This window comes from Bufo bufo, chromosome 1 (assembly GCF_905171765.1).
Source record: "Bufo bufo chromosome 1, aBufBuf1.1, whole genome shotgun sequence".
NCBI classification, from domain to species: domain Eukaryota; kingdom Metazoa; phylum Chordata; class Amphibia; order Anura; family Bufonidae; genus Bufo; species Bufo bufo.
The window spans coordinates 839,918,981-839,991,069 of NC_053389.1; the positions used below are offsets into that span (position 1 = coordinate 839,918,981).

At 45.9% G+C, this 72,089-nt stretch overlaps 1 protein-coding gene and 1 long non-coding RNA gene across 3 annotated transcripts; one reads left to right on the forward strand and one right to left on the reverse strand.

Annotated features, from left to right (window-relative positions):
• Positions 1-30,265: 30,265 nt before the first annotated feature.
• LOC120986700 (phospholipid scramblase 1-like) lies at positions 30,266-52,926 on the forward strand. Its single transcript, XM_040415388.1, has 8 exons — positions 30,266-30,428; positions 35,211-35,257; positions 36,486-36,736; positions 43,240-43,282; positions 48,561-48,781; positions 50,350-50,511; positions 51,276-51,437; positions 52,784-52,926. The coding sequence occupies exons 2-8, from the start codon at positions 35,245-35,247 to the stop codon at positions 52,841-52,843; spliced, it is 912 nt and encodes a 303-aa protein (XP_040271322.1). The 5' UTR covers positions 30,266-30,428; positions 35,211-35,244; the 3' UTR covers positions 52,844-52,926.
• On the reverse strand, positions 48,816-50,267 carry LOC120986702. Of its 2 annotated transcripts, none has more exons than XR_005775759.1 (3): positions 49,730-50,267; positions 49,017-49,394; positions 48,816-48,960 (listed from the first exon to the last, which is right to left on the reverse strand). It is a non-coding gene; the product is annotated as an uncharacterized LOC120986702 (long non-coding RNA). The 2 variants fall into 2 exon arrangements; XR_005775758.1 differs by lacking the exon at positions 48,816-48,960 and having other exon boundaries at positions 48,972-49,394; positions 49,730-50,000; positions 50,151-50,267.
• Positions 52,927-72,089: the final 19,163 nt, after the last annotated feature.

Sequence of the window (72,089 nt, forward strand, 5' to 3'; positions counted from 1 at the left end):
AGTCACCCAAGACCTGTTAAACATGGCATCTTTTATGGACCCAGAACGCAGTACCTGTCAGCCCATGAGACCCAGAGCATCAAAGGTCGAGTCATCGCTGAGTTGCTGGTGAGGGAAACCAGTCCGCTTAACTGGTTAGAAATTCATGTAACATATTTCTAAAACAAGCATTTTTATTGTATTTGTTTCAGGAACTTCAGCAGCCTGAGCCCCAAAGCACTGAGCGATGGAGGGGGACAGTCATGTGGGAAACCCACCTGATGCAGAAAAAACAAGAAGAAAAGTCTTGTAAGTTTTTTCCAGGAATCTACACGTGCAGCACTGTCAGGCAGCACCACATTGGATCCCATAGAGAAGCAGCGGCTGCAGAACTCGAAATTTACATTTATGTGCCACTTATAGATCATGGAGAAGATCCTTTGAAATGGTGGAAGTTTCCCAAAATCACTTCCCTAGGCTATGCAAATGAGCCCAAAAATATCTGTGTATCCAAGCAACGAGAGGTAATGTTGTATCTAATCATCGTTCCCGTCTGAAACCAGACAAGGTGGATAAGCTGGTGTTTTTGTCAAAGAACCTCTTAGTAGTGGCTGCAACTGCAAGTTTTTAGAAATAGGATTTGGGAAGTACTTCTAAAAAAGTTTGTGTGGATTTAGTAAGTCTGCAGGACCAAAAAACTGCTTCATTAAAGGGCTTCTCTTTACATGATGTCCCCAGGATGGGATGGTTTTTAGGGTGTGCGCTGTCTGCGGGGGGCTACTCTGGTCACATGTCCCCCATATCCACCGCACACCTATGCCTATGTATCAGTGCACTTCTTGTAAGGATTAGTTTTCTTTTTATAAATGGCACTTTTATATGTTTTTGTGACAGTCTAGTCTCTCTACCGTATTTTAGGTCCCTTTTTTGCTTTAGACGAGCGCTGCGTGGGACGAGGGACGCTGCTGGTACTCCCGCCGGCGCCGCTCGTCTCACCCATCGCCCGTCTGGGTATAGGACTAGGTATATCGTACAGATATAATTTATTTATTTTTCACTTTAAAAAAAAATACAAAGTTGCATCAAGTAGAGGATTAGAAAAGCACTAATGGTGGATTCTCCCCAATCCCTGATATTACTGTCCCACCAAAAAGCATATGTATAATACAAATACAAAATACAACATATGCTTTTTGGTGGGACAGTAATATCAGGGATTGGGGAGAATCCATCATTAATGCTCATGTGATCCTCTACTTGATGCAACTTTGTATTTAAAAAAATAAGTGAATAAAGAGATAAAAAAAGATGATGTCCCGACTCCCAGTCCCCAAATCTTAGGCACACCTGCCTTCCCCCGGCTCCGATATTCGGGGGTCCCATCTGGTGCCAGTCCATCAGCACTTGCTTGGCTTCTCTGGGTTGCAGCTGACCTAGCTCACAATGCCACTCTGCCAATCACCGCCGTGGCCAGAGATTGGCAGACTGGTCAGCTGCTGACGCTACCATCTGCAACCAAGAGAAGTCAAAGTGCTAGCAGCCGCAGGGAGCGATGGAGGTGGGCACTACATAGGCTTCTATTACCAGCCTGGTAACATTAAGATAACGTTGTACTGCTGCCGCTGCTGCTGCTGCTGCTGACCATGGTGTTCTTTAAAAAGCTCCTGTTTGTTCAGTGTTTGGAAAATCTTATTGTAATGAACACATGTCCTTCGATCTGTTCTGTGTATATGTCCTGTGCAGTGCTATTAAGAAAATGGCAAGTTTTGTATTTTGTACTAATTTGCACTAAATTTGCAGTAAGACAAAAACACAGAAATATAGTGGCAATACTGGAGGAGCGGCTCAACCCCTAACACTGTAGCGTGTTTTACATTGGGGGAGCAGCCCCACCGCATGTGGAGCGCAGCAAACGACTATCCCCAGCAAAAAATGCATACGGTGGAGGATGTCGGCGCGGTCCACATGCACCACAAGAGCATCCTACACAAAACGGAGCATTGTGCGGATGTAAATACAATCATATAAATCACAGAAAAAATGCACCAAACGGATATGCCACTGACTATACTGGCTAGTCATGAATGCAGATATTAAAAGCTGAGACTTTCGCCAATATATTCCTGTCAGGAAAATATCGGAGCCCATCATTGCACCACGTCACGGTCACTCAGCATGGCAAAGGGTCCTACCATAGGTAGCGTAGTGGTAAGACCCCGTGCCATCCTGAGTGACCGTGACGTGGTGCATGAAGGGCTCCGATATTTTCCTGACAGGAATATATTGGCGAAAGTCTCAGCTTTTAATATCTGTATTCATGACTAGCCAGTATAGTCAGTGGCATATCCGTTTGGTGCATTTTTTCTGTGATTTATATGATTGTATTTACATCCGCACAATGCTCCATTTTGTGTAGGATGCTCTTGTGGTGCATGTGGACCGCGCCGACATCCTCCACCGTATGCATTTTTTGCTGGGGATAGTCGTTTGCTGCGCTCCACATGCGGTGGGGCTGCTCCCCCAATGTAAAACACGCTACAGTGTTAGGGGTTGAGCCGCTCCTCCAGTATTGCCACTATATTTCTGTGTTTTTGTCTTGTTCTATATGTAGTGTATGTGCCGTTACCTGGCATTCAAACACTCTTTTGCACCTGGTGACCTCCATCACAGGCTCTGATATGGGCGTGGCTTGCAGTCTTGGCTTTGTTCACATTGCACTAGTTGTCCTGCTAGGCGTTTGTGTGGAAGCCTGGCTGCGAGCTGGATTATATCGCCTTCAGACCGTGTTCACACCATAGTTAGCGTAGTGGTAGGACCCTTTGCCATGCTGAGTGACCGTGACGTGGTGCAATGATGGGCTCCGATATTTTCCTGACAGGAATATATTGGCGAAAGTCTCAGCTTTTAATATCTGCATTCATGACTAGCCAGTATAGTCAGTGGCATATCCGTTTGGTGCATTTTTTCTGTGATTTAAATTTGCAGTAATGCAAATGTTATTTAATTTAGTAAAAGAAGTTTTTTTTTGAAAAACACTGCATTTCAGTTCTTGGGTTGAGCATAACTACATTTCAGCATCATCAGTCATTTGTGTGTGATTTTGCCATGAAATTCCAAGCAAATAGACCTCTAGCACAATTCCCTTAAAATATCGCATCGCATATCGTTATCGCAATTTTTAGGGCCCTAATTTAAATAGCACAAGATTCCCATATGGTGCAGCCCTACTCAGAATACTTTAAATGTTGTGAACTCCTCTCAGGATGTTGTCAATAACCTGAGAAAGGGTAGAGGTAGCGCAACTGGTGCAACTTGGACTTTATTGACAAAGGGAGTCCTTGCAGGTGGTGGTGCAGGAGCCAACAAGAAACAGACAAAACAGGGGCCAATCCCAGTTTATTTTACCCTCCTTGGCTGTTAGGGCTCCTAGCTTCTACTTCTGGTTAGGAGAGATGCAGGTCATGGAGAAGGACTCATCCTCCTTCCTCTGCCAGACCAATAAGAGGATCTTCTGGAGGTAAAACTGTAGCTGAAGATGTAGCAGCAAGTCTGTAGCTCGCGGGCTGGAGTGTTGGTGACCTCCAGCGTCCACAGGCGGAATTGCAGATGGCTGATGCAGACAGGATGAGGGCTCCCTAGATGTTATGGGCAGAGCAGAGGAGTGGAGAAGCTCTGGTTCCAGTGGCAGATAGGCTTCATGGGGTGGCCTGCTGCTGTGCACCTTCCAGTAGAAAGCCTGCTGATCTGGCGATAGCTTCCAGGAAAGCACATAGGTAGCCCCAATATTCATGTTGACCAGGCCAGCAACCGTTAAGGGCTCTGACAACCCCGCAATCTAAAACTCTAAGCTGTTGTGGCTGTAAGGCGTGTACCGGGGTGCGCTCCGCAGGATACAGCAAAGTCACGGACGAGGAAAGCAACTCTGACACCAGCTTTTGCAAAAACTGAATTTTACTAACACGTGATAATAAACACAACCACAAAAGCTGAGAACATAAAATAAGTTTACATACACAGTAAAATATCAAACTGTGTAAAGTACTTGACACGGAAAAGGACAGTATACTGTATATATACTACAGAGGACAGTATACTGTATATATATATATATACTACAGAGGACAGTATACTGTATATATATATATATACTACAAAGGACAGTATACTGTATATATACTACAGAGGACAGTATACTGTATATATACTACAGAGGACAGTATACTGTATATATACTACAGAGGACAGTATACTGTATATATACTACAGAGGACATTATACTGTATATATACACTACAGAGGACAGTATACTGTATATATACTACAGAGGACAGTATACTGTATATATTCTACAGAGGACAGTATACTGTATATATATACTACAGAGGACAGTATACTGTGTATATATATATACTACAAAGGACAGTATACTGTATATATACTACAGAGGACAGTATACTGTATATATGCTACAGAGGACATTATACTGTATATATACTACAGAGGACAGTATACTGTATATATACTACAGAGGACAGTATACTGTATATATACTACAGAGGACATTATACTGTATATATGTACTACAGAGGACAGTATACTGTATATATACTACAGAGGACAGTATACTGTATATATATACTACAGAGGAGAGTATACTGTATATATACTACAGAGGACAGTATACTGTATATATATACTACAGAGGACAGTATACTGTATATATATACTACAGAGGACAGTATACTGTATATATACTACAGAGGACAGTATACTGTATATATTCTACAGAGGACAGTATACTGTATATATACTACAGAGGACAGTGTACTGTATATATACTACAGAGGACAGTATACTGTATATATACTACAGAGGACAGTATACTGTATATATACTACAGAGGACAGTATACTGTATATATTCTACAGAGGACAGTATACTGTATATACACTACAGAGAACAGTATACTGTATATATTCTACAGAGGACAGTATACTGTATATATACTACAGAGAACAGTATACTGTATATATACTACAGAGGACAGTATACTGTATATATTCTACAGAGGACAGTATACTGTATATATACTACAGAGAACAGTATACTGTATATATACTACAGAGGACAGTATACTGTATATATACTACAGAGGACAGTATACTGTATATATTCTACAGAGGACAGTATACTGTATATATATACTACAGAGGACAGTATACTGTATATATATATACTACAGAGGACAGTATACTGTATATATACTACAGAGGACAGTATACTGTATATATACTACAGAGGACAGTATACTATATATACACTACAGAGGACAGTATACTGTATATATACTACAGAGGACAGTATACTACTACAGATGGCAGTATACTGTATATATACTACAGAGGACAGTATACTGTATATACACTACAGAGGACAGTATACTGTATATATATATATACTACAGAGGACAGTATACTGTATATATACTACAGAGGACAGTATACTGTATATATATATACTACAGAGGACAGTATACTGTATATATACTACAGAGGACAGTATACTGTATATATACTACAGAGGACAGTATACTATATATACACTACAGAGGACAGTATACTGTATATATACTACAGAGGACAGTATACTACTACAGATGGCAGTATACTGTATATATACTACAGAGGACAGTATACTGTATATACACTACAGAGGACAGTATACTGTATATATACTACAGAGGACAGTATACTGTATATATATATATATACTACAGAGGACAGTATACTGTGTATATATATATACTACAAAGGACAGTATACTGTATATATACTACAGAGGACAGTATACTGTATATATGCTACAGAGGACATTATACTGTATATATACTACAGAGGACAGTATACTGTATATATACTACAGAGGACAGTATACTGTATATATACTACAGAGGACATTATACTGTATATATGTACTACAGAGGACAGTATACTGTATATATACTACAGAGGACAGTATACTGTATATATATACTACAGAGGAGAGTATACTGTATATATACTACAGAGGACAGTATACTGTATATATATACTACAGAGGACAGTATACTGTATATATATACTACAGAGGACAGTATACTGTATATATACTACAGAGGACAGTATACTGTATATATTCTACAGAGGACAGTATACTGTATATATACTACAGAGGACAGTGTACTGTATATATACTACAGAGGACAGTATACTGTATATATACTACAGAGGACAGTATACTGTATATATTCTACAGAGGACAGTATACTGTATATACACTACAGAGAACAGTATACTGTATATATTCTACAGAGGACAGTATACTGTATATATACTACAGAGAACAGTATACTGTATATATACTACAGAGGACAGTATACTGTATATATTCTACAGAGGACAGTATACTGTATATATACTACAGAGAACAGTATACTGTATATATACTACAGAGGACAGTATACTGTATATATACTACAGAGGACAGTATACTGTATATATTCTACAGAGGACAGTATACTGTATATATATACTACAGAGGACAGTATACTGTATATATATATACTACAGAGGACAGTATACTGTATATATACTACAGAGGACAGTATACTGTATATATACTACAGAGGACAGTATACTATATATACACTACAGAGGACAGTATACTGTATATATACTACAGAGGACAGTATACTACTACAGATGGCAGTATACTGTATATATACTACAGAGGACAGTATACTGTATATACACTACAGAGGACAGTATACTGTATATATACTACAGAGGACAGTATACTGTATATATATATATACTACAGAGGACAGTATACTGTATATATACTACAGAGGACAGTATACTGTATATATACTACAGAGGACAGTATACTGTATATATACTACAGAGGACAGTATACTGTATATATACTACAGAGGACATTATAATATATATATATACTACAGAGGACAGTATACTGTATATATACTACAGAGGACAGTATACTGTATATATACTACAGAGGACAGTATACTGTGTATATATACTACAGAGGACAGTATACTGTATATATACTACAGAGGACAGTATACTGTATATATACTACAGAGGACAGTATACTGTATATATATACTACAGAGGAAAGTATACTGTATATACACTACAGAGGACAGTATACTGTATATATACTACAGAGGACAGTATACTGTATATATATACTACAGAGGAAAGTATACTGTATATATACTACAGAGGACAGTATACTGTATATATATACTACAGAGGACAGTATACGGTATATATACTACAGAGGACAGTGTACTGTATATACACTACAGAGGACAGTATACTGTATATACACTGCAGAGGACAGTATACTGTATATACACTACAGAGGACAGTATACTGTATATATATATACTACAGAGGACAGTATACTGTATATACACTGCAGAGGACAGTATACTGTATATATATACTACAGAGGAAAGTATACTGTATATATACTACAGAGGACAGTATACTGTATATATATACTACAGAGGACAGTATACGGTATATATACTACAGAGGACAGTGTACTGTATATACACTACAGAGGACAGTATACTGTATATACACTACAGAGGACAGTATACTGTATATACACTACAGAGGACAGTATACTGTATATACACTACAGAGGACAGTATACTGTATATACACTACAGAGGACAGTATACTGTATATATACTACAGAGGACAGTATACTGTATATATATATACTACAGAGGACAGTATACTGTATATATACTACAGAGGACAGTATACTGTATATATACTACAGAGGACAGTATACTATATATACACTACAGAGGACAGTATACTGTATATATACTACAGAGGACAGTATACTACTACAGATGGCAGTATACTGTATATATACTACAGAGGACAGTATACTGTATATATACTACAGAGGACAGTATACTGTATATATACTACAGAGGACAGTATACTATATATACACTACAGAGGACAGTATACTGTATATATACTACAGAGGACAGTATACTGTATATACACTACAGAGGACAGTATACTGTATATATATACTACAGAGGACAGTATACTGTATATATACTACAGAGGATAGTATACTGTGTATATACTACAGAGGACAGTATACTGTATATACACTACAGAGGACAGTATACTGTATATACACTACAGAGGACAGTATACTGTATATATACTACAGATGGCAGTATACTGTATATATACTACAGAGGACAGTATACTGTATATACACTACAGAGGACAGTATACTGTATATACACTACAGAGGACAGTATACTGTATATATACTACAGAGGACAGTATACTGTATATATATATACTACAGAGGACAGTATACTGTATATATACTACAGAGGACAGTATACTGTATATATACTACAGAGGACAGTATACTGTATATATACTACAGAGGACAGTATACTGTATATATACTACAGAGGACAGTATACTACTACAGATGGCAGTATACTGTATATATACTACAGAGGACAGTATACTGTATATATACTACAGAGGACAGTATACTGTATATATACTACAGAGGACAGTATACTGTATATATATACTACAGATGGCAGTATACTGTATATATACTACAGAGGACAGTATACTGTATATACACTATAGAGGACAGTATACTGTATATATACTACAGAGGACAGTATACTGTATATATACTACAGAGGACAGTATACTGTATATATACTACAGAGGACAGTATACTATATATACACTACAGAGGACTGTATACTGTATATATACTACAGAGGACAATATACTACTACAGATGGCAGTATACTGTATATATACTACAGAGGACAGTATACTGTATATATACTACAGAGGACAGTATACTGTATATACACTACAGAGGACAGTATACTGTATATATACTACAGAGGACAGTATACTACTACAGATGGCAGTATACTGTATATATACTACAGAGGACAGTATACTGTATATATACTACAGAGGACAGTATACTGTACATATATACTACAGAGGACAGTATACTGTATATATACTACAGAGGATAGTATACTGTATATATATATACTACAGAGGACGGTATACTGTATATATACACTACACAGGACAGTGTACTGTGAATATATATACTACAGAGGACGGTACACTGTATATATACTACAGAGGACAGTATACTGTATATATACTACAGAGGACGGTATACTGTATATATATACTACAGAGGACAGTATACTGTATATATACTACAGAGGACAGTATACTGTATATATACTACAGAGGACAGTATACTGTATATATACTACAGAGGACAGTATACTGTATATATACTACAGAGGACAGTATACTGTATATATACTACAGAGGACGGTATACTATATACAGGGCTTTTTTTCTCAGAGAAAAGGTGGTGGAACTCACCCCCCCCCCCTCCCCTGGCCACGCCCCTACCCACCCCTAGGACCGCCCCCTAAAACCGCCCCTTTAGAGAACAGGGATGCAAGTAAAAGGGGGGGGGGGGGGGGCGGCCAGGCCTGGCTGGCTCTGGGGCTGACTGGCTCTGGGGCTGGCTATAATTAAAAATATAAATACCTAAATAACAATAAAATATAAACATCATGGGTATCACCCCGACCGAAAATGCCCATACTATAAAAATAGAACAAAAAAATTGGAACTTGGTCTAGAGTCTTCACTCACAGAGGTCAGCAGGGAGATCATGACCAGTCTGTGGGCTATATAGCCCCATCTACAGCAAGTCATGATGCCTTGTGTGTTCTTAGGCGGCCGTGGCCTAAGAAGAACACATCAGAAGGCATCATGACTTGCTGTATGGGGCTGTATAGCCCACAGACCGGTCATGGTCTTTTGCGGCCCCATTGAAATGAATGGGTCTGTACCCGTTCCGCAAAATTGCAGAACGGGTACGGATCCGTTCATACGGTCGTCTGAATGGGCCCTTAAATGCAGGCAGTGGCCTAGGGCAGCCATGAAAATGTACCAAGGGTAGGCACAGCAGCATCCAACTAAGAGGCCTAGCGCTCATCTTCTCTGTTCTCTGAGAAGATGAGCGCTAGGCCACTTAATTGGATGCTGCTGTGCCTGCCCTTGGTACATTTTAATCATGGCTGCAGCCTGCTAGCTAGGCCCCCCTGCCTGCATTTAATGGATGCTGGATGCTGCTGTGCTGTGCCTGCCCATGCCCTTGGCCTTGGACCCCTTGGTACATTTTCATGGCTGACGTCACCACCTACCCAGTAACAGCTGTCTGGCTGAGTTGACTCTCCGTCTCCTGTCCAGGCGCTGTCTCCTGCTGCTGCTCCTACTTCAGCGTCTTCAATCTCGGGCTCTGGGCCCTGGCTGAGGGCGGCTGACACACAGTCAGTCAGCTCACCTCTGCACTAGGACCTGCACTCCTGTCTCCTGCTTGAATGCTTCCCGCCGCCGCGGCACCGCTCGTCACGCCCCCGGGGCCGTGGCCTGCCCTGAGCTCATGTTGCTGTGCTGACAATGCTTGCTGAGGCAGAGGGCAGCTAGGGCTGCACAGCCTACCTATCACAAGCAGCAGGCTGGGGATGGGCGGGACTACTTGGGCTGCAGGCGCGCCGCGCAACGGCGCAAGTGAGGTAAAGAAAAAAAAAAAAAAGGTCATTCATTTTTTAACTGTTTGCGGCGGCGGGCGGACGCCCATGAGGGGGCGGGGCGAGTCAGAGAAAATAGGTGGCGGAACGCCGTTCCGGGGCGTTCCGCCAGAAAAAAAGGCCTGACTATATATATATACTACAGAGGACAGTATACTGTATATATACTACAGAGGACAGTATACTGTATATATACTACAGAGCACAGTATACTGTATATATATACTACAGAGGACAGTATACTGTATATACACTACAGAGGACAGTATACTGTATATATACTACAGAGGACAGTATACTGTATATATACTACAGAGGACAGTATACTGTATATATACTACAGAGGACAGTATACTGTATATACACTACAGAGGACAGTACTATATATATATACTACAGAGGACAGTATACTGTATATATATATATATATACACTACAGAGGACAGTACTATATATATATACTACAGAGGATAGTATACTGTATATATATATATACACTACAGAGGACGGTATACTGTATATATACACTACACAGGACAGTGTACTGTGAATATATATACTACAGAGGACGGTACACTGTATATATACTACAGAGGACAGTATACTGTATATATACTACAGAGGACGGTATACTATATATATATACTACAGAGGACAGTATACTGTATATATACTACAGAGGACAGTACTATATATATATACTACAGAGGACAGTATACTATGTATATATATACTACAGAGGACAGTATACTGTATATATATACTACAGAGGACAGTATACTGTATATACACTACAGAGGACAGTATACTGTATATACACTACAGAGGACAGTAGAATGTATATATACTACAGAGGACAGTAGAATGTATATATACTACAGAGGACAGTATACTGTATATATACTACAGAGGACAGTATACTGTATATATACTACAGAGGACAGTATACAATATATATACACTACAGAGGACAGTATACTGTATATATATACTACAGAGGACAGTATACTGTATATATACTACAGAGGACAGTATTCTGTATATACACTACAGAGGACAGTATACTGTATATATATACTACAGAGGACAGTATACTGTATATATATACTACAGAGGACAGTATACTGTATATATACACTACAGAGGACAGTATACTGTATATACACTACAGAGGACAGTATACTGTATATACACTACAGAGGACAGTGTACTGTATATATATACTACAGAGGACAGTATACTGTATATATATTACAGAGGACAGTATACTGTATATATATACTACAGAGGACAGTATACTGTATATATATACTACAGAGGACAGTATACTGTATATATACTACAGAGGACAGTATACTGTATATATACACAGTACAGAGGACAATATACTGTATATATATACTACAGAGGACAGTATACTGTATATATATTACAGAGGACCGTATACTGTATATATACTACAGAGGACAGTATACTGTATATACACTACAGAGGACAGTATACTGTATATATACTACAGAGGACAGTATACTGTATATATACTACAGAGGACAGTATACTGTATATATACTACAGAGGACAGTATACTGTATATATATACTACAGAGGACAGTATACTGTATATATACACTACAGAGGACAGTATACTGTATATACACTACAGAGGACAGTATACTATATACACAGTACAGAGGACAATATACTGTATATATATTACAGAGGACAGTATACTGTATATATACTACATAGGACAGTATACTGTATATATACTACAGAGGACAGTATACTGCATATATACTACAGAGGACAGTGTACTGTATATATACACAGTACAGAGGACAATATACTGTATATATATACTACAGAGGACAGTATACTGTATATATATTACAGAGGACAGTATACTGTATATATACTACAGAGGACAGTATACTGTATATATACTACAGAGGACAGTATACTGCATATATACTACAGAGGACAGTGTACTGTATATATACACAGTACAGAGGACAATATACTGTATATATATACTACAGAGGACAGTATACTGTATATATATTACAGAGGACCGTATACTGTATATACACTACAGAGGACCGTATACTGTATATACACTACAGAGGACAGTATACTGTATATATACTACAGAGGACAGTATACTGTATATATACTACAGAGGACAGTATACTGTATATATACTACAGAGGACAGTATACTGTATATACACTACAGAGGACAGTATACTGTATATACACTACAGAGGACAGTATACTGTATATATACTACAGAGGACAGTATACTGTATATATACTACAGAGGACAGTATACTGTATATATTCTACAGAGGACAGTATACTGTATATATTCTACAGAGAACAGTATACTGTATATATTCTACAGAGGACAGTATACTGTATATATACTACAGAGGACAGTATACTGTATATACACTACAGAGGACAGTATACTGTATATACACTACAGAGGACAGTATACTGTATATACACTACAGAGGACAGTATACTGTATATATATTACAGAGGACCGTATACTGTATATATACTACAGAGAACAGTATACTGTATATATATACTACAGAGGACAGTATACTGTATATATACACTACAGAGGACAGTATACTGTATATACACTACAGAGGACAGTATACTATATACACAGTACAGAGGACAATATACTGTATATATATTACAGAGGACAGTATACTGTATATATACTACAGAGGACAGTATACTGTATATATACTACAGAGGACAGTATACTGCATATATACTACAGAGGACAGTGTACTGTATATATACACAGTACAGAGGACAATATACTGTATATATATACTACAGAGGACAGTATACTGTATATATATTACAGAGGACCGTATACTGTATATATATATACTACAGAGGACAGTATACTGTATATATACACTACAGAGGACAGTATACTGTATATATACTACAGAGGACAGTGTACTGTATATATACTACAGAGGACAGTATACTGTATATATACTACAGAGGACAGTATACTGTATATATACTACAGAGGACAGTATACTGTATATATATTACAGAGGACCGTATACTATATATATACTACAGAGAACAGTATACTGTATATATATACTACAGAGGACAGTATACTGTATATATACACTACAGAGGACAGTATACTGTATATACACTACAGAGGACAGTATACTATATACACAGTACAGAGGACAATATACTGTATATATATTACAGAGGACAGTATACTGTATATATACTACAGAGGACAGTATACTGTATATATACTACAGAGGACAGTATACTGCATATATACTACAGAGGACAGTGTACTGTATATATACACAGTACAGAGGACAGTATACTGTATATATATACTACAGAGGACAGTATACTGTATATATACTACAGAGGACAGTATAATGTATATATACTACAGAGGACAGTATACTGTATATATATACACTACAGAGGACAGTATACTGTATATATATACTACAGAGGACAGTATACTGTATATATACTACAGAGGACAGTATACTGTATATATACTACAGAGGACAGTATACTGTATATATAATACAGAGGACAGTATAATGTATATATACTACAGAGGACAGTATACTGTATATATATTACAGAGGACCGTATACTGTATATACACTACAGAGGACAGTATACTGTATATATACTACAGAGGACAGTATACTGTATATACACTACAGAGGACAGTGTACTGTATATATATACTACAGAGGACAGTATACTGTATATATATTACAGAGGACAGTATACTGTATATATATACTACAGAGGACAGTATACTGTATATATATACTACAGAGGACAGTATACTGTATATATACTACAGAGGACAGTATACTGTATATATACACAGTACAGAGGACAATATACTGTATATATATACTACAGAGGACAGTATACTGTATATATATTACAGAGGACCGTATACTGTATATATACTACAGAGGACAGTATACTGTATATACACTACAGAGGACAGTATACTGTATATATACTACAGAGGACAGTATACTGTATATATACTACAGAGGACAGTATACTGTATATATACTACAGAGGACAGTATACTGTATATATATACTACAGAGGACAGTATACTGTATATATACACTACAGAGGACAGTATACTGTATATACACTACAGAGGACAGTATACTATATACACAGTATAGAGGACAATATACTGTATATATATTACAGAGGACAGTATACTGTATATATACTACAGAGGACAGTATACTGTATATATACTACAGAGGACAGTATACTGCATATATACTACAGAGGACAGTGTACTGTATATATACACAGTACAGAGGACAATATACTGTATATATATACTACAGAGGACAGTATACTGTATATATATTACAGAGGACAGTATACTGTATATATACTACAGAGGACAGTATACTGTATATATACTACAGAGGACAGTATACTGTATATATATACTACAGAGGACCGTATACTGTATATACACTACAGAGGACAGTATACTGTATATATACTACAGAGGACAGTATACTGTATATATACTACAGAGGACAGTATACTGTATATATACTACAGAGGACAGTATACTGTATATATACTACAGAGGACAGTATACTGTATATATATTACAGAGGACCGTATACTGTATATATACTACAGAGAACAGTATACTGTCCTCTGTAGTATATATATACAGTATACTGTTCTCTGTAGTGTATATATATACACTCACCTAAAGAATTATTAGGAACACCTGTTCTATTTCTCATTAATGCAATTATCTAGTCAACCAATCACATGGCAGTTGCTTCGATGCATTTAGGGGGGTGCTCCTGGTCAAGACAATCTCCTGAACTCCAAACTGAATGTCAGAATGGGAAAGAAAGGGGATTTAAGCCATTTTGAGCGTGGCATGGTTGTTGGTGCCAGACGGGCCGGTCTGAGTATTTCACAATCTGCTCAGTTACTGGGATTTTCACGCACAACCATTTCTAGGGTTTACAAAGAATGGTGTGAAAAGGGAAAAACATCCAGTATGCGGCCGTCCTGTGGGCAAAAATGCCGTGTGGATGCTAGAGGTCAGAGGAGAATGGGCCGACTGATTCAAGCCGATAGAAGAGCAACGTTGGCTGAAATAACCACTCGTTACAACCGAGGTCTGCAGCAAAGCATTTGTGAAGCCACAACACGCACAACCTTGAGGCGGATGGGCTACAACAGCAGAAGACCCCACCGGGTACCACTCATCTCCACTACAAATAGGAAAAAGAGGCTACAATTTGCACGAGCTCACCAAAACTGGACTGTTGAAGACTGGAAAAATGTTGCCTGGTCTGATGAGTCTCGATTTCTGTTGAGACATTCAAATGGTAGAGTCCGAATTTGGTGTAAACAGAATGAGAACATGTATCCATCCTCTGATGGCTACTTCCAGCAGGATAATGCACCATGTCACAAAGCTCCAATCATCTCACATTGGTTTCTTGACCATGACAATGAGTTCACTGGACTAAAATGGCCCCACAGTCACCAGATCTCAACCCAATAGAGCATCTTTGGGATGTGGTGGAATGGGAGCTCCGTGCCCTGGATGTGCATCCCTCAAATCTCCATCAACTGCAAGATGCTATCCTATCAATATGGGCCAACATTTCTAAAGAATGCTATCAGCACCTTGTGGAATCAATGCCACGTAGAATTAAGGCAGTTCTGAAGGCAAAAGGGGGTCCAACACCGTATTAGTATGGGGGCACTAATAATTCTTTAGGTGAGTGTATATATATATACAGTTGCAAGAAAAAGTATGTGAACCCTTTGGAATGATCTGGGTTTCTGCACAAACTGGTCATAAAATGTGATCTGATCTTCATCTAAGTCACAACAATAGACAACAATCACAGTCGGCTTAAACTAATAACACACAAAGAGTTAAATGTTACCATGTTTTTATTGAACACACCATGTAGACATTCACAGTGCAGGTGGAGAAAGTATGTGAACCCTTGGATTTAATAACTGGTTGAACCTCCTTTGTCAGCAATAACTTCACCCAAACGTTCCCTGTAGTTGCAGATCAGACACAACGGTCAGGAGTAATTCTTCACCATTCCTCTTTACAGAACTGTTTCAGTTCAGCAATATTCTTGGGATGTCTGGTGTGAATCGCTTTCTTGAGGTCATTCCTACTACTGAGAACATATTCCTACTACTTTACAAATCACTGGTCAGACCACACATGGAGTACTGTGTACAGTTCTGGGCTCCTGTAAACAAGGCAGACATAGCAGAGCTGGAGAGGGTCCAGAGGAGGGCAACTAAAGTAATAACTGGAATGGGGCAACTACAGTACCCTGAAAGATTATCAAAATTAGGGTTATTCACGTTAGAAAAAAGACGACTGAGGGGAGATCTAATTACTATGTATAAATATATCAGGGGGCAGTACAGAGATCACTCCCATCATCTATTTATCCCCAGGACTGTGACTGTGACGAGGGGACATCCTCTGCGTTTGGAGGAAAGAAGGTTTGTACACAAACATAGAAAAGGGTTCTTTACGGTAAGAGCAGTGAGACTATGGACTCTTTACTGTAAGAGCAGTGAGACTATGGACTCTTTACTGTAAGAGCAGTGAGACTATGGACTCTTTACTGTAAGAGCAGTGAGACTATGGACTCTTTACGGTAAGAGCAGTGAGACTATGGACTCTTTACTGTAAGAGCAGTGAGACTATGGACTGTTTACTGTAAGAGCAGTGAGACTATGGACTCTTTACTGTAAGAGCAGTGAGACTATGGACTCTTTACTGTAAGAGCAGTGAGACTATGGACTCTACTGTAAGAGCAGTGAGACTATGGACTCTTTACTGTAAGAGCAGTGAGACTATGGACTCTACTGTAAGAGCAGTGAGACTATGGACTCTTTACTGTAAGAGCAGTGAGACTATGGACTCTTTACTGTAAGGGCAGTGAGACTATGGACTCTATACTGTAAGAGCGGTGAGACTATGGACTCTTTACTGTAAGAGCAGTGAGACTATGGACTCTATACTGTAAGAGCAGTGAGACTATGGACTCTTTACTGTAAGAGCAGAGAGACTATGGACTCTTTACGGTAAGAGCAGTGAGACTATGGACTCTAGACTGTAAGAGCAGTGAGACTATGGACTCTTTACTGTAAGAGCAGTGAGACTATGGACTCTATACTGTAAGAGCAGTGAGACTATGGACTCTATACTGTAAGAGCAGTGAGACTATGGACTCTATACTGTAAGAGCAGTGAGACTATGGACTCTTTACTGTAAGAGCAGTGAGACTATGGACTCTTTACTGTAAGAGCAGTGAGACTATGGACTCTTTACTGTAAGAGCAGTGAGACTATGGACTCTATACTGTAGGAGCAGTGAGACTATGGACTCTTTACTGTAAGAGCAGTGAGACTATGGACTATATACTGTAAGAGCAGTGAGACTATGGACTCTTTACTGTAAGAGCAGTGAGACTATGGACTCTATACTGTAAGAGCAGTGAGACTATGGACTCTATACTGTAAGAGCAGTGAGACTATGGACTCTTTTCTGTAAGAGCAGTGAGACTATGGACTCTATACTGTAAGAGCAGTGAGACTATGGACTCTTTACTGTAAGAGCGGTGAGACTATGGACTCTTTACTGTAAGAGCAGTGAGACTGTGGACTCTTTACTGTAAGAGCAGTGAGACTATGGACTATATACTGTAAGAGCAGTGAGACTATGGACTCTTTACTGTAAGAGCAGTGAGACTGTGGACTCTTTACTGTAAGAGCAGTGAGACTATGGACTATATACTGTAAGAGCAGTGAGACTATGGACTCTATACTGTAAGAGCAATGAGACTATGGACTCTTTACTGTAAGAGCAGTGAGACTATGGACTCTTTACTGTGAGAGCAGTGAGACTATGGACTCTTTACTGTAAGAGCAGTGAGACTATGGACTCTATACTGTAAGAGCAGTGAGACTATGGACTCTTTACTGTAAGAGCAGTGAGACTATGGACTCTATACTGTAAGAGCAGTGAGACTATGGACTCTATACTGTAAGAGCAGGGAGACTATGGACTCTTTACTGTAAGAGCGGTGAGACTATAGACTCTATACTGTAAGAGCAATGAGACTATGGACTCTTTACTGTAAGAGCAGTGAGACTATGGACTATACTGTAAGAGCAGTGAGACTATGGACTCTTTACTGTAAGAGCAGTGAGACTATGGACTCTATACTGTAAGAGCGGTGATACTATGGACTCTTTACTGTAAGAGCAGTGAGACTATGGACTCTGTACTGTAAGAGCAGTGAGACTATAGACTCTATACTGTAAGAGCAATGAGACTATGGACTCTTTACTGTAAGAGCAGTGAGACTATGGACTCTTTACTGTAAGAGCAGTGAGACTATGGACTCTAGACTGTAAGAGCGGTGATACTATGGACTCTTTACTGTAAGAGCAGTGAGACTATGGACTCTGTACTGTAAGAGCAGTGAGACTATAGACTCTATACTGTAAGAGCAATGAGACTATGGACTCTTTACTGTAAGAGCAGTGAGACTATGGACTCTTTACTGTAAGAGCAGTGAGACTATGGACTCTTTACTGTAAGAGCAGTGAGACTATGGACTCTATACTGTAAGAGCAGTGAGACTATGGACTCTTTACTGTAAGAGCAGTGAGACTATGGACTCTTTACTGTAAGAGCAGTGAGACTATGGACTCTACTGTAAGAGCAGTGAGACTATGGACTCTTTACTGTAAGAGCAGTGAGACTATGGACTCTAGACTGTAAGAGCGGTGATACTATGGACTCTTTACTGTAAGAGCAGTGAGACTATGGACTCTGTACTGTAAGAGCAGTGAGACTATAGACTCTATACTGTAAGAGCAATGAGACTATGGACTCTTTACTGTAAGAGCAGTGAGATTATGGACTCTTTACTGTAAGAGCAGTGAGACTATGGACTCTTTACTGTAAGAGCAGTGAGACTATGGACTCTTTACTGTAAGAGCAGTGAGACTATGGACTCTTTACTGTAAGAGCAGTGAGACTATGGACTCTATACTGTAAGAGCAGTGAGACTATGGACTCTTTACTGTAAGAGCAGTGAGACTATGGAACTCTCTGCCTGAGGAGGTGGTGATGGTGAGTACAATAAAGGAATTCAAGAGGGGCCTGGATGTATTTCTGGAGTGTAATAATATTACAGGCTATAGCTACTAGAGAGGGGTCGTTGATCCAGGGAGTTATTCTGATTGCCTGATTGGAGTCGGGAAGGAATTTTTTATTCCCCTAAAGTGAGGAAAATTGGCTTCTACCTCACAGGGTTTTTTTTTGCCTTCCTCTGGATCAACTTGTAGGATGACAGGCCGAACTGGATGGACAAATGTCTTTTTTCGGCCTTATGTACTATGTTACTATGTTACTATTCCACAGCATCTCCATCGGGTTGAGGTCAGGACTCTGACTGGGCCACTCCAGAAGGCGGATTTTCTTCTGTTTAAGCCATTCTGTTGTTGATTTACTTCTATGCTTTGGGTCGTTGTCCTGTTGCAGCACCCATCTTCTGTTGAGCTTCAGCTCGTGGACAGATGGCCTTAAGTTCTCCAGCAAAATGTCTTGATAAACTTGGGAATTCATTTTTCCTTCGATGATCGCAATCCGTCCAGGCCCTGACACAGCAAAGCAGCCCCAAACCATGATGCCCCCACCACCATACTTCACAGTTGGGATGAGGTTTTGATGTTGGTGTGCTGTGCCTCTTTTTCTCCACACATAGTGTTGTGTGTTTCCTCCAAACAACTCCACTTTGGTTTCATCTGTCCACAGAATATTTTGCCAGTACTGCTGTGGAACATCCAGGTGCTCTTGTGCAAACTGTAAACGTGCAGCAATGTTTTTTTGGGACAGCAGTGGCTTCTCTGTGGTATCATCCCATGAAATCCATTCTTGTCTAGTGTTTTACGTATCGTAGATTCGCTAACAGGGATGTTAGCATATGCCAGAGACTTTTGTAAGTCTTTAGCTGACACTCTAGGATTCTTCTTCACCTCATTGAGCAGTCTGCGCTGTGCTCTTGCAGTCATCTTTACAGGACGGCCACTCCTAGGGAGAGTAGCAGCAGTGCTGAACTTTCTCCATTTATAGACAATTTGTCTTACCGTGGACTGATGAACAGCAAGGCTTTTGGAGATACTTTTATAACCCTTTCCAGCTTTATGCAAGTCAACAATTCTTAATCGTAAGTCTTCGGGGAGCTCTTTTGTGCGAGGCATCATTCACATCAGGCAATGCTTCTTGTGAAAAGCAAACCCAGAACTGGTGTGTGTTTTTTATAGGGCAGGGCAGCTGTAACCAACACCTCCAATCTCATCTCATTGATTGGACTCCAGTTGGCTGACACCTCACTCCAATTAGCTCTTGGAGATGTCATTAGTCTAGGGGTTCACATACTTTTTCCACCTGCACTGTGGATGTTTACATGGTGGGTTCAATAAAAACATGGTAACATTTAACTCTTTGTGTGTTATTAGTTTAAGCCGACTGTGATTGTCTATTGTTGTGACTTAGATGAAGATCAGATCACATTTTATGACCAATTTGTGCAGAAATCCAGATCATTCCAAAGGGTTCACATACTTTTTCTTGCAACTGTATATATATAAAATAGAAAAAACCACCGGCAGCACCATCCAAAGGAAAAAAAGGAAAACAGGCGGGTGCAATGTCCAAGTATGACAACAGGTGCTTACCCTCTTGTATAGAATAAAAATCGGACTGCACTCCAGAAAGATCTTCAATAAGACAATGTGTTTTATTCACCCATGAAGTGGCAAAGAGCGACGTTTCGGCTCATACATGAGCCTTTCTCAAGCATTGGTGCAAAATGAACAGCATACATATAAAAGTGTATTAATCAAGGTAATCAGTACAAAAACATAATTGATAATTACAAAAATTCAAGTGCAAAATACATAAGAGAAGTCAATAATCATCCGCAAAGGATAAAGTGACAAGTGCATACAGTGAATCAAATTCATGATGTAATAAAAAACATACAATATCCTCAAATAAACATGATTGGATCCACCTGTATCGCATTCATCTATAATCAGTGCATATACTTTAATTAATGTGATCATAGGAGGGAGGAGGAGACTAGATAGTACCTGGAAGATCAATGTGGCCCACATATACCATTGCGCCATTCTGCGCGTCTGTAGGTTACCTCTGCGCATGTTTCGGCTGCATTATGTCATCAGTATCGGGCCGAGCGGAGACGCACGCTCGCCGCAGGGTCGCATGTTAATGACCCAAGCGGCTAACGCATGAATCACAAGCTCTGCCCATAAACTGACGGCTGAAAAAGGCGACGCATGCGCAACAACATCACCTGTGCAACTGCCGCCATGTTCAAAGAGGGAACCCCGCCAGATCTCTTTTTATAATTAATCATGAATAAGTGGAGTCCAGACTTGGTGAAGTTTAACAGTTTTACTTAAATAAACTTGTCTCATCCAAACAATACTGGATCTTTCTCTTGGTTCCAGCAGGCAAAGAGTAAACTGGTAGGTGAACTCGAATACTCTGCTTTATCTCTGCTGCTGTGCTAATCTCTGGCTTCTGTCTGGTTCCTATCAGCTTCAGTTATTGTTTCTTATGAGAGTGAGGTATCCTGTGACCCATTTTGCTGAGTACGGTTCTTTGGCTCAGTTTTCCCTCTCAGAGGTACTAAGTCCTTTTATATATCGGAGAGGGATGCTCTCTGAGCTACTTTTCCAAAACTCCTGCAGCAGTGAGGGGAAACGCTCCCTCCCCACACCGTGCTGCTTTACTTTATTGCTCTAACTCTTAACTCCCCCACAGCTTCCTGCAACCCCTCCCTTGGTAGGAAGCAGGACTAGTCCACTTTTGCCCAAAAAGGGGGAGAATGCAGTGGTAAGTTCCATTCTATCTAAAGGTACTATCTGCCAGATGCACTACCACCTGCTGGTAAACCAGGCACAGTGCGTGAAGTACAATACATAACAGTTACATAGCACCTAATGAACAGACCTCGGAACAGAAGGCATGGTTGTAGGATTGGTGGTGCCCGCTCTGGGGTACTACATACCCCTGACTAAAACCCAAGCCACCCTCAGCTTCTGCTTAGGGTATGCTCCAGGGTTCCCTTTTTTAAGTTAGAGTGCTGCTTTATCCTACTTTCTGTTGCTTTCCCACATTCTGGTGCTTCAGCAGTGGCGTACCTCCAATAGAGGCAGACCACGCAGCTGCTATGGGGCCCCTGGGGGAAGGGGGCCCACAGTGGAGGATAGGCCCCGCCCACTAATTACACTTGTATGGCTACCTGAGAAAGTAAGAGGTGGAGAAGGACCTTTGGTGATGTCATCAACCATGTGACCAGTGCAGGAAGCCAATGAATAGCAGAGCAGCAGAAGTCTAAAGGACCTTTGGTGATGTCATCATCATGTGACCAGTGCAGAGGACTGGTGAAAGGCCTGTGGCATATCCCTGTGAGGGGGCGGAGCTTCTGTGTGGTGCCTGGAGGAGAGGTTAGTGGTGTTCTGGGATAACATAACTGTCACGGCCATGCCCATGACCGTGACTCCTTTACCGCATGCGGTTGCCTGCGGTTTTGTATGGGCGTTCAACCACGGGTGAGGGCTGCTTGTCTGTGGCCTCACTTGTGGTTGCCGCGGGCAACCAGTGTTGTTGTTAGCAGCAGAGCAGCCTGAGCGTCGCTAGGCAGCTTGCTGCCCTGGCATGCGGTCTCACCTGACGTTCCTTTTGTTAGGTGTGTTTGTTGTGTGCACTGTGTTGTTAGTTATTGTGTGCACTTTCCCTTTATGTATGTTTGTTTTCCCTTCTGTGTTACTGGAAGGGTTGACTTCCTTCCCAGTGTGTGTGTGATGTCACTGGGTGTGTCCAACCCTTGGGTGTGGCCACTGGGGCCTATAAAGACCCTCTCTCTTGCAGAGCTCAGTAGGTTGCTTCAGCATGCTTGCTGATAGCAGCCTCCTGTGTTTGGCATCCGCCAGTGAGAGCCACCACTGTGGTCATAGTTTAAGTTTAAGTTTGAGTTTAAGGTTTTATGTTTGCCTATGTCTTTATGTGTGTGTGGAGCAAGTTTGTCTGTTGGGATTTCCATATGTGTTTGTGCAGCATAACGGTTCTGGATCCCTGTCTGTTTAGGGATCCAGTCAGCAGGGCTGTGGCAGGTTGCTGAATGTCTGTTCACCTGCCATTTCCGTTTTGCTGTTTCTGTTCCCCTTTTCCCAACAGCTTGGCCATTGAGGCTCCTGCTCCTCCGTGTCAAGGAGGAGTAGGTTGCCTTACCCAGCTCCTAGCTCAGGGATCTGTGGAGGGTAAGACAGGGCCCCGAGGTTCCGGCGCATGGGCCCTCCTACCTTAAAGGTCGGCCCATGCAGGTTAGGAGTTAGGGTCAGGGTAGGGACGCTGTAGGAGGTGACCTGCTCCCTGTCCTGTGGCTTCATGGCCGAGTAGCTACTTCAACACCTGGCACCTCATGGCTGAGGGTTTCCCCCATCCTCAGCCGTGACAATAACATCCTAGAAAAGCTGGGAGTTGTAGTTCTGTCCTATTATATGTTTCTCAATGTAATTTAAACGTATGCCCTAGTACAGTCTGGTAATGCTGGGAGTTGTGGTTCTCTCCTCTTATACCCCCTCTTTGGAATGTATACAGTCTGGCCATACTGGGGGTTATAGTTATTTCTTTTTAAAGCTCTCACCTGGTACAACTAGATGATGTCCTATAATCTGGACATGCTGAGAGTTGTAGTTCTCTTTTCTTAGGCTGGATTCTCATCACCGTTTAGTTTTCCGTTTTGCATGCAGGACTTTTTTCTGTCTAAAATAACGGATCTCCGACAGAAATGGCATAAACGGATGCGGAATGTGCAGAACTGACGCTTGAAATACAGGATCCGTTTTTTTTCCTTTATTTTTCTGTTCATCTGACGAATCAGAAGAATGGAAAACTAAACGGTGATATGAACCCGGCCTTATACTCTGTGTAATATCTACTTGTATCTGATCATAACAGCCTGGACATGCTGGGAGTTGTAGTTCTCTCCACTTTCACCTCTCCCTGTGTTGCTCCCTAATTTCCAATAATAATAATCTGGTGATGATGAGACTTGTAGTTCCCTTGTCACTATTATAATGTTCTGCAGCAGCTGAGGTGTGTATTACTTGTTCACTTCTGTGCTGGTGACGGTCGCTGTTCTGCCGTCATAGGAGCACAACAACGAAAATCACCGCAGTTCATGGACGACAACACCTGACGGATCCCGCTGACTATGATGAGATCTGTCAGGTTTCCATCTTCCAGGCTATAAAATTGTGTCCAGCATTTATGACCTGATCCACGAATGAGGCCCCAACACAGATGTGAACGAAGCTTTATATGTTCTGCAGCAGCTGAGGTATGCATCAGGAGGTTCTGACAGTTCATAAGGCAAGGGGGGCTATGGTGGCACTGGTATACTATTATGCCAGCACCACCATAGCCCCCCCTGTGTGCTGCTTATAGTGGACAGTGCCCTCAGACAATGAATGGGGACAATCAAAAGCAGGTTTTTTCCCGGTATTGAGACCCTATGACGGATCTCAATACCGGAAAATAGAAACGCAAGTGTGAAAGTAGCTCCTAATGTCTACACGGCTGCAACTGCTGGGGGTATGGCAGGGGAGAAGCCAGGGCAGGTGGTGGGATGGGCCAGTGGACCGAGTTAGTGGGGCCCCATTAAGATTCTTGCTATGGGGCCCAAGGATTTCTATGTACGCCCCTGTGCTTCAGACCTATTCACAACACATCCTAGTGGACATAGTGATGGCCACCTACACATATTAAGTATTGCTTTGTTCTTTTTGAGTAGGGTGTCTTCATCCCGTTTCCCTCTGAGTGAACCCAGAGAACAACAACTTCACAAGGCGATCATTCTTAATTTTGTGTATACTGAGCCCTAGCACCACTGAAGGCGTGGGGGTGTCAGTACTGTAATCCCGCCACTATACAAAGAAGACCTGCAAATAGGAGGGTGGCCTCATCCTAATCCCTTCCAGGCATCAAGGTCCAAGTATGCTTTACGTTTTGTCACCTTGACGTCTAAACCTGGTAACTTTTTTCCTTGGGGTAGTGCACAGTGCTTTAAGGCACCTAGAACCAGGAGGAGAAACTGGCCCACCATCCTTAGCAGCAGGGTTACCCTTTAAAGTGTTAAGGCACTGGTGCTGCTTGTAGCAATGGTACTGCTTACAGCTTACTGCTTGTTACTCTACATCATGGTCCTCCTGTATAGTAACAGCACATGATCCCACAGACACAGGACATTCTAGCTCCTTCCCCTCCCAAGTGTGTGGAGAAGAAACGGTTAACAGCGTATGCAGACATAGTACAATACATGGGCTTCCTACACTGACACAGGGCAATATGACCATTTATACTTCTGAGTCCACAGAGGCGGTCCACAAGAACCACGAGCGAGGGGTGAGTCCTCTGATGCTGTCCAGAAGAGCTAATGGAGCGAGGGCTGAGTCCTCAGAGGCGGTCCACAAGAGCCATGAAGTGAGGGGTGAGACCTTAGAAGCGGTCCACAAGAGCCATGAAGCGAGGGGTGAGTCCTCTGAGGCGGTCCACAAGAGCCATGAAGCGAGGGGTGAGTCCTCTGAGGCGGTCCACAAGAGCCATGAAGCGAGGGGTGAGTCCTCTGAGGCGGTCCACAAGAACCACGAGCGAGGGGTGAGTCCTATGAGGTGGTCCAGAAGAGCCATGGAGCGAGGGGTGAGTCCTCTGAGGCGGTCCAGAAGAGCTACGAAGCGAGGGGTGAGTCCTCTGAGGTTGTCCAGAAGAGCCACGAAGCGAGGGGTGAGTCCTCTGAGGCGGTCCAGAAGAGCCATGAAGCGAGGGGTGAGTCCTCTGAGGCGGTCCACAAGAGCCATGGAGCGAGGGGTGAGTCCTCTGAGGCGGTCCACAAGAGCCATGGAGCGAGGGGTGAGACCTCAGAGGTGGTCCAGAAGAGCCATGGAGCGAGGGGTGAGACCTCTGAGGCGGTCCACAAGAGCCATGGAGCGAGGGGTGAGTCCTCTGAGGCGGTCCACAAGAGCCATGGAGCGAGGGGTGAGACCTCAGAGGTGGTCCAGAAGAGCCATGAAGCGAGGGGTGAGTCCTCTGAGGCGGTCCACAAGAGCCATGGAGCGAGGGGTGAGTCCTCTGAGGCGGTCCACAAGAGCCATGGAGCGAGGGGTGAGACCTCTGAGGTGGTCCAGAAGAGCCATGGAGCGAGGGGTGAGACCTCAGAGGCGGTCCAGAAGAGCCATGAAGCGAGGGCTGAGTCCTCTGAGGCGGTCCAGAAGAGCCATGAAGCGAGGAGTGAGTCCTCTGAGGTGGTCCACAAGAGCCAAGGAGCGAGGGGTGAGACCTCAGAGGTGGTCCAGAAGAGCCATGGAGCGAGGGGTGAGACCTCAGAGGCGGTCCAGAAGAGCTATGAAGCGAGGGCTGAGTCCTCTGAGGCGGTCCAGAAGAGCCATGAAGCGAGGGCTGAGTCCTCTGAGGCGGTCCACAAGAGCCATGGAGCGAGGGGTGAGACCTCAGAGGCAATCCACAAGAGCCATGAAGCGAGGGGTGAGAACTCTGAGGCGGTCCACAAGAGCCAATGGAGCGAGGGCTGAGTCCTCAGAGGCGGTCCACAAGAGCCATGAAGTGAGGGGTGAGACCTTAGAGGCGGTCCACAAGAGCCATGAAGCGAGGGGTGAGTCCTCTGAGGCGGTCCACAAGAGCCATGAAGCGAGGGGTGAGTCCTCTGAGGCGGTCCACAAGAGCCATGAAGCGAGGGGTGAGTCCTCTGAGGCGGTCCACAAGAGCCATGAAGCGAGGGGTGAGTCCTCTGAGGCGGTCCACAAGAGCCATGAAGCGAGGGGTGAGTCCTCTGAGGCGGTCCACAAGAACCATGAAGCGAGGGGTGAGTCCTCTGAGGCGGTCCACAAGAGCCATGAAGCGAGGGTTGAGTCCTCTGAGGCGGTCCAGAAGAGCTATGGAGCGAGGGGTGAGTCCTCTGAGGCGGTCCAGAAGAGCCATGAAGTGAGGGGTGAGTCCTCTGAGGCGGTCCAGAAGAGCCATGAAGTGAGGGTTGAGTCCTCTGAGGCGGTCCAGAAGAGCCATGAAGTGAGGGGTGAGTCCTCTGAGGCGGTCCAGAAGAGCCATGAAGCGAGAGTTGAGTCCTCAGAGGCGGTCCAGAAGAGCCATGGAGCGAGGGGTGAGTCCTCTGAGGCGGTCCAGAAGAGCCACAAAGCGAGGGGTGAGTCCTCTGAGGCGGTCCAGAAGAGCCATGAAGCGAGAAGTGAGTCCTCTGAGGTGGTCCACAAGAGCCAATGGAGCGAGGGGTGAGTCCTCTGAGGCGGTCCAGAAGAGCCACAAAGCGAGGGGTGAGTCCTCTGAGGCGGTCCAGAAGAGCCATGAAGCGAGGGGTGAGTCCTCTGAGGTGGTCCACAAGAGCCAATGGAGCGAGGGGTGAGTCCTCTGAGGCGGTCCAGAAGAGCCATGAAGTGAGGGGTGAGTCCTCTGAGGCGGTCCAGAAGAGCCATGAAGCGAGAGGTGAGTCCTCAGAGGCGGTCCAGAAGAGCCATGGAGCGAGGGGTGAGTCCTCTGAGGCGGTCCATAAGAGCCATGAAGCGAGGGGTGAGACCTCTGAGGCGGTCCAGAAGAGCCATGAAGCGAGGGGTGAGTCCTCTGAGGCGGTCCACAAGAGCTATGAAGTGAGGGGTGAGTCCTCTGAGGCGGTCCAGAAGACCCATGGAGCGAGGGGTGAGACCTCAGAGGCGGTCCACAAGAGTTATGGAGCCAGGGGAGCTGACTATCTAGATAATAGCGCTATGTCACCAAGGTGCATCAAAAATCACATTATTCCTCCAATAAAAAGACTCCATACAATGAGATAAAGAGCTTGAACCTTGCTGAGAAGAGGTCACAGAAGAGGTCACAGAAGAGGTCACAGTAGAGGTCACTGTTGGAGCTTGAGGATGGAGTACCTCTGGTTGCAGAGATAATGGTAGAAAGGTCTTGTAGGCCTGGCCTTCCTCCATCATGCTCCGGCTGCAGGAGCTCCAGCTGTGGGGCCCTGAAGTCTCTGGCAGCTGTGGCTTCTCCCCGCCGCTCGGGATTTCTCTCCCCATGAGGAGCATTTCAGGTTTATTGCCCCACATCATTACTCTCCAATCCGGGCTGCGCAGACTGTCTGCCGTCTTGCTGAGGCTCCTCACAGCTATTAAAACGGCAGCTGTTACTACTACTATTAATACTGCAACTGTTACTACTACTATTAATACTGCAACTGTTACAACTACTATTAATACTGCAACTGTTGCTACTACTATTAATACTGCAACTGTTGCTACTGATTATACTGCAGCTGTTACTATTAATACTGTAGCTGTTACTACTATTAATACTGCAGCTCAGCTATTACTACTACTACTATTAATACTGCAGCTGTTACTACTATTAAAAGGCAGCTGTTACTACTACTATTAATACTGCAGCTGTTACTACTAATACCTCAACTGTTGCTACTACTATTAATACTGCAACTGTTGCTACTGATAATACTGCAGCTGTTACTATTAATACTGTAGCTGTTACTACTATTAATACTGCAGCTGTTAGTACTACTATTAATACTGCAGGTGTTAGTACTACTATTAATACTGCAGGTGTTAGTACTACTATTAATACTGCAGTTTTTACTACTACTATTAATACTGCAGCTGTTACTACTATTAATACTGCAGCTGTTACTACTATTAATACTGCAGCTGTTAGTACTACTATTAATACTGCAGTTTTTACTACTACTATTAATACTGCAGCTGTTACTACTATTAAAACGGCAGCTGTTACTACTACTATTAATATTGCAGCTGTTACTATTAATACCTCAACTGTTGCTACTACTATTAATACTGTAGCTGTTACTACTATTAATACTGCAGTTGTTACTATTACTATTAATACTGTAGCTGTTACTACTATTAATACTGCAGCTGTTATTACTACTACTATTAATACTGCAGCTGTTACTACTACTACTACTATTAATACTGCAGCTGAAACAGCTACTTCTGGTATAGTCACTATTACTACTATTAATACTCTGGCTGTTAGTACTACTTCGGTCACTACTAATACTACAGTCGATACATCCGAGGCAGCTGATGCTGCTGTTCTCTGATGTCAGACCCTCTGTGACTGAGGGGGTCCACAGCCCGTGTATATGTACCCCCTCCCGCCATCGGGCGTCTCTGCACTGATTACATGTGACTGCCCTGGCAGTGTGAGAGTTAATGCAGAGATTTAGAGACACCTCCTGCTATTCCCAGCCGCCGCCACCAGGTGGAGCCCTTGTATCAGAGATGAGCTCGCTGACCCCGCCCCCTGTGTCATAGATCTGGTTCTACCGGCTCTCATTCCGGGAGAGGGGGCGGAGCTCCTCCCCCTCCTTCTGCTCTGACTCCTCCCATCTCCAGTCGAAAATAGCTGCTGACACCCGGAGAAGCGGAAGAGATTGTCCGAGGGGGAGACCCCGACAGCTGCGCCCTGGGGGGAGGGCGAGAAGGTAGGAGACGACCCCCACCATCAAGACCACCTCCGGTTTACCCTCCTCCACCCTACCCCACCTCCCTGTCCTGTGCCCCCCTTGTCCTAGTCAACCCCCCCTCGTCTCCTCTGCCCCCCCCTCTTCTCCTCTGTCCCCCCCCTCTTCTCCTCTGTCCCCCCTCTTCTCCTCTGTTCCCCCTCGTCTCCTCTGCCCCCCCTTCTCCTCTGCCCCCCCTCTTCTCCTCTGCCCCCCCCCTCTTCTCCTCTGTCCCCCCCTCTTCTCCTCTGCCCCCCCCCTCTTCTCCTCTGTCCCCCCCCCCCTCTTCTCCTCTGCCCCCGCTCGTCTCCTCTGCCTCCCCCCCTCTTCTCCTCTGTCCCCCCTCTTCTCCTCTGCCCCCCCTCGTCTCCTCTGCCCCCCCCTTCTCCTCTGCCCCCCCTTCTCCTCTGCCCCCCCTCTTCTCCTCTGCCCCCCCTCGTCTCCTCTGCCCCCCCCTTCTCCTCTGCCCCCCCCTTCTCCTCTGCCCCCCCTCGTCTCCTCTGCCCCCCCTCGTCTCCTCTGCCTCCCCCCCTCTTCTCCTCTGTCCCCCCTCTTCTCCTCTGTCCCCCCTCTTCTCCTCTGTCCCCCCTCTTCTCCTCTGTCCCCCCTCTTCTCCTCTGCCCCCCCTCTTCTCCTCTGTCCCCCCTCGTCTCCTCTGCCCCCCCTTCTCCTCTGCCCCCCCCTTCTCCTCTGCCCCCCCTTCTCCTCTGCCCCCCCTCGTCTCCTCTGTCCCCCCCCCCGTCTCCTCTGTCCCCCCCCGTCTCCTCTGCCCCCCCCTCGTCTCCTCTGCCCCCCCCTCGTCTCCTCTGTCCCCCCCTCTTCTCCTCTGTCCCCCCTCGTCTCCTCTGCCCCCCCCTCTTCTCCTCTGTCCCCCCTCGTCTCCTCTGCCCCCCCCCTCTTCTCCTCTGTCCCCCCTCGTCTCCTCTGTCCCCCCTCGTCTCCTCTGTCCCCCCTCTTCTCCTCTGTCCCCCCTCGTCTCCTCTGCCCCCCCCTCGTCTCCTCTGCCCCCCCCTCTTCTCCTCTGTCCCCCCCCTCGTCTCCTCTGTCCCCCCCCTCGTCTCCTCTGTCCCCCCCCTCTTATCCTCTGTCCCCCCCTCTTCTCCTCTGTCCCCCCCCCTCTTCTCCTCTGTCCCCCCCCCTCTTCTCCTCTGTCCCCCCCCCTCTTCTCCTCTGTCCCCCCCCCTCTTCTCCTCTGTCCCCCCCTCTTCTCCTCTGTCCCCCCCTCTTCTCCTCTGTCCCCCCCTCTTCTCCTCTGTCCCCCCCTCTTCTCCTCTGTCCCCCCCTCTTCTCCTCTGTCCCCCCCTCTTCTCCTCTGTCCCCCCCTCTTCTCCTCTGTCCCCCCCTCTTCTCCTGTCCCCCCCCTCTTCTCCTGTCCCCCCCCTCGTCTCCTCTGTCCGCCCCTCGTCTCCTCTGTCCCCCCTCGTCTCCTCTGTCCCCCCCTCGTCTCCTCTGTCCCCCCCTCTTCTCCTCTGTCCCCCCCCCTCGTCTCCTCTGTCCCCCCCTCGTCTCCTCTGTCCCCCCCTCGTCTCCTCTGTCCCCCCCTCGTCTCCTCTGTCCCCCCCTCGTCTCCTCTGTCCCCCCCTCGTCTCCTCTGTCCCCCCCTCGTCTCCTCTGTCCCCCCCTCGTCTCCTCTGTCCCCCCCTCGTCTCCTCTGTCCCCCCCTCGTCTCCTCTGTCCCCCCCTCTTCTCCTCTGTCCCCCCCTCTTCTCCTCTGCCCCCCCCCCTCGTCTCCTCTGTCCCCCCCCTCTTCTCCTCTGTCCCCCCCTCTTCTCCTCTGTCCCCCCCTCGTCTCCTCTGTCCCCCCCTCTTCTCCTCTGTCCCCCCCTCTTCTCCTCTGTCCCCCCCCTCTTCTCCTCTGTCCCCCCCCTCTTCTCCTCTGTCCCCCCCTCTTCTCCTCTGTCCCCCCCTCTTCTCCTCTGTCCCCCCCCCCCCTGTGTCCCCCCCTCGTCTCCTGTGTCCCCTGCTGAGCACTGACAGGCTGACCCCCACAACCTCTGGATATGACGCTGAGCACTGACAGGCTGACCCCCCCACCCCTGTAACCTCTGCAGCAATGCTGGCAGCACTCATACATCCTCTGGATATGACGCTGAGCACTGACAGGCTGCCCCCCACCCCTGTAACCTCTGCAGCAATGCTGGCAGCACTCATACAGCCTCTGGATATGACGCTGAGCACTGACAGGCTGACCCCCCACCCCTGTAACCTCTGCAGCAATGCTGGCAGCACTCATACTACCTCTGGATATGAGGCTGAGCACTGACAGGCTGACCCCCCCCCACCCCTGTAACCTCTGCAGCAATGCTGGCAGCACTCATACAGCCTCTGGATATGACGCTGAGCACTGACAGGCTGACCCCCACCCCTGTAACCTCTGCAGCAATGCTGGCAGCACTCATACAACCTCTGGATATGAGGCTGAGCACTGATAGGCTGACCCCCCACCCCTGTAACCTCTGCAGCAATGCTGGCAGCACTCATACAGCCTCTGGATATGACGCTGATCACTGACAGGCTGACCCCCCACTCCTGTAACCTCTGCAGCAATGCTGGCAGCACTCATACAACCTCTGGATATGACGCTGATCACTGACAGGCTGACCCCCCACCCCTGTAACCTCTGCAGCAATGCTGGCAGCACTCATACAGCCTCTGGATATGACGCTGAGCACTGACAGGCTGACCCCCCACCCCTGTAACCTCTGCAGCAATGCTGGCAGCACTCATACAACCTCTGGATATGACGCTGAGCACTGACAGGCTGACCCCCACCCCTGTAACCTCTGCAGCAATGCTGGCAGCACTCATACAACCTCTGGATATGATGCTGAGCACTGACAGGCGGACCCCCCACCCCTGTAACCTCTGCAGCAATGCTGGAAGCACTCATACAACCTCTGGATATGACGCTGAGCACTGACAGGCTGACCCCCCACCCCTGTAACCTCTGCAGCAATGCTGGCAGCACTCATACAGCCTCTGGATATGACGCTGAGCACTGACAGGCTGACCCCCCACCCCTGTAACCTCTGCAGCAATGCTGGCAGCACTCATACAGCCTCTGGATATGACGCTGAGCACTGACAGGCGGACCCCCCCACCCCTGTAACCTCTGCAGCAATGCTGGCAGCACTCATACAACCTCTGGATATGACGCAGAGCACTGACAGGCTGACCCCCCCCCCCCCCTGTAACCTCTGCAGCAATGCTGGCAGCACTCATACAACCTCTGGATATGACGCTGAGCACTGACAGGCTGACCCCCCACCCCTGTAACCTCTGCAGCAATGCTGGCAGCACTCATATAATCTCTGGATATGACGCTGAGCACTGACAGGCTGACCCCCCACCCCTGTAACCTCTGCAGCAATGCGGTCAGCACTCATATAATCTCTGGATATGACGCTGAGCACTGACAGGCTGACCCCCCACCTCTGTAACCTCTGCAGCAATGCTGGCAGCACTCATACATCCTCTGGATATGACGCTGAGCACTGACAGGCTGACCCCCCACCCCTGTAACCTCTGCAGCAATGCTGGCAGCACTCATACATCCTCTGGATATGACGCTGATCACTGACAGGCTGCCCCCCACCCCTGTAACCTCTGCAGCAATGCTGGCAGCACTCATACAACCTCTGGATATGACGCTGATCACTGACAGGCGGACCCCCCACCCCTGTAACCTCTGCAGCAATGCTGGCAGCACTCATACAACCTCTGGATATGACGCTAAACACTGACCCAGACTCACTTCTGTCAGGTACTGTATGACCGGAACCCCATACTGTATGAACTAAAAACCCTCATATTATATTGGTCTTTGATCATGACCTTACAATGGCCGCCTCTCACCCCTTGGTCATTTCCTTACAATGGCCGCCTCTCACCCTTTGATGATGACCTTACAATGGCCGCCTCTCACTCCCGGGTCATGACCTTACAATGGTTGCCTCTCACCCCCGGGTCATTACCTTACAATGGTTGCCTCTCACCCCCATGTCATGACCTTACAATGGCCCCCTCTCACCCCCGGGTCATGACCTTACAATGGCCGCCTCTCACCCCCGGGTCATGACCTTACAATGGCCCCCTCTCACCCCCATGTCATGACCTTACAATGGCCCCCTCTCACCCCGGGTCATGACCTTACAATGGCCCCCTCTCACCCCCGGGTCATGACCTTACAATGGCCGCCTCTCACCCCCGGGTCATGACCTTACAATGGTTGCCTCTCACCCCCGGGTCATGACCTTACAATGGTTGCCTCTCACCCCCATGTCATGACCTTACAATGGTTGCCTCTCACCCCCGGGTCATGACCTTACAATGGCCCCCTCTCACCCCCGGGTCATGACCTTACAATGGCCCCCTCTCACCCCCGGGTCATGACCTTACAATGGCCCCCTCTCACCCCCGGGTCATGACCTTACAATGGCCCCCTCTCACCCCCGGGTCATGACCTTACAATGGCCGCCTCTCACCCCTTGGTCATGACCTTTCAATGGCCGCCTCTCACCCCCGGGTCATGACCTTACAATGGCCCCCTCTCACCCCCGGGTCATGACCTTACAATGGCCCCCTCTCACCCCCGGGTCATGACCTTACAATGGCCCCCTCTCACCCCCGGGTCATGACCTTACAATGGCCGCCTCTCACCCCCGGGTCATGACCTTACAATGGCCGCCTCTCACCCCCGGGTCATGACCTTACAATGGCCGCCTCTCACCCCCGGGTCATGATCTTCTCTCTTTTTACCCCCAGGTCACCGGATGCATCAGAGAAACTAGGAGTAAATATGGCGGCTCCAGGTAACGCTCCTTTGGGGTTTCTTGGCTGGTGGGGTTCGCTCCTGGTTCCTGGGGTTGTTGTTTCACTCATGTGGTCTGTGGGGCTCTAATTTCACTCCCCTGGGTCGGGGGTCCTCTTAGTTGCGGGGTATTGGTTCACTTGTTTGGGTGGGGGTGGCAGGAGATCTCTGGTCGCTTCTCTGGGTCTGGGAAGCTGTCGGCTCGCTAGTCTTGGCTGGACGGTCTCGTTTCGCTCTTGTGGGTGAGGGGGCTCGTGAATCGCTCCTCGAGTGGCGGGTTAGCGTTTCTGTGTCTGGGGGCTCAGCTCCCTCCTCTTGGCTGGGCGGTCTAGTTTCACTCTTATAGGTGCAGGGGATGTCAGTGCACTCCTCTGGGTGGGGGGATCGCTCGTCTGGGTTTGGGGGTCTTGGTTCCCTCCTCGGGGTGGGGGGATCGCTCGTCTGGGTTTGGGGGTCTTGGTTCCCTCCTCGGGGTGGGGGGATCGCTCGTCTGGGTTTGGGGGTCTTGGTTCCCTCCTCGGGGTGGGGGGATCGCTCGTCTGGGTTTGGGGGTCTTGGTTCCCTCCTCGGGGTGGGGGGATCGCTCGTCTGGGTTTGGGGGTCTTGGTTCCCTCCTCGGGGTGGGGGGATCGCTCGTCTGGGTTTGGGGGTCTTGGTTCCCTCCTCGGGGTGGGGGGATCGCTCGTCTGGGTTTGGGGGTCTTGGTTCCCTCCTCGGGGTGGGGGGATCGCTCGTCTGGGTTCGGGGGTCTTGGTTCCCTCCTCGGGGTGGGGGGATCGCTCGTCTGGGTTTGGGGGTCTTGGTTCCCTCCTCGGGGTGGGGGGATCGCTCGTCTGGGTTTGGGGGTCTTGGTTCCCTCCTCGGGGTGGGGGGATCGCTCGTCTGGGTTTGGGGGTCTTGGTTCCCTCCTCGGGGTGGGGGGATCGCTCGTCTGGGTTTGGGGGTCTTGGTTCCCTCCTCGGGGTGGGGGGATCGCTCGTCTGGGTTTGGGGGTCTTGGTTCCCTCCTCGGGGTGGGGGGATCGCTCATCTGGGTTCGGGGGTCTTGGTTCCCTCCTTGGGGGGGGGGGATCGCTCGTCTGGGTTTGGGGGATTGCTCCTTTGGCTCTGGGGGTTTTGGTTCGCTTCTCGGGGAGGGGGGAATCGCACCTCTGGGTGTGGGGGGATTGCTCCTCGGGCCGGGGGTTTTGCTCAGATTGTGGTGACTCAGGATCTGTGTCTTCTCCCCAGGTTACCCTTCACCCGCTGCTGGATACCCAAGCCCACCATATCCTTCAGCTCCATATCCCACCAGCCCTTCTGCTCCACCTCCACCGCCTACTCCTGGTTTCCATGACTACCCCGGACCCGGCTGCAGCATCCCCCCTCAGCACCACATGCACCCCGCTCCTCTTCCACAGCCGGACCCTCCCCCGGGGGGAGCACCATACATGCCCGTGAGCAGCGGCAGCGCCCCCAGTGCACTGGAGTACCTCAGCCAGGTACATGTCTGTCCACCCCAACCAACTACTGCTCCCACCATTTATTCCACAGGACCCTCAGTCTTCTGGATCTTGTGGTGGAAGTCACTTATTATGGGGACTGTGGAGGTCTCTGTTATTACCGGGGGTACTGTGGAGGACCCTGTTATTACGGGGGGTACTGTGGAGGACCCTGTTATTACGGGGGGACTGTGGAGGACCCTGTTATTACCGGGGGGACTGTGGAGGACCCTGTTATTACCGGGGGGACTGTGGAGGACCCTGTTATTACCGGGGGGGACTGTGGAGGACCCTGTTATTACCGGGGGGACTGTGGAGGTCTCTGTTATTACGGGGGGTACTGTGGAGGACCCTGTTATTACGGGGGGTACTGTGGAGGACCCTGTTATTACGGGGGGTACTGTGGAGGACCCTGTTATTACTGGGGGGTACTGTGGAGGACCTTGTTATTACCGGGGGGACTGTGGAGGTCTCTGTTATTACGGGGGGTACTGTGGAGGACCCTGTTATTACCGGGGGTACTGTGGAGGACCCTGTTATTACCGGGGGTACTGTGGAGGACCCTGTTATTACCGGGGGTACTGTGGAGGACCCTGTTATTACCGGGGGTACTGTGGAGGACCCTGTTATTATGGGGATGCTGTGGAGGTCACTGTTATATTCTTGTACACACAGTGCCTTGTAAAAGTATTCACCCCCCTGACTTTCTTCGTATTTAGTTACATTGCAGCCTTCTGTTCAATGTTCTGTTAATCTGAATGTTATGTGATGGGTCAGGACACAATAAGTCGGTGAAGAGAAAGGAGAGAAATATATAAATAAAACTATTGTTTAGAAATAGAAAACAGTAAATTGTCCTGTGCGTTATGTATTCACCCCCTTTGTTAGGAAGCCCATAAAAAGCTGTGGTGCAACCAATTACCTTCAGAAGTCACATGATTAGTGACATGATGTCACCTGTGTGCAATCTAAGTGTCACATGATCTGTCATTACATATACACCCCAGAGGCTGCAACACCTAAGCCAGAGGCATCACTGACCGAACACTGCCATGAAGACCGAGGAACTCTCCAAACAAGGAAGGGACAATGTTGTGGAGAAGTACAAGTCAGGGTTAGGTTATAAAAAACATCCAAATCTGTGCTGATCCCCAGGAGCTCCATCAAATCTATCATAACCAAATAGAAAGAACATGGGACAAGAGATGGCCGCCCACCAAAACTGACGGACCGGGCAAGGAGGGCATTAATCAGAGAGACAGCACAGAGACCGGAGGTGACCCTGGAGGAGCTGCAGAGTTCCACAGCAGAGACGGGAGTATCTGTACAGAGGACGACAATAAGCCGTACGCTCCATAGAGTTGGGCTTTATGGCAGAGCGGCCAGAAGAAGCCATTACTGTCAGCTAGAAACAAAAAGACACGTTGTGAGTGAAAAGGCAAGTGGGAGACCCCAAAATGTATGGAGGAAGGGGCTCTGGTCTGAGGAGACCCCAAAATGTATGGAGGAAGGGGCTCTGGTCTGAGGAGACCCCAAAATGTATGGAGGAAGGGGCTCTGGTCTGAGGAGACCCCAAAATGTATGGAGGAAGGGGCTCTGGTCTGAGGAGACCCCAAAATGTATGGAGGAAGGGGCTCTGGTCTGAGGAGACCCCAAAATGTATGGAGGAAGGGGCTCTGGTCTGAGGAGACCCCAAAATGTATGGAGGAAGGGGCTCTGGTCTGAGGAGACCCCAAAATGTATGGAGGAAGGGGCTCTGGTCTGAGGAGACCCCAAAATGTATGGAGGAAGGGGCTCTGGTCTGAGGAGACCCCAAAATGTATGGAGGAAGGGGCTCTGGTCTGAGGAGACCCCAAAATGTATGGAGGAAGGGGCTCTGGTCTGAGGAGACCCCAAAATGTATGGAGGAAGGGGCTCCAGTCTGAGGAGACCCCAAAATGTATGGAGGAAGGGGCTCCGGTCTGAGGAGACCCCAAAATGTATGGAGGAAGGGGCTCTGGTCTGAGGAGACCCCAAAATGTATGGAGGAAGGGGCTCCGGTCTGAGGAGACTAACATTGGACTCTTCAGCCATCAAAGAAAACGCTGTGTCTGGAGCAAACCCATCACATCAACCAAAGAGCACCATCCCCACAGTGAGACCTGGTGGTGGCAGCATCATACTGGGGGATCGTACTGGGAAACTGGTCAGAGCTGAGGGAAAGATGGACGGTGCTGAATACAGGGATATCCTTCAGCAGAACCTGCCCCACTCTGTGCGTGATCTGAGGCCAGGACGGAGGTCCACCTTCCAGCAGGACAATGGCCCCAAACACACGGCTACAGCAACACTTGGGGGGTTTTAGGGGAGACATGGAAATGTGTTGGAACGGCCGAGTCACAGCCCAGACCTCAGTCCAGTAGAAGATCTGTGGTCGGACGTGAAGATTGCTGCTCACAAACATCCGACCTGAAGGAGCCGGAGCCGTTCTGCAAGGAGGAACGGGCGACAATCCCAGCGGTCAGATGTGGCGACTGCTCCTAGAGACTTATCCAGAGCGACCTGGGGGGTGAATAGTTCTGCACATTGACTTTGTTATTTAGTCCCATTTGTTATTTGCTTCACAATAAACAAACCTCTTCAGAGTTGTCGGCCGGTTCTGTAATTACAGGATGGAAATCCCCAAACAATCCGTGTGAATTCCAGGTTGTGAGGCACCAAAATACGAAAAAAGTCAAGGGGGGTGAATACTTTTGCAAGGCACAGTGTGTACATGCAGTACCGTATTTCTCGCCCTAGAAGATGCACATGCTCCTCCCACTTTATTAATGAAGCAGGCGGAGCATGCGCGTGACAAAGTGACCGGCCTGCTAGTAGGGGAGTTTCATGGTGAGTACTATGTGGAATGCTGCGGTGTGCGGGGCCCGGTGTAATAGAGTACAGTGACGGGCCCCGCCGCCATTCCAACACCAGTGGCCAGCCCTCCCGCTGATACGTCGCAGGCCGCCACGTGTCAGTGTTAACAGAGTAAAAATGGCAGCATTCGCCCCATAAGACGCACTGCCATTGCGCGCTCCCTCCCACACTTTTTTTGGGGGAAAAGTGCCTCTTATGGGGTGAAAGACCATTTTATCTTCAACTTGCGGAACTGTTCACAGTAACAAGAATTGTGGCCAGAGGCATCCGAAGGTTTGTATTCCACTAAATATACAGAGTACGCTGTGCGTATATGGGTGCTGTGCGTATATGGGTGCTGTATATGCAATATACGCTGTGTATATATGGGTGCTGTATATGCAATATACGCTGTGTATATATGGGTGTTTTGAATATGCAGTATGTTGTATATGCAATATATATATATATATACACAGTACAGACCAAAAGTTTGGACACACCTTCTCATTCAAAGAGTTTTCTTTATTTTCATGACTATGAAGGCATCAAAACTATGAATTAACACATGTGGAATTATATACATAACAAACAAGTGTGAAACAACTGAAAATATGTCGTATTCTAGGTTCTTCAAAGTAGCCACCTTTTGCTTTGATTACTGCTTTGCACACTCTTGGCATTCTCTTGATGAGCTCCAAGAGGTAGTCCCCTGAAATGGTCTTCACTTCACAGGTGTGCCCTGTCAGGTCTAATAAGTGGGATTTCTTGCCTTATAAATGGGGTTGGGACCATCAGTGGCGTTGAGGAGAAGTCAGGTGGATACACAGCTGATAGTCCTACTGAATAGACTCTTAGAATTTGTATTATGGCAAGAAAAAAGCAGCTAAGTAAAGAAAAACGAGTGGCCATCATTACTTTAAGAAATGAAGGTCAGTCAGTCAGCCGAAAAATTGGGAAAACTTTGAAAGTAAGGGCTATTTGACCATGAAGGAGAGTGATGGGGTGCTGCGCCAGATGACCTGGCCTCCACAGTCACCGGACCTGAACCCAATCGAGATGGTTTGGGGTGAGCTGGACCGCAGAGTGAAGGCAAAAGGGCCAACAAGTGCTAAGCATCTCTGGGAACTCCTTCAAGACTGTTGGAAGACCATTTCAGGGGACTACCTCTTGAAGCTCATCAAGAGAATGACAAGAGTGTGCAAAGCATTAATCAAAGCAAAAGGTGGCTACTTTGAACTACCTAGAATATGACATATTTTCAGTTGTTTCACACTTGTTTGTTATGTATTTTATTCCACATGTGTTAATTCATAGTTTTGATGCCTTCATAGTCATGAAAATAAAGAAAACTCTTTGAATGAGAAGGTGTGTCCAAACTTTTGGGCTGTACTGTATATATATATATTATAGTTTTTGTAAATGCTTTGTATATATGGGTGTTGTGTATATGCAGTATATGCTGTGCTTATATGGGTGGTGTTTATGCTGTATATATGGGTATTGTATATGCAGTGTTTATATGGGTTTTGTTTATGCATTATATGCTGTGTGTGTATATATTGGTGTTGTGAATATGCAGTATATGTTGTGTATATATATGGGTGTTGTATATGCTGTGTTTATATAGGTGGTGTATGTGCAGTATATATGGGTATGGTGTGCAGTATATGCGTAGTGGTGACGCGGCTGTGGTATATATGTTCCGTGTGCGGTGACTTCCTTCTCTCACATCTTATGTGTTTTATGGCGCGGGGGGGGGGGGCACATTCCAGACACAAGATTCAACTGAGGAGCATCTGTGGGCGGTGGGGGCGGCATCTCCTCATACTGCACTCTAGGATGATGGGAGTTATGATTACCAGAGGAAAATCTTGAAACTCCCTGCATTTGATCTGTTCTCCAGGGTACAAATCAGATCAGATTTGTCATAGGGACACAGGATTATAGTCAGTGAGACCCCAGAAAATCAAGGGGAGGCGCTGAGGACACGCTCTAGTCACTGACCCCCATTCTGTCATGTGATTGTAGACGGGGGGCACTGAGGACATAAGTATTATATATGCTGCTGTCGGTGACTCCCTGTGTTGTATCATCTGCCGCTGTCGGTGACTCCCTGTGTTGTATCTGTCGGTGACGCCCTGTATTGTATCTGCCGCTGTCGGTGACGCCCTGTGTTGTTTCTGTCGGTGACGCCCTGTATTGTATATGCCGCTCTCGGTGACGCCCTGTGTTGTATCTGCCGCTGTCGGTGACTCCCTGTGTTGTATCTGCCGCTCTCGGTGACACCCTGTGTTGTATCTGCCGCTCTCGGTGACACTCTGTGTTGTATCTGCCGCTCTCGGTGACTCCCTGTGTTGTATCTGCCGCTCTCGGTGACTCCCTGTGTTGTATCTGCCGCTCTCGGTGACGCCCTGTGTTGTATCTGCCGCTGTCGGTGACGCCCTGTATTGTATATGCCGCTCTCGGTGACGCCCTGTGTTGTATCTGCCGCTCTCGGTGACGCCCTGTGTTGTATCTGCCGCTCTCGGTGACGCCCTGTGTTGTATCTGCCGCCCTCGGTGACGCCCTGTGTTGTATCTGCCGCCCTCGGTGACGCCCTGTGTTGTATCTGCCGCTCTCGGTGACGCCCTGTGTTGTATCTGCCGCTCTCGGTGACGCCCTGTGTTGTATCTGCCGCTCTCGGTGACGCCCTGTGTTGTATCTGCCGCCCTCGGTGACGCCCTGTGTTGTATCTGCCGCCCTCGGTGACGCCCTGTGTTGTATCTGCCGCCCTCGGTGACACCCTGTGTTGTATCTGCCGCTCTCGGTGACGCCCTGTGTTGTATCTGCCGCTGTCGGTGACGCCCTGTATTGTATATGCCGCTCTCGGTGACGCCCTGTGTTGTATCTGCCGCTCTCGGTGACGCCCTGTGTTGTATCTGCCGCTCTCGGTGACTCCCTGTGTTGTATCTGCCGCCCTCGGTGACGCCCTGTGTTGTATCTGCCGCTCTCGGTGACGCCCTGTGTTGTATCTGCCGCTCTCGGTTACGCCCTGTGTTGTATCTGCCGCTCTCGGTGACGCCCTGTGTTGTATCTGCCGCTCTCGGTGACGCCCTGTATTGTATATGCCGCTCTCGGTGACGCCCTGTGTTGTATCTGCCGCCCTCGGTGACACCCTGTGTTGTATCTGCCGCTCTCGGTGACGCCCTGTGTTGTATCTGCCGCTGTCGGTGACGCCCTGTATTGTATCTGCCGCTCTCGGTGACGCCCTGTGTTGTATCTGCCGCTCTCGGTGACGCCCTGTGTTGTATCTGCCGCTCTCGGTGACTCCCTGTGTTGTATCTGCCGCTCTCGGTGACGCCCTGTGTTGTATCTGCCGCTCTCGCCGACGCCCTGTGTTGTATCTGCCGCTCTCGCCGACGCCCTGTGTTGTATCTGCCGCTCTCGGTGACGCCCTGTGTTGTATCTGCCGCTCTCGGTGACGCCCTGTGTTGTATCTGCCGCTCTCGGTGACGCCCTGTGTTGTATCTGCCGCTCTCGGTGACGCCCTGTGTGGTATCTGCCGCTCTCGGTGACGCCCTGTGTGGTATCTGCCGGTGACGCCCGTCCTGATTATTTATCTGATTTTCTGTACTTTTTTTTTTTAGATAGACCAAATATTAATCCACCAAAAGACAGAACTGCTGGAAGGTAAGTGACCACGGGGGGGGGGGGGGGGGGGGGGGGGGGGGGGCACAGTGGGGAAGGGGCATAAGGTGGAGACGTATTCATATCTGATATCTGCTTCATCCTGCCAGTCCTCATATCTGATATCTGCTTCATCCTGCCAGTCCTCATATCTGATATCTGCTTCATCCTGCCAGTCCTCATATCTGATATCTGCTGCATCCCGCCAGTCCTCATATCTGATATCTGCTGCATCCCGCCAGTCCTCATATCTGATATCTGCTGCATCCCGACAGTCCTCATATCTGATATCTGCTGCATCCCGACAGTCCTCATATCTGATATCTGCTGCATCCGACAGTCCTCATATCTGATATCTGCTGCATCCCGACAGTCCTCATATCTGATATCTGCTGCATCCCGACAGTCCTCATATCTGATATCTGCTGCATCCCGACAGTCCTCATATCTGATATCTGCTGCATCCCGACAGTCCTCATATCTGATATCTGCTGCATCCCGACAGTCCTCATATCTGATGCCTGCTGCATCCTGCCAGTCCTCATATCTGATATCTGCTGCATCCCGACAGTCCTCATATCTGATATCTGCTGCATCCTGCTAGTCCTCATATCTGATGCCTGCTGCATCCTGCCAGTCCTCATATCTGATATCTGCTTCATCCTGCCAGTCCTCATATCTGCTTCATCCTGCCAGTCCTCATATCTGCTTCACCCTGCCAGTCCTCATATCTGCTTCACCCTGCCAGTCCTCATATCTGCTTCATCCTGCCAGTCCTCATATCTGCTTCATCCTGCCAGTCCTCATATCTGCTTCATCCTGCCAGTCCTCATATCTGCTTCATCCTGCCAGTCCTCATATCTGCTTCATCCTGCCAGTCCTCATATCTGCTTCATCCTGCCAGTCCTCATATTCATCCTGCCAGTCCTCATATCTGATATCTGCTTCATCCCGCCAGTCCTCATATCTGATATCTGCTTAATCCCGCCAGTCCTCATATCTGATATCTGCTGCATCCCGACAGTCCTCATATCTGATATCTGCTGCATCCCGACAGTCCTCATATCTGATGCCTGCTGCATCCTGCCAGTCCTCATATCTGATATCTGCTTCATCCTGCCAGTCCTCATATCTGATATTTGCTTCATCCTGCCAGTCCTCATATCTGCTTCATCCTGCCAGTCCTCATATCTGCTTCATCCTGCCAGTCCTCATATCTGCTTCATCCTGCCAGTCCTCATATCTGATATCTGCTTCATCCTGCCAGTCCTCATATCTGATATCTGCTTCATCCTGCCAGTCCTCATATCTGATATCTGCTTCATCCTGCCAGTCCTCATATCTGATATCTGCTGCATCCTGCCAGTCCTCATATCTGATATCTGCTTCATCTCCCAATACTGATATCTGATCCAACCTCCCAATCCTCATAATTGATAATTTCACTCCCCTCTAATCCTCATGTCAAATATCTCCACCATTCTCTAATCCCCATATTGGATTTCTGCACTAACCTTGTATCTGTTCCTTTCCTCCAAATCCTCATCTCTGGTATCTGCTCCATCAGTCTATACCTCATATCTGATATCAGCTCCATCAGTCCATTCATGAGATCTGGTAACTGCTCTGTCCCCCTTATTCTCATATTTGATATCTGCCCCCATCAGACCACTCCTCATATCTGGTATCTTCTCCATCAGTCCATTCCTCATATCTGATATCTGCTCCATCAATCCATTCCTCATATGATATCTGCTCTATCCCCTAATCCTGATATCTGCTGTACCCTCATATCTGATATCTGCTCTATCCCCCCAATCCTCATATTTGATATCTGCTCCATCAGTCCATTCCTCATATCTGATATCTGCTCCATCAGTCCATTATCTGATCCATCTGTCCACTCCTTATATTTGATAATCTGCTGTATCCCCCCAATCCTTGTATCTGATATCTGCTCCATCAGTCCATTCATCATATCTGGGTTCTGCTCTATCTAGGGGGATAAGATGATACCGTCTTTATCTTCATCTCTGAAAGCGGCACCAGTTTGAAAAAGTCAGAAATAGGCCGAAACGTAACTAAACAGCCGCATATCTAATAAAGCAATTTGTATTGATTAAAAAACAATGAATCTTGACATTTCTGGAGTTTTATTATAAACTATCTGGTGGGGTGGGAGCCCGACTCCTAGAAATCTACACACCTAGAAAGCAGTGTGATATCTGATATCTGCTCTTTCCCCCCAATCCTCATATCCTAAATCTGCCCCGTCAGTCCGTTATCTGATATCTGCCCCGTCAGTCCGTTATCTGATATCTGCCCCGTCAGTCCGTTATCTGATATCTGCCCCGTCAGTCCGTTATCTGATATCTGCCCCGTCAGTCCGTTATCTGATATCTGCCCCGTCAGTCCGTTATCTGATATCTGCCCCGTCAGTCCGTTATCTGATATCTGCCCCGTCAGTCCGTTATCTGATATCCTCTCTGAAACCTCTCATCTCTTGGATGGTTTTCCCCCATTTGTATTGTTTTTTTCTCACTCTTCGCTCTGTATCTTGTCTCATGTCCAGAGCAGTCACCTCTTACTTCTCATCTCTAGGATGGTTTTCCCCCATTTGTAGTGTTTTTTCTCATGTTTCTCACTCTTCGCTCTGTATCTTCTGTCTCATGTCCAGAGCAGTCACCTCTTACTTCTCATCTCTAGGATGGTTTTCCCCCATTTGTAGTGTTTTTTCTCACTCTTCGCTCTGTATCTTCTGTCTCATGTCCAGAGCAGTCACCTCTTACTTCTCATCTCTTGGATGGTTTTCCCCCATTTGTAGTGTTTTTTCTCATGTTTCTCACTCTTCGCTCTGTATCTTCTGTCTCATGTCCAGAGCAGTCACCTCTTACTTCTCATCTCTTGGATGGTTTTCCCCCATTTGTAGTGTTTTTTCTCATGTTTCTCACTCTTCGCTCTGTATCTTCTGTCTCATGTCCAGAGCAGTCACCTCTTACTTCTCATCTCTAGGATGGTTTTCCCCCATTTGTAGTGTTTTTTCTCATGTTTCTCACTCTTCGCTCTGTATCTTCTGTCTCATGTCCAGAGCAGTCACCTCTTACTTCTCATCTCTAGGATGGTTTTCCCCCATTTGTAGTGTTTTTTCTCATGTTTCTCACTCTTCGCTCTGTATCTTCTGTCTCATGTCCAGAGCAGTCACCTCTTACTTCTCATCTCTAGGATGGTTTTCCCCCATTTGTAGTGTTTTTTCTCATGTTTCTCACTCTTCGCTCTGTATCTTGTCTCATGTCCAGAGCAGTCACCTCTTACTTCTCATCTCTAGGATGGTTTTCCCCCATTTGTAGTGTTTTTTCTCACTCTTCGCTCTGTATCTTCTGTCTCATGTCCAGAGCAGTCACCTCTTACTTCTCATCTCTTGGATGGTTTTCCCCCATTTGTAGTGTTTTTTCTCATGTTTCTCACTCTTCGCTCTGTATCTTCTGTCTCATGTCCAGAGCAGTCACCTCTTACTTCTCATCTCTAGGATGGTTTTCCCCCATTTGTAGTGTTTTTTCTCATGTTTCTCACTCTTCGCTCTGTATCTTGTCTCATGTCCAGAGCAGTCACCTCTTACTTCTCATCTCTAGGATGGTTTTCCCCCATTTGTAGTGTTTTTTTCTCACTCTTCGCTCTGTATCTTCTGTCTCATGTCCAGAGCAGTCACCTCTTACTTCTCATCTCTAGGATGGTTTTCCCCCATTTGTAGTGTTTTTTCTCACTCTTCGCTCTGTATCTTCTGTCTCATGTCCAGAGCAGTCACCTCTTACTTCTCATCTCTTGGATGGTTTTCCCCCATTTGTAGTGTTTTTTCTCATGTTTCTCACTCTTCGCTCTGTATCTTCTGTCTCATGTCCAGAGCAGTCACCTCTTACTTCTCATCTCTAGGATGGTTTTCCCCCATTTGTAGTGTTTTTTTCTCATGTTTCTCACTCTTCGCTCTGTATCTTGTCTCATGTCCAGAGCAGTCACCTCTTACTTCTCATCTCTTGGATGGTTTTCCCCCATTTGTAGTGTTTTTTCTCATGTTTCTCACTCTTCGCTCTGTATCTTCTGTCTCATGTCCAGAGCAGTCACCTCTTTTTTCTCATCTCTAGGATGGTTTTCCCCCATTTGTAGTGTTTTTTCTCATGTTTCTCACTCTTCGCTCTGTATCTTGTCTCATGTCCAGAGCAGTCACCTCTTACTTCTCATCTCTAGGATGGTTTTCCCCCATTTGTATTGTTTTTTCTCATGTTTCTCACTCTTCGCTCTGTATCTTCTGTCTCATGTCCAGAGCAGTCACCTCTTACTTCTCATCTCTTGGATGGTTTTCCCCCATTTGTAGTGTTTTTTCTCATGTTTCTCACTCTTCGCTCTGTATCTTCTGTCTCATGTCCAGAGCAGTCACCTCTTACTTCTCATCTCTAGGATGGTTTTCCCCCATTTGTAGTGTTTTTTCTCATGTTTCTCACTCTTCGCTCTGTATCTTGTCTCATGTCCAGAGCAGTCACCTCTTACTTCTCATCTCTAGGATGGTTTTCCCCCATTTGTATTGTTTTTTCTCATGTTTCTCACTCTTCGCTCTGTATCTTCTGTCTCATGTCCAGAGCAGTCACCTCTTACTTCTCATCTCTTGGATGGTTTTCCCCCATTTGTAGTGTTTTTTTCTCACTCTTCGCTCTGTATCTTCTGTCTCATGTCCAGAGCAGTCACCTCTTACTTCTCATCTCTAGGATGGTTTTCCCCCATTTGTAGTGTTTTTTCTCATGTTTCTCACTCTTCGCTCTGTATCTTGTCTCATGTCCAGAGCAGTCACCTCTTACTTCTCATCTCTAGGATGGTTTTCCCCCATTTGTAGTGTTTTTTCTCATGTTTCTCACTCTTCGCTCTGTATCTTGTCTCATGTCCAGAGCAGTCACCTCTTACTTCTCATCTCTAGGATGGTTTTCCCCCATTTGTAGTGTTTTTTCTCATGTTTCTCACTCTTCGCTCTGTATCTTGTCTCATGTCCAGAGCAGTCACCTCTTCTCATCTCTTGGATGGTTTTCCCCCATTTGTAGTGTTTTTTCTCATGTTTCTCACTCTTCGCTCTGTATCTTCTGTCTCATGTCCAGAGCAGTCACCTCTTACTTCTCATCTCTAGGATGGTTTTCCCCCATTTGTAGTGTTTTTTCTCATGTTTCTCACTCTTCGCTCTGTATCTTCTGTCTCATGTGTGTCTCATGTCCAGAGCAGTCACCTCTTACTTCTTCTCTCACAGCTATCACAGGTTTTGAGACATGCAACCAGTATGAGTTACGAAATATTATGGGTCAGCGGATATTCACTGCGCAGGAGAGGAGTACAGTGTGTGCCCGATGGTGCTGCGGGTCTCTGCGCCCCCTAAATCTGCAGGTGTGCGACAACACTGGACGGGAAGTCATCCACTTCATCCGCCCCCTTAAATGTACCAGCTGCTGCTTCCCCTGCTGTTTACAGGAGGTAAACTACACCTTTATCCCGCATCACTCTGCTATTCCTGTGCTGATCTATTGCATACACACTACACCTTCATCCTGCATCGCTCTGCTATTCCTGTGCTGATCTATCGCATACACACTACACCTTCATCCTGCATCACTCTGCTATTCCTGTGCTGATCTATCACATACACACTACACCTTCAGCCCACATCGCTCTGCTATTCCTGTGCTGATCTATCACATACACACTACACCTTCATCCCACATCGCTCTGCTATTCCTGTGCTGACCTCTCGCATACACACTACACCTTCATCCCGCATCACTCTGCTATTCCTGTGCTGATCTATCACATACACACTACACCTTCATCCTGCATCACTCTGCTATTCCTGTGCTGATCTATCACATACACACTACACCTTCAGCCCACATCGCTCTGCTATTCCTGTGCTGACCCCTCACATACACACTACACCTTCATCCTGCATCACTCTGCTATTCCTGTGCTGACCTCTCGCATACACACTACACCTTCATCCTGCATCACTCTGCTATTCCTGTGCTGACCTCTCACATACACCTCCACACTACACCTTCATCCCGCATCACTCTGCTATTCCTGTGCTGACCTCTCACATACACTTTCACACTACACCTTCATCCCGCTTCACTCTGCTATTCCTGTGCTGACCCCTCACATACACACTACACCTTCATCCCACATCGCTCTGCTATTCCTGTGCTGACCTCTCGCATACACACTACACCTTCATCCCACATCGCTCTGCTATTCCTGTGCTGACCTCTCGCATACACACTACACCTTCATCCCACATCGCTCTGCTATTCCTGTGCTGACCTCTCACATACACACTACACCTTCATCGCTCTGCTATTCCTGTGCTGACCCCTCACATACACACTACACCTTCATCCCGTATCCATCTGCTATTCCTGTGCTAACCTCTCACATACACACTACACCTTCATCCCGTATCACTCTGCTATTCCTGTGCTGATCTCACATACACACTACACCTTCATCCCACATCACTCTGCTATTCCTGTGCTGACCTCTCACTTACACACTACACCTTCATCGCTCTGCTATCCCTGTGCTGACCCCTCACATACACACTACACCTTCATCCCGTATCCATCTGCTATTCCTGTGCTAACCTCTCACATACACACTACACCTTCATCCCACATCACTCTGCTATTCCTGTGCTGACCTCACATACACACTACACCTTCATCACTCTGCTATTCCTGTGCTGATCTCTCACATACACACTACACCTTCATCGCTCTGCTATTCCTGTGCTGACCTCACATACACACTACACCTTCATCCCACATCGCTCTGCTATTCCTCTGCTGACCTCTCACATACACACTACACCTTCATCCCGCATTACTCTGCTATTCCTGTGCTGACCTCACATACACACTACACCTTCATCCCACATCACTCTGCTATTCCTGTGCTGACCTCTCGCATACACACTACACCTTCATCCCACATCGCTCTGCTATTCCTGTGCTGACTGTCCATTATCTTACCCTGTTCTCTGTGAGCAGCTCGAGGTGCAGAGCCCTCCAGGTCACACCATTGGGTACGTTGTGCAGAGCTGGCATCCGTTTGTTCCTAAGTATTGTCTCCTCACGGAGAGCCGGGAGCCGGTCCTGAAGGTGGTCGGTCCGTGTCTTATGTCCAGTTGCTGTGGAGACGTGAACTTCCAGGTGAGTGACCGGGATCTCCAGGCGTCTTCTGTATCCTCCTTGCTGACTTCTTGATGTTTAGCAGATGACTAATTCTCAGCATGATCTTCCTCTTCCTCCTCCTCCACCTTCTTTCTTCCTCCAGGCTCTGCAGTGTCCTCCATATCTTCCTTCCTCCTCTTCCTCCATGTCTTCTTTATCCAGAGTCTTCCTTCTTCCTCCTCCTCTATGCTCTGCAGTGTCATCCATGTCTTCCTCTTCCTACTCCTCCTCATCCTCCAGGCTCTGCAGTGTCTCCCATGTCTTCTTTATCCAGAGTCTTCCTTCATTCTCTGCAGGGTCCTCCATGTCTTCTTTATCCCGAGTCTTCCTTCTTTCTCCATGCTCTGCAGTGTCACTCATATTTTCATTATCCAGAGTCTTCCTTCCTCCATGTCTTCTTTATCCAGAGTCTTCCTTCTTCCTCTTCCTCCATGCTCTTCAGCATCCTTTGTCTGTTCTACATCTTGAATTGTCTTCCCCTCTCCCTCCTTCACCAGCTGGCCTCCAGACCATTGTCCTTGTTCTCATTCTCATTTCTACTTTGATATTCTCCCCCTCTTTAGCTCATTCTGATGTTTCCTTCCAGATCTTTCTCTACTCCTCACCAAACCTTTCATTTCGAGCAGGTGTCTCCATCCTTTCCTGGCCATTCTTCGTCTTCTCTTTCTCATGTCTTCTTATCCATTGCTGTCTTCTCATCCATTGCTCTCATCTCATCACCCCCCTCTTTCTCCATCCTTTAGATAAAACCACTGTGTGAGTCTCGCAGTGTGGGCAGGATCAGTAAGCAGTGGACTGGATTACCAAAGGAAATATTTACCGATGCTGATAACTTTGGGATCCAGTTCCCTAAGGATCTGGATGTGAAGATGAAGGCGGTTCTTATTGGAGCCTGCTTCCTACTGGTGAGTCCTACTATTAGAGATATATCCACCAGACAGTTGGGTTTATGGGAGTTTCCTGGATTACCTCATGGCCGGCCAGTTTGTCTGAAGGATGATGAGACCACGTCATCTACTAATGGTTTACTATGGGTCATTGATTTGAAATCTGCTGCGGGGTCATTGGTTTAGGGTCAACTATGGAGTCAGAGGGTTGAGGTCCGCTATGGAGCTGGTGGGTTGAGATCCACTATGGAGTTGTTGGTTGTGGGCTACCATGTAGTAGTTGGTCTGAGGTCCCCTATGGAGCCGTTGAGTCGAGTCATCGGGTAAGGCTATAAAATTGTTGGGTTGAGGTTTACTATTGTGTCATTGGGTTGTGGTCTACTTTAGAGTCGTTAGATGTTGGCCTACTATGGATTGTTGGGTTGTGGTCTACTATTGAGTTGTTGGATTGAGGGCTATGAAATCATTAGGTTGTGGTTTACTATGGTGTCATTAGGTTTGTGTCTACTATTAAGTGGTTGGTGTCTACTATGAAGTAATTGTTTTGTGGTCTACTATGGAGTCATTGGGCTGAGTCATTGGTTTAGGGTCTACTATGAAGTCGTTGGGTTGTGGTCTATTATGGAGTTGTTGGTTGAAGTCTATTATAGAGTCATTGAATTGTTGTGTACTATGTAGACGTTAGGTTGAGGTCTGCTATGGAATAGTTAGGTTGTGTTTTACTATGGTGTCATTAGGTTGGGGTCTGCTTTGAAGTGGTTGGGGCCTACTGTGGAGTCAGCGGGTTGAGGCCTACTGTGGAGTCAGCGGGTTGAGGCCTACTGTGGAGTCAGCGGGTTGAGGCCTACTGTGGAGTTAGTTGTGTTCTACTATGGAGTCATCAAGATGAGTGCTATGAAATCGTTGGGTTGTGGTTTACTATGGTGTCATTAGATTAGGGTCTATTATGGAGTCATAGGTTTAATAGCTATGAAGTCATTGATTTGGGGTCTACTATGGAGTCGTTGGTTTAGGGTCTATTGTGGTGTAGTTTGGGTCTACAATGAAATCATTGGTTTTGGGTTTACTGTGGAGTCATTGGGTTGAGGTCTACCAGGAAGTCATTGATGTTGGGTCTACCATAAAATCATTGGGTTGATGTCTATCATGAAGTCGTTGGTTTGAGGTCTACCATGAAGTAGTTAGTTTGGGGTCTTCTATGGAGTCATTGGGTTGAGGTCGACCATGACGTCGTTGGTTTGGGGTCTAATATGGAGTCGTCGAGTTGAGGACTGGAGTTGATAAACTACTGTGACCTTGTCTGACACTTGTGACTTCTGGACCAGCCGTCATCTTGATTCTTACGCAGTCCATTCTCTCTACAGGACTACGCGTTCTTCGAGAGGTCAAGAAGTAAGAAGGAGCGTCACACAGTAATCAGCTAACAGCATCGGGTGCTGCCACTAATGCCTTAAGCCCCTCCTACCGCCATCTGTATATCCTCCAGTTTACACCCATATAACCCCCCACCCCCCATGTACACAGATGTTTACACGTATATATGTATGAGCTGCCGTGTTTTCTACAAACTATTATATAACAATAAATATTACTGCTCTGTACTCCGCAGCGGAAGAGTCACCGCCATGACAGCGTCCCCCTATAATGAAGACCCCCCCATTACATGTGCCATGACAGCTCCCCCCCATAATGAAGACCTCCCCATTACATGCATGTGCCACGACAGCGCCCTCCATAATGAAGACCCCCCCATCACATGTGCCATAACAGCGCCCTCCATAATGAAGACCCCCCCCCATCACACGTACCATGACAGCGCCCCCCCATCACACGTGCCATGACGGCACTGAGTGTCCTGGGAAGAAAAAGTGACGCACACAAACATCTGTGCTGTAATCCCCGGTGTGTATACTTCTAGTCTGCACATGTCTCTGCCTGGATCACATGACTTTTACCCTGATGCCGTGTGACTCATGTGCAGGTGGAGAAGGTTATATGGTAGCGACAGGGGATCGTCTCATGATCAGACGTCTATCCGTACACTTCAGTCACAGCCAGAGCTGCGGTCACTAATTCATCTGTTACATCATGCCTTATACTCCAGTCACATCCAAAGCTGTGGTCACTATTCTGCTGTTACAGCATGTCTTACGCTCCAGTCACATTCAGAGCTGTGGTCACTAATCTGGTACATCATGTCTTATACTCCAGTCACACCCAGAGCTGCAGTCACTATTTTTCTGGTACATCAGGTCTTATACTCTAGTCACATCCAGAGCAGCGGTCACTCTTCTGGTGCAATCTGTCTTACACTCCAGTCACATCCAGAGACTAAGGGAAGTCAGTTCCAAAGTCTGTCCTGGTCATTGGGATCTTTCTCCTGGGCTTTCTTGGTTTCTTTGTGTTTTCCCTCATGTGTGTGTGGTTTATGATCACAAACTTATCAGGTAGACACACCTTCCTAACTTTTCCAATCATTGTCGGCTAGGCGTGTACATATGATAATGACGGTGATGTCATTGTATTAACCAAAATGCATTTCTGCTGTTGGCGTAATGTTGCTCATTTACCCCTAGGTGACACTATTACCTAAGCTATTAGTATCATTCTAGTAAGGGTTAAATATCCAAGTATGACTTAATCTCACAATCTATACACATGACATATGGAACCTTAAATCAGAGCTGAGGGATTAATTTCGACACAAAACTAACTAAAACACAGACTTTTGGGCACCATTTAGACTTTTCCCCTACTCTCAGATTTTCGTACTGATAATAATATAATGGACCTTGTTCTCTCACAGATATCTGTGCCTCCTCTGCTACTCCAATTGGTGATTGATGGTTAGTTAAAATAACACGTCTTTCCCTAGACAGAGACTCATTAGCAAGATTTATACCTAAACAGTTTATCATACTCTAGGAATATATACGTTCCTTTTGAAAAATATATATATGATAACAGATACATAAACATTCTTCATAATATTCAATATAAAACAATACAGAGGTCCTATTGGTTGTCTTCTACTAAAACGTAATGTTCATTATATGTATACATACATCACAGATTTTCTGCTTCATCAATAGACCTTAAACCATAGGGATAATTCGCACCAGAGAGTCGAGAATATCCTTATCTCAGTCATAAATCCACAAGGAGACAAGAAGGACTCTTCTCAGACTGGTACATGAACTGTGTCCTTCCCATGAACCTCTTTCGGCCTACTTTAAAATATATAACATATAACAATATGGCCTCTTATGGGTCTAATCAAATCCACTATAATTAGGATATTTAGATATACAGTCAGGTCCATAAATATTGGGACATGGACACAATTCTAACATTTTTGGCTCTATACTCCACCACAATGGATGTGAAATGAAACAAACAAGATGTGCTTTACCTGCAGACTGTCAGCTGTAATTTGAGGTATTTACATCCAAATCAGGTGAACGGTGCAGGAATTACAACAGTTTGCATATGTGCCTCCCACTTGTTCAGGAACCAAAAGTAATGGGACAATTGTCTTCTCAGCTGTTCCATGGCCAGGTGTGTGTTATTCCCTTATTATTCCAATTACAATGAGCAGATACAAGGTCCAGAGGTCATTTCCAGTCTGCTATTTGCATTTTGAATCTGTTGCTGTCAACTCTCAAGATGAGATCCAAAGAGCTGTCACTATCAGTGAAGCCATCATTAGGCTGAAAAAACACAACAAACCCATCAGAGAGATAGCAAAAACATTAGGCCTGGCCAAAACAACTGTTTGGAACATTCCGGGTCTTTGGTGACCTCAGCAACACCAAAAGACCCGGAAGACCACGGAAAACAACGGAAAACAACTGTGGTGGATGACCGAAGAATTCTTTCCCTGGTGAAGAAAACGCCTTTCATAACAGTTGGCCAGATCAAGAACACTCTCCAGGAGGTAGGTGTATGTGTGTCAAAGTCAACAATCAAGAGAAGGCTTCACCAGAGTGAATACAGAGGGTTCACCACAAGATGTAAACCATTGGTGAGCCTCAAAACCAGGAAGGTCAGATTAGAGTTTGCCAAAGGACATCTAAAAAAAAGCCTTCACAGTTCTGGAACAACATCCTATGGACAGATGAGACCAAGATCAACTTGTATCAGAGTGATGGGAAGAGAAGAGTATGGAGAAGGAAAGGAGCTGCTCATGATCCTAAGCATACCACCTCATCAGTGAAGCATGGTGGTGGTAGTGTCATGGCGTAGGCATGTATGGCTGCCAATGGAACTGGTTGCAAGAATACTCATAGGCAATAGGTGCCTTTACCCGAGTCCAGATTGCTTCATTGATTAAATCTACTATGGAACTCAATATTTTCAGAAGGTCGATTCCTATGATCAGCCAATCATAGGGAAGGTCCACAATTAGTGTGGGATGTCTAATTACTTTCTTGCCTATTTTAAATTTTCTCCATGCTGTACCTCTTACCTGCAAAGCGTCTCCGCCTACACTTATCAAAGAGCCATCAAACTATTTCAATTTTGGCTTCTTTGCTGTCACATCCATAACCTGTTGGAAATAACGAGATGACAATATAGTGGCTTGTGATCCTGTGTCAAGTAAACCCCTAATTGGCCCGATAAGTTTATCTTGGAGATAAGAATCAACAAAATATCGGCCTTCAACCTGAAACAAGTCACATAAGAAATTAGGATGTTCACTCATCGGACGCTTTTTGAGGATTTGATCCTTTTGCAGCGATGCGACTTCTGGAGAAACCCGGACATTCTTACTGCACGTGTCAGCAGCCCCCACTTTTGGGGAAAACTGGATTATATCACAGTTTTCAGACGGCAGCTCACAGGTTGACGCTGAGATGATGGGATCAATCTACATGGTTAGACTGCAAGATAGACAACACGTTAGACACCTCCTCTTTGGCCTCAATTTTAGGGTCAAGAACGCTGCAAGGCAATATAGGATTAGGAATCACATTAGATTCTTCTACAACCAGCTCGATAGCCTTGCGTTGGCCTGGGCCCTAACCCAACCTGCCTGCTTTATAAGGCTTAGCTGGGACCTGCAGCCGCCCCTAAAAAAGGCTTAGTTTTTTCGATGGAAACCTGGGACATCTTATTAACTATTTCACTTAATTTAGCCACTTGATCTGTCAACTAATCAAACCGACCATTTGATTTGGGCACAATTTGGTTTTGTGGTGTAACCTCACTAGAGGTGGGTGACAGACTTCTAGGTGAAGTGGACGGTTTGGGCCTACCTTCCTTCTGTTGTCTGGGCCTGTTATTCCAGCGCCTGTATGCCGGGGGACCCCTATTGTAATATTGGGGATGGTAGTTAGACCTCCTATCACCATTATTATCCCCGTCTAACCCGTTGGGGCTATGAGGTTTTGTTTGCTTGGGTCCTACCTGTTGTCGCTGGGTTTGTTGGAAAGGTCCTGTAGACGGAGTGTACCTGCGTGGCTGCTTTTCAAAATCCTAGGTTGGGGTTTATTTTAGCTTCTGCTACGTTTTATTCTGGGGACCTTTTGTATCTCCTCTCACCCGTAGCATGGCACTCACTGATATTATACAGGGAAGTGGCAGCCGTCACCAATCTGTCCAAGGGAGCTTTAAGATCGAGATCTCTAGCTAGGATAAATTTAATTTGCATAGGCATTGCATCATAAAACAGCTGTTTGAATTCCCCAGATTCCCAATTTGGGGACCTATACACTAACCCATAGGCATTTTTAAGGATGGAGAGGAATTCCCGGAGACTTTGATTGAGTCTACATGTGAGTTTATAAGTATCACGTTTTGCAGCAGTTATAGTCCGGTAAGGGCCGAATTCTAACTTCACCTCTTGCAAAACATCCCGCCAATCCCGGATCCCCCTGTCTCTGAAGGAAATAAAGTAATGACGATACTTATTCTCAAACGCCCATGGTAGGAATCTGATCCTTTCCGCATCAGAATACAATTTTAAAGAATCCATGGTGGACTGGTACAGTTCTACGTGATCAGCAATTTCAGGAGAACCTCTCTTAGAGAGTTTAGCTACAGTGGCATTTATAAATGTAATGATACTCGAGGAACTTTGATCCCCTTCTGCACACTGAGTATTTTTCTTTCTAGAGACCACCTCAGCATATGACGGTCGCCTGGAACTCTCATCTCCCTTGTGGGCAAACTCATGTCTGCACGGTGGGGAATAAGCCACACGCTTCTCCACATCACTGTCATAATCACTCATACTCCGATCACTTCCATCGTACTCACTTGGCACAGGTGACTTAACCCTAACATTCCTCTCTAGGGGAAGGTGTGGGGGGACACTTCTGTGGCCTTTGGCGTCACTAGCGTCTAGTAAGGCGGTTACAGCTTGAAACGCCTGATTTCATTGGGTTAATGCATCCTGTGCCATCACCCTCGGGTGGCTTAGGACCTCGGATGGATTCCGCCTTAAGAGCACGTGATGACGACATATCTATATTTTGGGCTGTGAGAGCTGGAGGATCCAAAAATCTCTTATTATCAGACAGATCACTTTCAGCATTGACTATAGTCTGGCTTGGTCCGTCTGTTTGCTGAAGTCTGCAATAACGGAGGTTCAGCTCATCGGCCTCCCTTTTAGTTGATGATAGGCAACATGGCTGAGATCGAGTTCACGTTTTAAGTCCTCGATCATTGCTTTTGCAGATTCTAACTCTGTTTCTATACAGGATATATAAGCCTACATATCTGTTATATGCATATTTCTACTCTTTAAGAGGGTACTGACTTCTAATAGTGCGTAAAGGACTGGTGGCAACATCTTTAGGAAGTGTTGGTCTTTACTGGAGTTACTTTTAGGCAGAGAAAAATAGGTTAGATGTCTCCTGCCTGTACCAAGTCATGTCCATACATCCACACATTCTCTCTTGGCTTCTGCTCAACCGTGAATTTACATATCCAACAATGTTCTGGATTAACTGTCCCGGGCTAGATGGACTATCTCCTGTAGCTTCACCAGAACCCACTTCAGTACTGGCTGCGCTACCAATAATTAGTACACAGATAGATGAACAATCTGGTTAGCCAAGAAAATTATGGAACGTTTTACTATTTGCACAAATAATTACTAAATTAACATCTCAGCAGTGCCTCCATCTTTATGTCGGGGATGTAAAGCAAATGCTTTATATAAAAAAATAGGATCAAAATAAACATTTCAAAGGGTATTGATCCTCGAGGTGGACATATAAAACACCTCAAAAAGAGATCGTTAATTTAATTATGTTGTGCAATCAGTAAATCATGGTACAAGTGTCTATGCAAAAATATAAATGATTTATTATACAATAACTTAAATACAATAGAAACTTAAAGGAACCTGTCACCGGGATTTTGTGTATAGAGCTGAGGACACGGGTTGCTAGATGGCCGCTAGCACATCCGCAATACCCAGTCCCCATAGCTCTGTGTGCTTTTATTGTGTAAAAAAAACAATTTGATACATATGCAAATTAACTTGAGATGAGTCAGAGCTTGAAAATATGACTCTTCTCTGGTCTCACAAGTAAGATAGGACTCTTTTATGTTAATTTGCATTAACCCAGAGAGCTATGGGGATTGGGTATTGCGGATGTGCTAGCGGCTATCTCGCAACCCAAAGTCAATAATATGCAATAACACAGTGATATGCAGTACCCAAAACTCGTCACTAGATGGCACTAATACAAAGACCAACGTATACACGGTACCTCTCAAACATAAAATGTAATACAGTTTATGTCAGTTATTTGAGTTGAATCCTATAAAGACGGGAAGATGAAATCGTATCCAGCTATCAGAGGCAATATTCGCAGATTGATAATAGAGGTATGGGTACTTATGTACCGGAATATAATGAAAGGCATCAGACTGCAACCAATTATAGGTATCAGAATGAAAGATATCAGAATGAGACAAACCATACGAAAAATACAGGATATGGATCAAGGGGAGATTACACCCCTAAAGAAAATAGACAATATGAAAGCCACACAGCAAAGGAAAATAGAAACGAAGCACGACCATACCCTAATGAAGGGAAGGATAATAGCGTGCAGGAGGAAAATTTTCCACACAAGGCAATAAAGGGAAAAACACTGCAAACACCGCAAAAGAAGGAGGAAACACCCAGAAAGAAAAAAAGGGAGGTAGGGGTAATAGGGGAGGAAAGAGACACAATAAGTCCCGAAGCAAAGAAGGGCAGAGGGAATCCACAGGGATCTACAATCTAAGTTCTCATACTTTATTACCCGAGGAGTTGTCGGTCCTCAATAAGGGTCTCAAGTTTGCACCCACATTTAAAGGTAACAAATTTGAGACCTATCTAGATTTGCATCGGTTCATAAGAAAATTAAATATCTTATAAAAAAAAACCAAACAGATGGGATGGGGATATACACAGATTTAAAAAAATAAATCTACCTTCTACCCAGATAATAAAGAAAATGAATGCATTGAGGCTTTAAACGTGGCGTTTTAAAGGGATTAGATCTCATAGATATAGGGGGTATGAAAAAGAACAATTTGAGCAGAAAAGAAAAAGAGGCTTTAAAAAATCTTGAACAGCATGACCAATTAGTGATCAAACCGGCAGATAAAGGGGGGGGATAGTTGTGTTAAATAAGGCAGATTATAATGCCGAAATGCAGAAAATCCTAAGTGATAAAAAGACTTATAAAAAATTGAAAAAAGGAACTTAAAGCCCTCCTCGATAGAGGGTTAGCTCAGGGGGTCCTTAATCAAAAGGAATATCAATATCTGAATAATATACACCCTAAAACTCCTACGATATATTATTTACCTAAGGTGCATAAAGATGCAGAGCGCCCCCCTGGGAGACCGATAGTCTCGGGTATTGACTCAATCACCAGCCGCGTATCAGAGTATATAGATATCTTCTTACAGCGGTATGTGGTCACTACTCCTTCTTATTTAAGGGATACAGGACATATCCTGGAACTTCTGAAAGAGGTCGGCAATATCCCAGATAATACTTTTGTGATTACTCTTGACGTTACATCATTATACCCAATGATATCGGTATGGAAGCAGTCAGATTTTATTTGGATGGTGATGAACAGATGGGTGAAGAACGGAAAATATTTATCCTAGACTGTATACAATAGTGTTTAGGACATAATTATTTTTGGTACAATGATTACTATTTTTTACAAGTTTCTGGTCTGGCGATGGGTGCGAAATTCGCACCCAGTTTTGCCAACCTCTTTATGGCGTATTGGGAGCATTTTAATATCTCCCCCGCCCTAAAGAGAGATACCGAGAATGGCAGCCTCCGACTTTGGAAAAGGTATATCGATGACTGCATCGGTGTCTGGTATGGTACGGAAAAAGGATTATCTGATTTCATTTCACACATTAATTCCAATGTGAGGAATATAAAATTCACTGAAGACATTAGCAGAAACACCATCCATTTTTTAGATCTTGAGATCAGGCTAGAACAAGGCAAAATTATAACTAAAACCTATTTCAAGCCGACTGATCGTAACGGGTATATTGAGAGGAGTAGCTGTCACTATAAGCCTTGGATATGCAATGTACCGAAAGGACAGTTGCAACGTATTAAAAGGAATTGCACTAACATAGAAGACTACGAAAAACAGAGTAGCATTATTATAGACCGGTTCATAGAAAAAGGATACGAAAGGGAAACATTGTATAACCAGAGGGAAGAAGTTAAGCGAGATAATCACAATACTAAAAATAAGGATCCCAGCGAACATACAAAGCAGATTAGGGAGAAATACCAATTCGCTTTCTCTACCTCCTATTCCACTATCTGCCCTCAAATTAAGAAGATTATCCATCAAAACTGGAATGTCCTGAAAAATGACCGAATCATTGGAGATCTCATCCCAAAAAAAAACCTGTTTATTTTTAAAAGAGCCCCCACTGTTAGGAACCGCATTGTGCATAGCTATGTGAAAGACCACCTTATCACACCCAAACCCCATAGTGTTTTCGCTCCAGGGAAGATAAGAAAAAATCCAGAATAGAGGAGATTGTGTCTACTTCCAAAACATCTAGATTAAAAATAAAAGGAAAACATCTCATGTGAGTCTATGGGAGTCATCTATATGTTGGAGTGCCCTTGTGGGCTCCAGTATATAGGTAGAACCCTAAGGAAGTTGAAAGTCCGGGTGGCGGAGCATATTAGGAATATTAAGAAGGGGCTGGAGACGCAGAGTGTCTCAGCCCATTTTAAGAGATTTCATCAAAAGGATCCCACTGGCTTGAAATTTTGTGGCATAGAACTAGTTAAACGGTATTGGCGAGGAGGCAACCCCGCCACACAAATCAACAAGAAAGAAGCGCAGTGGATATTTGAAATGGACACTTTACAGCCGCAAGGATTAAATATAGAATGGGACATGAAAGCAGTTTGTATGGTTTGATTCATCTGATATTACTTCCTATTTTTATACTATTTCTATACTTTTACAATTTTATATTTATATACATCATATATGTTTATCATTGTTTATATGACATTCTTTTTTTATATGTCATTTTATGCTTCATGTGATTTTATGTTTTTGTTTATGTTGCACACTATGCATATGTTTGATATCCGACATTTATTGTTTGATTGACATGACATTGGACAACGGAAGTCCGTTTTAGTTCCGGGGTAGAAGTGATCTTTTACTCGTGGATTACAGCGGCGTTTGTACCGCAGCCCCTGAAGAAGCTAATAGCGAAACCCGGGTCGGGCAATTCTATGTGCATTTTTACAACTTTATAATTGTGAGTACAATAAACCCCTTACCTTACAAGATATCGAGGGTATTGCACCATCTTTTCTGTTCCTTCTTGAAGGTATTCCGACTCGGTGTTTGGAATCAGTGGTTGGTGACTCATGACGAGATCTGCGGACCAGCAGGAGGTGGACTACAACTTTTTCGTATGAACAATACGTATCTGCGAATATTGCCTCTGATAGCTGGATAAGATTTCATCTTCCCGTCTTTATAGGATTCAACTCAAATAACTGACATAAACTGTTTCATTTAGAGCGCGGTTCCCGCACCCTCTGTAACGCCATCGGAGCAGGCAGACCCTCCAACACACAACACGAGAGATTCCTGATGGAAATCACCCCCTCTTAAATGGATGTCATTTACCACCTGCGACAGGCATTTTGGGGTAAGAGGTGCAGATTCCATTGCAAAGACAGAAATGCTTTTCTCTAGTGCACCAGTAGTCAAACCATGAATACGAAGAAACTGTCCATCAATCAGGTTAACCCCTGCCCCACTGCCACCTCGGCAGACAGGAGAAATCTGGTACTACCAATAAATGACAAAAGTAAGTCTTCTTGCTCCCCACCCACACCACCAATAGTAACTTGGGGATTAAACATATTTTTCTTGTTTTTACCTTGACGCTGCAAGAACGGACAACTAGTCACAACATGTCCCTTCTTTCCACAACGATAACAGACTCCCTTCATATGACCAGAGCTCTTACCAGCAGTCCTAGGAGTAGCTCCCCCAACTGCATAGGCTCCTCACAAGGCATAAACTCGAGAGTCTCTCCACCCAAAGGATCAGAGGGAGCCGCCACCTCATATGATAGTACCTCCTGAGAATGAGGGACTTTAGATCTCTCAGACGTCTATCTATACGTACAGCCAGTGACATGGCCGCCTCCAAAGACAGCGCGTCTTTCAGCCTCTCAGATAATCCCTGACAGAATTGACTACGCAGAGCTGGATTATTCCACTCCGTATCCGCAGCCCATCTCCTAAATTCAGAGCAGTAGATCTCCGCAGACCGCTTTCCCTGCCGCAAACCACGCAACTTAGTCTCGGCCAGGGAAACCCGATCCGGGTCGTCGGAAATCAAACCCTGAGCTCTGAAAAACTCATCCACCGACCGGAGGGACTGTGACCCAGTCGGCAAAGAAAAGGCCCAAGCCTGGGCATCTCCATTAAACTCTTGGGGACACAGGGCGTACCGGTACGTCATGATGTCCCGGTACTTAAGGACACAGGGTGTACCGGTACGCCATGTGTATTTCTGATCACCGCCGCGCGGCGGGCAGTGATCAGAACTGGTTGCCTGCTGAAATCAATCAGCAGGCACCCTGGGTCAATGCCGAGGGGGGTTCTGTGACCCCGCCGTATCGGCGATCGCTGCGGATTAACCCCTTCTATGCCGCTGACCGCGGCATAGAAGGGGTTTGTGTCGGGTGAGCGCATCGACTCCCCGCGCTGCTGTGGCGGAGACTCGATGTCTCAGAAGGCAGCCTGATGATGTGCAGAGGCTGCCCAATGCCTTGCACGGCATCGGGACCTGCCTTCTACGGGTGCCGAGGAGATCCAGCCTCAGGCCTGTCTCCTAGGCAACCTGTCCAGCCTCAGGCCCGTCTCCTAGGAAACCCGTCCAGCCTCAGGCCCGTCTCCTAGGCAACCTGTCCAGCCTCAGGCCCATCTCCTAGGCAACCTGTCCAGCCTCAGGGCCGTCTCCTAGGCAACCTGTCCAGCCTCAGGGCCGTCTCCTAGGCAACCTGTCCAGCCTCAGGGCCGTCTCCTAGGCAACCTGTCCAGCCTCAGGGCCGTCTCCTAGGCAACCTGTCCAGCCTCAGGGCCGTCTCCTAGGCAACCTGTCCAGCCTCAGGGCCGTCTCCTAGGCAACCTGTCCAGCCTCAGGCCCGTCTCCTAGGCAACCCGTCCAGCCTCAGGCCCGTCTCCTAGGCAACCCGTCCAGCCTCAGGCCCGTCTCCTCAGCAACCTGTCCAGCCTCAGGGCCGTCTCCTAGGCAACCTGTCCAGCCTCAGGGCCGTCTCCTAGGCAACCTGTCCAGCCTCAGGCCCGTCTCCTAGGCAACCCGTCCAGCCTCAGGCCCGTCTCCTAGGCAACCCGTCCAGCCTCAGGCCCGTCTCCTAAGCAACCTGTCCAGCCTCAGGCCCGTCTCCTAGGCAACCTGTTTGTGTAATGCATTGTAATGCATTGCAGAGGGGATCAGACCCCCAAAAGTGAACCATCAGAAATAAAGTTAAAAAAAAAAAAAGTAAAAAAAAATGTTTTTAATAAAATTAATAAAGTAATAAAATTAATAAAGTAAAAAAAGAAAAAAAAAAAGCCCCTTTCCCCTTATTTTATAATAAAAAAGAGAAAAATAAAACCACACATATTAGGTATCGCCGCGTCCGTAATGACCGGCTCTATAAATATATCACATGATCCACCCTGTCTGATAAATACCATAAAAAATAAAATAAAGACGGTATATAAAAAAAGCCATTTTTGTCACCTAACATCACAAAAAGTGTAATAGCAAGCGATCAAAAAGTCAGACGCACCCTAAAATAGTGGAAATCAAACCGTCATCTCATCTCGCAAAAAATGAGACCCTACCTAAGATAATCGCCCAAAAACTGAAAAAACTATGGCTCTCAGACTATGGAAACACTGAAACATGTTTTGTTTTTTTTTCAAAAATTATATTATTGTGTAAAACTTAAATAAATAAAAAAAAGTATACTATTAGGTATTGCCACGTCCGTAACGAAAGGCTCTATAAAAACAGGTGAACACCATCAAAAAATTAAAATAAAAAGTGTGCTAAAAAAACCAAAAATTTTTGTCTTCTTACATCACTAAGGCCCCTTTCACACGGGCGAGTATTCCGCGCGGATGCGATGCGTGAGTTGAACGCATTGCACCCGCACTGAATCCTGACCCATTCATTTCTATGGGGCTGTGCACACGAGCGGTGATTTTCACGCATCACTTGTGCGTTGCGTGAAAATCGCAGCATGCTCCTCTTTGTGCGTTTTTCACGTAACGCAGGCCCCATAGAAATGAATGGGTTTGCGTGAAAATCGCAAGCATCCGCAAGCAAGTGCGGATGCGGTGCGATTTTCACGCACGGTTGCTAGGAGACGATCGGGATGGAGACCCGATCATTATTATTTCCCCTTATAACATGGTTATAAGGGAAAATAATAGCATTCTGAATACAGAATGCATAGTAAAATAGGGCTGGAGGGGTTAAAAAAAATAATAATAATTTAACTCACCTTAATCCACTTGATCGCGGAGCCGGCATCTCTTCTGTCTTCATCTTAGCTGTGTGCAGGAACAGGACCTGTGGTGACATCACTCCGGTCATCACATGATCCATCACCATGGTAAAAGATCATGTGATGGACCATGTGATGACCGGAGTGACATCACCACAGGTCCTGTTCCTCCACACAGCTAAGATGAAAACAGAAGGAGATGCCGGCTCCGCGATCAAGTGGATTAAGGTGAGTAAAAAAAAAAATATTATTTTTTTTAACCCCTCCAGCGCTATTGTACTATGTATTCTGTATTCAGAATGCTATTATTTCCCCTTATAACCATGTTATAAGGGGAAATAATACAATCTACAGAACACCGATCCCAAGCCCGAACTTCTGTGAAGAAGTTCGGGTTTGGGTACCAAACATGCGCGAGTTTTCTCACGCGAGTGCAAACTGCATTACAATGTTTTGCACTCGCGTGGAAAAATCGTGCATGTTCCCGCAACGCACCCGCACATTTTCCCGCAACGCCCGTGTGAAAGAGGCCTAAAAGTGCAACACCAAGCGATCAAGAAGGCATATGCCACCCAAAATAGTACCAATCAAACCTTCATCTCATCCCACAAAAATCATACCCTACCTAAGATAATCACCCAAAAACTGAAAAAACTATGGCTCTCAGACTATGGAAACACTAAAACATGATTTTTTTTGTTTCAAAAATGAAATCATTGTGTAAAACTTAAATAAAATAAAAGTAGACATATTAGATATCGCCGCGTCTGTAATAACCTGCTCTATAAAAATATCACATGACCTAACCCCTCAGGTGAATACCGTAAAAAAAAAAAAAGTGAAAAAAAAGCCATTTTTTGTCACCTTACATCACAAAAAGTGTAATAGCAAGCGATCAAAAAGTCATACACACCCCAAAATAGGGCCAATCAAACCATCATCTCATCCCCAAAAAAATGAGCCTCTACACAAGACAGTCGCCCAAAAAATAAATAAAACTATGGCTTTCAGAATTTGGTGACACTAAAGAATAATCTTTTAAAAAAATGCTTTGTTATGTAAAACTTAAACAAATAACCAATATTTGGTATCGCCGCGTCCGTGACAACCTGCTCTATAAAAATACCACATGATCTAACCTGTCAGATGAATGTTGTAAATAACAAAAAATAAAAACTGTGCCAAAGCAGCTATTTCTTGTTACCTTGCCGCACAAAAAGTGTAATATAGAGCAACCAAAAATCATATGTACCCTAAACTAGTACCAACAAAACTGCCACCCTATCCCGTAGTTTCCAAAATGGGGTCACTTTTTTGTAGTTTCTACTCTATGGGTGCATCAGGGGGGCTTCAAATGGGACATGGTGTCAAAAAACCAGTCCAGCAAAATTTGCCTTCCAAAAACCGTATGGCGCTCCTTTCCTTCTGCGCCCTGCCATGTGCCCGTACAGCGGTTTACGACCACATATGGGGTGTTTCTGTAAACTACAGAATCAGGGCAATAAATATAGAGCTTTGTTTGGCTGTTAACCCTTGCTTTGTAACTGGAAAACATGGATTCAAATGGAAAATCTGCCAAAAAAGTGAAATTGATCCAAACATGAAGTAGACATATGGGGAATGTAAAGTAGTAATTATTTTTGGAGTTATTACTATCTATTATAAAAGTAGAGAAATTTAAATTTGGTATTTTTTTATAAATAAAAATGAATTTTTTTTTTTACTCCATTTTACCAGTGTCATGAAGTACAATATGTGATGAAAATGGCCTGGATAAGTCAAAGCGTTTTAAAGTTATCACCACATAAAGTGACACTGGTCAGATTTGCAAAGAAATGGCCTGGTCCTTAAGGTGAAATATGGCCGTGTCTTTAAGGGGTTAAGCAGCGACATGAGGATACCCACTCTTTGACTCTCATCGCCAGAAGAGCGAGGGCGCAGCTTAAAATATAATTTACATGACTCAGTGTGAAATTATCACTGCCCCTGGAAAACCTGTCTGGGGAAGCAACCTTAGGTTCAGGGCAGGCCTGATTCCCACAGTCGGAACCAGCTGCCAGAGGTCTCTGGGTCTGTGCGACAGTATTGCGGAGGTCAGCTACCTCCAAAGACAACCGCTGTAGTTGTCCGACCAGTGCAGGAATTGGATCCATTGCCGCACTGATACAAATAAAATGGCTGTTTTGGCGGTGCATAATGTCTCCGACCTTCTAACACCTAGCCTGTGAGTGACCGTGACACCCGGTTCGGAGTGGCCCCAACGCAACGCTGGGTCCCCCGGACACCGTTGAGGTGTCACCACATTTTGATGCTCTCCAGAAGGGTTGTTAGGCGTGGTGCACCTTAATGGTAAATAAGTCCATAGAGTCAGGGTCTTCAGTAAACCAGTATGCTTCTTTACTGGATGAATTCAGGTACAAAACAATACAGACGAGGCATAGGGCCGGCTTCTCCAGTCTCCTCCCTGAGATGAGGCATAGGGCCGGCTTCTCCAGTCTCCTCCCTAGGACAAGGTATAGGGTTGGCTTCTCCAGTCTCCTCCCTGAGATGAGGCATAGGGCAGGCTTCTCCAGTCTCCTCCCTGAGATGAGGCATAGGGCAGGCTTCTCCAGTCTCCTCCCTGAGATGAGGCATAGGGCAGGCTTCTCCAGTCTCCTCCCTGAGATGAGGCATAGGGCTGGCTTCTCCAGTCTCCTCCCTGAGATGAGGCATAGGGCCGGCTTCTCCAGTCTCCTCCCTGAGATGAGGCATAGGGCTGGCTTCTCCAGTCTCCTCCCTGAGATGAGGCATAGGGCCGGCTTCTCCAGTCTCCTCCCTGAGATGAGGCATAGGGCCGGCTTCTCCAGTCTCCTCCCTGAGATGAGGCATAGGGCCGGCTTCTCCAGTCTCCTCCCTGAGATGAGGCATAGGGCTGGCTTCTCCAGTCTCCTCCGTGGAAGAAGAAGGGGTTGATGCTTAGGAAAGGCCTGAGCTAGCTGTCCCTCTATCTGGTTAAAGGTTTGAGGCCCACAGTCTGTAGCTCAGTAGTCCGGATGGCTTCTTGGTCACAGGGCTGGTGACCCATGGTCTGCGGCTCAGAATCCCTGTCTCATTGTCTTCTTCTGGTCACTTATGTAGTCTGACAGAGTCTCCCCTCCAAGCACTGGTCCCTAACTGCAGCACACTAGGGGCTCTGACTGCTCTCCTTAGATACAGTTTTAACTAGACTGGAACCTTCTAGTGGGAGGGGAGGAGAAGCTCAGCACAAACAGATACAATGTAACACTTTCCGTCTGTCATAGACTTACATCAGAGCATCAGTGATACTCAATGGCAATGACAGCAGTTTTTCCAGACAAAAACAAGTTTTCATACAACAAAAGCTAAAACCAGACGGTCACAAGGTCAGACTGTCTGGTTTTGGTGGTAAACAAGTCTGGGTTTTTCCCTCCAAAACATGTTGTTCTTTAAACCCTATAGCAGCTGTGAAATGACCAGCTTTTCATTCAAAGTCCCAAAAGTCTCCCAGTATTCATTAACCCTTTCCACAGACTTATGTAAATACAGTGATAATGTACAGGATATACAGTGGGATGCGAAAGTTTGGGCAACCTTGTTAATCGTCATGATTTTCCTGTATAAATCGTTGGTTGTTGCGATAAAAAATGTCATTTAAATCTATCATATAGGAGACAAACACAGTGATATCTGAGAAGTGAGATGACGTTTATTGGATTTACAGAAAGTGCTAGAACTGTTTATACAGAATTAGGCCGGTGCAGACATTTGGACACCACAAAAAAGAAATGAAATCAATATTTAGTAGATCCTCCTTTTGCAGAAATTCCAGCCTCTAAACGCTTCCTGTAGGTTCCAATGAGAGTCTGGATTCTGGTTGAAGGTATTTTGGACCTTTCCTCTTTACAGAACATCTTTAGTTCATTCAGGTTGGATGGCTTCCGAGCATGGACAGCTCTCTTTATCTTCAGGTCTGGGGACTGAGATGGCCATTCCAGAACGTTGTACTTGTTCCTCTGCATAAATGCCTTAGTGGATTTTGAGCAGTGTTTAGGGTCGTTGTCTTGTTGAAAGATCCAGCCCCGGCGTATCTTCAGCTTTGTCACTGATTCCTGGACATTGGTCTCCAGAATCTGCTGATACTGAGTGGAATCCATGCGTCCCTCAACTTTGACAAGATTCCCAGTCCCTGCACTGGCCCCACAGCCCCACAGCATGATGGAACCACCACCATATTGTACTGTAGGTAGCAGGTGTTTTTCTTGGAATGCTGTGGTCTTTTTCCTCCATGCATAACGCCCCTTGTTGTGGCCAAATAACTCAATGTTAGTTTCATCCGTCCACAGCACCTTATTCCAAATCGAAGCTGGCTTGTCCAAATGTGCTTTATCCCACCTCAAGCGGAGAAAAGGCGTCCTCTGCATCGCTCTCGCATACAGCATCTCTTTGTGTAAAGTGCACCGAATGGTTGAACGATGCACAGTGACTCCATCTGCAGCAAGATGATGTTGTAGGTCTTTGGTGCTGGTCTGTGGGTTGACTCTGACTGTTCTCACCATTCGTCACTTCTGTCTATCCGAGATTTTTCTTGGTCGGCCACTTCGAGCCCTAACTTGAACTGAGCCTGTGGTCTTCCATCTCCTCAATATGTTCCTAACTGTGGAGACAGAAGCGGAAATCTCTGAGACAGCTTTCTGTATCCTTCCCCTAAACCATGATGGTGAACAATCTTTGTCTTCAGGTCATTAGAGAGTTGTTTTGAGACCCCCATGTTGCTGCTCTTCAGAGAAACTTACAATTGACCCCCTTAAATACTCTTTCTCATAATTGGATTCACCTGTGTATGTAGGTCAGGGGTCACTGAGCTTACCAAGCCAATCTGAGCTCCAATAATTAGTTCTAAAGGTTTTGGAATCAATAAAATGACAACAAATGTCTGCACCTGCCTAATTTTGTTTAAACAATTATAGCACTTTCTGTAAATCCAATAAACTTCATGTCACTTCTCAGATATCACTGTGTGCGTCTCCTATATGATATATTTATTGTAACAACCAACGATTTATACAGGAAAATCATGACGATTAACAAGGTTGCCCAAACTTTCACATCCCACTGTATATCACAACATATAAAATGCAGTATTAAACAGTGCACTTTAACCCTTTCAAGTGAAATAAAGTAAGAAGTGTATAACTTTGCATAGGGGAAATAGGTGAATGTCTACAAATGTCCAGACTTCACAGTACCCCTGCTCCAGGGCACTAAATGGGTCGCAATTATCTCTAAAATGAAGACGTCCAGCAAAGTGGTGGCCAGCAAAGCCGGGTCCAGCCACCACCAATCATTTCTATCGGCCCACCGAAAATAGCCAAGCAGCGTACACTGCTATTTTCGGAATCCCCATAGAAATGGATGGGAGCGCACCATACATAGGAGGAGAGAGGAGGAGAGAGGAGACTGGAGGAGGAGAGAGGAGACTGGAGGAGGAGAGAGGAGACTGGAGGAGGAGAGAGGAGACTGGAGGAGGAGAGAGGAGACTGGAGGAGGAGAGAGGAGACTGGAGGAGGAGAGAGGAGACTGGAGGAGGAGAGAGGAGACTGGAGGAGGAGAGAGGAGACTGGAGGAGGACAGAGGAGACTGGAGGAGGACAGAGGAGACTGGAGGAGGAGAGAGGAGACTGGAGGAGGAGAGAGGAGACTGGAGGAGGAGAGAGGAGACTGGAGGAGGAGAGAGGAGACTGGAGGAGGAGAGAGGAGACTGGAGGAGGAGAGAGGAGACTGGAGGAGGACAGAGGAGACTGGAGGAGGAGAGAGGAGACTGGAGGAGGAGAGAGGAGACTGGAGGAGGAGAGAGGAGACTGGAGGAGGAGAGAGGAGACTGGAGGAGGACAGAGGAGACTGGAGGAGGACAGAGGAGCCTGGAGGGAGAAGAGAGGAGACTGGAGGAGGAGAGAGGAGACTGGAGGAGGAGAGAGGAGACTGGAGGAGGAGAGAGGAGACTGGAGGAGGAGAGAGGAGACTGGAGGAGGAGAGAGGAGACTGGAGGAGGAGAGAGGAGACTGGAGGAAGACAGAGGAGCCTGGAGGGAGAAGAGAGGAGACTGGAGGAGGAGAGAGGAGACTGGAGGAGGAGAGAGGAGACTGGAGGAGGAGAGAGGAGACTGGAGGAGGAGAGAGGAGACTGGAGGAGGACAGAGGAGTTTGGAGAAGGACACAGGTTCCTGGAGGGCAGAGGTACCTGGAGGGAGGACAGAGGGGTCTGGTGGAGGCAGTGGTGTCACCAAGGGGGGGCCAGAGGGGGCCACAGTCCCCCTATATCATGCTGTGCCCCCCATGTGCCCCCCCAACTGAGCAGCTTCTATTGCGCTCATCTCCATAGTCATCTGCCTGTGCTAGTGCGGCGGGCAGGGGAGGGAGAGGCATGTCCCTTCCCCTTCCTCTGATAGGCTGCAGGCACTAGGCTGGCAGCCTTTCAGAGGCCGGCGCAGGCGGCACAATGACGTCATCAAGCCGCTTGAGCCACACAGCGCAGGACACAGGAAGAGTCTGCATCGCTGACATGGAGGTAAGTATTAGTGTTTTTTTTATTTTATATATGTACAGTAGTT

Coding starts and splice junctions, on each gene's coding strand:
- LOC120986700 (XM_040415388.1), top strand. Junction 48,782..50,349: donor TCCCCTGCTGTTTACAGGAG/GTAAACTACACC, acceptor CTCTGTGAGCAG/CTCGAGGTGCAGAGCCCTCC. Junction 50,512..51,275: donor GTGGAGACGTGAACTTCCAG/GTGAGTGACCGG, acceptor TCCATCCTTTAG/ATAAAACCACTGTGTGAGTC.